Genomic DNA, 72,089 nt, shown 5'->3' with positions numbered 1-72,089 from the left:
TGGATCCAATCCCCAGTAGGGGGTGTGCAGGAGGCAGTCGGCCAATGATTCTCTCACATCATTGATCTCTCTCTCCCCCTTTCTCTCTGAAATCAATTAAAAAATATATTTAAAAAGACAAACGGCACGAGGCCCCAGGTTCAATCCCTGGCACCTCCACCAAAAAACAAGCAAAACAAAAAACCAAACAAACAGAAAACAACAACAAAAAAACCCCTCCAATTTCTTGCTGATTCCACCTTTATAATTATGAAACATCTGTGGATCTGGAATATTTTATAATATGCATTTGCTACATAATTACTGACGCACAAAACATTCTGAATTAAAATAATGGCAAATATCTGAGTGCTTACTATATGCTGTCTCTATATTTTATATGGGTAAGGTATTTTATGGATAAATACAGTATCTGTATTTTATGTGGATTAATTTATTTAAGCCTCACTGTAACCCCCCAAAGTAGGTACCATTATGATCCCCATTTCACATGGCAAGAAATCGAAGCATACCGATATTGAGCAATTTGGCCGAGGTCACGCAGCAAAGAGATGGTGAATTGGGAGCCCAACCCATGGCGCCTGGCCTCGAAGCCTGTCATCTTAACCACAAGGCCAGTGGTTCACAAAGTATGGCCACAGACCAGCACCCACCATCATAACCTGGAAACGTGATAGAACTGCAAGTTCTCAGACCCCACCCCACACCTTTAGAGTCAGAAACTCTGGGAATGGGAACCAGCAGAGTCCCAACCAACCCTCCAGGCGGTTCTGCCACAGGCAAAAGTTTGACTCTGCCCGAGGCTATGTTACCTCCAATTGTGAGGATATTTAAATAAAAACAACCCTGGGCCTACCCTGGAGATCAGAGTGGGAGATATGATTACACTGTCATTTACGTTCTGCCATGTAATTATGGCATATTCAAAAGACACTGTTCAATACTTAAGGGGAAATGCATTTTGAAATATAAGGCTTATATCATTAAGATCCTAAAAAAATAAATCAGTTGCACTTCCCAAACTGGTGACTGTCAGGGATTCTCTGTTCTTCATAACTGAGTGTTGATGGGAATAACAACCGCTTCTGCGGAGAAGAGGCTCAAGGACATCGGAGGGTGAGGGTGACTCTGAAGGACCCACCCGGGTGTCCCCAGCAGAGGCTCTAAGACAGCGGTTCTCAACCCCCCTGATGCCGCGACCCTTTCATACAGTTCCTCACGTTGTGGTGACCCCCAACCATAAAATTATTTTCGTTGCTACTTCATAACTGTAATTTTGCTACTGTTATGAATCGTCATGTAAATATCTGATATGCAGGATGTATTTTCATTGTTACAAATTGAACATAATTAAAGCAGTGATTCATCACAAAAACAATATGTAATTATATATGTGTTTTCCGATGATGGTCTTAGGCGACCCCTGTGAAAGGGTCGCTCGACCCCCAAAGGGGTCGCGACCCACAGGTTGAGAACCGCTGCTCTAAGAGGTAAATCACAAAGTGGATCCAAGACGGTGGCGGGTCAGCCACCAGGGGGCGCCAGAACACGCTTCTCCAAAAGAAGTTGCTGTTGGGCTTGGAGTCAACAGAACACTTGCCCAAAGCGACAGTTCCACTCCCTCCCTCCCAAACTGGAATGACAACTGAATTATAAAACAAGTTACCCGAACAGAGAAGTTTATAAGCCAGGATGTACAGAAGCCACACCCAGGCTCGCAGGAAGGGCTGAGGTGCGAAAAGGGCCTTAACCTGAGGGATATCTCAGCCGCAAAGGCACCCACGGAGGGTGTGAGGTCAAACCGATGCCGGGCTCCCCAGCCCAGAGCACCCGAGGGGGGAAGAGGCGCCCACAAAACATCTGGCTGTGGAAATCAGTGGGGATTCTGTCCCCCAGGGAGTTGGCTAGAGACACAGGTGCCCTCTTAAAAGGCCAGCACACAAATTCTTGTTTGCAGCCAGTCATATGACACTAATACCAAATAATATTAAACATGAACTGTAACTGAAAAGTAACACTATGTCCAGGGGTGGGGGTGGGAGGAATAAATAAAACACAAAGTAAATATTAAAGAAAGGAAATTTTCTGGATTCTGCCCCCACTACTACCCAGCCTCTCCCCCCCCCACCCCCCGCCAAATTTTAAAAGCCAGTGGGGCTTCCCCAGCATAAGTAGGGTGTCCCATCCCAAGTATGTGGCTTGGTAATGTAGTAATTTAGTTAAACTGGAACTACGGTTCCTGGAATTCCCCTCCCCGCAGATTCTCGGCTGGCATGGCCGCAGGAGACATCTGGTATGGGATTTGGAAGGCGGAAGTGAAACAGCTGCCAAATTCCTTCTGCATAGACGACTGCAGGGTGTTAAGGTGCAGTCGGTCACAGTGCCTCAGGGACTCCCCGGCTCCCATTGGCGCCTCCTTCGGCTTCTGAGTCCTGGCCCAAGTGTGTGTTCAGTTCCATAGGGGCAGGTCTGGCTTTTCTATGGGACACCCACTTCCTTGAATTCGGAGGCTTTTTGAAAGACATACGTGGGTTGCAATCTCTCCTTTGGTTCCGGCTTTATGGTTGTGGGTTCAAGTTTGTCTTTGTCCTCCCCCCCCCGCCCCCCCACTTTGTATGTATCCATCTTCACTTCCAGAACATCATACTAGACCTTTCAACCAGCTCCCCAAATGATTTAGGGCCCGTTGTCAGTCCCCCCTTTAACAGCACTCCTGGTGGCGGTGGTGTTTATTTCTCTGACTGAACCCTGACTGTTCACTGGAACAGAGACGGACACCCCATCTGAGAACAGGACAAGCCAAGAGGGATCCCGGGACTGGCTGTGAGCAGGGGGAAAGGCTGGAGACCCACAGTGTCCTGGCTGAGTAAACCAAGGGATTGTAAGGGTGATCCAGTTTCCGGGGAAGGAAGATCAACCAGAATTTGTAACTCTGACTTTTGTGCCACCCTCAGCACCGGGTCATACAAACACCACCGTTTCATGGTTTGGTGGAAGGATGTTAAAACAAGCCTGACTTGTTTCAGACCAGCCCCACCATTTAGCAGCTGCGGGAGCTTGAGTGAGCTACTTAACTGCTCTTCACCGCAGCTCACTCACATGTAACTGGAGATGTTAATAGTGCCTACATCACAGGTTGCTGGGAGGTTAACCTGTAAAGCACCTAGAACAGTGATGGCGAACCTTTTGAGCTCGGCGTGTCAGCATTTTGAAAAACCCTAACTTAACTCTGGTGCCGTGTCACATATAGAAACTTTTGGTATTTGCAACCATAGTAAAACAAAGACTTATACTTTTGATATTTATTTTATATATTTAAATGCCATTTAACAAAGAAAAATCAACCAAAAAAATGAGTTTGCGTGTCACCTCTGACACGCGTGTCATGGGTTTGCCATCTCTGACCTAGAATAATCCTTGGCACATAGAAGCACTATCTAAATTTCTCCTATTTATTTATAAGAGATATACATATTTACAGGTAACTTGGGTTTGACCTGTGTCCCTTGGAGAGTACCTCCCCCTCTCTTTACCCTAGGAATTCCCATTGCCTCTCTTGCAAATATTCTCTTCATCTCCTTCACTTAAAACCCCACCACCAGCCCTTATGAAGGCATCTTTTGTGCAGCATACCAACCATTCCCTGGGTCTTCTCTGCCTTGACCTTGCCTGATAGAAACCAATGATCACATCTAAAATCCAAGGTGCAGGCTTCCAGTCAAGAAGGCCGAGTTAATAAGTGTGGTATGTGCATCCTCCCACAACCATATCAAAATTATAACTAAACAGCCTGGCCGGCGTGGCTCAGTGGTTGAACATCAACCCATGAACCAGGAGGTCATGGTTTGATTCCCAGTCAGGGCACATGCCCGGGTTGTGGGCTCAATCCCAGTGTAGGGTGTGCAGGAGGCAGCTTATCAATGATTCTCTCTCATCATTGATGTTTCTATCTCTCTCTCCCTCTCATTTTCTCTCTGAGATATATATATATATTTAAATTACAGCTAAACAACAAAACAATTATCATTCAAAACTGCCTGAAATCTAGCTGAACAGAAGTCCTGTAACTAAGGATATACAGAAGAAGCCACATCAAGAATGGCAGGGGGGGTGGGTGGAGACCCCTTGGTGGCAGAGGTCCCCCCTGAGGAGTGACAGGTCCAGCCCACACCAGGCTCCTCAGCGCAGGGTGCCAGTGCCAAGAAGAGAAGTCCCCATAACTTCTGGCTGTGAAAATTAGCAGAGATTGTCCCTGAGTGAGACAGAGGGCTCTGGAGTCCCAGGCGCTCCTCTGAAAGGGCCTGCACACAGACTTACTCAGGCTGACTCATTCTGAGCTCCAGTGCTGGGACAGCGGCCCAAAGGTGCCAGGGACACACAGGGCGGAACTGAATTACCTAGATTCAGGGCAAAGGCAGGAGGGGCAGCTTTCTTTCATACAGACGTGCTGGCAGAGCCACTGTTCCTTTGCTGAGTCCTCCCTCCACAGAGACAGCAGGCCAGCACCATAGCCAAGTTTCCACCAACCCGGCTAACACTGATCACGACCCCTCTCCCCTCCCCAGTTGATTCCCTGAGACCCTGCCCACCCAAACTGTGGGCCCACCCAAGCTGTTTCCAGTGACTTTTCCATACAAATGGTCTGTCTTAGCTCATGCTTCAGTCTTGCCTAAAATTTCTTAAAGATTCACAAACACCCCCAAAATAACATCTGGCCTTGAGGTGCCCCATATCTCCTGCTAAGGGGGCGCAGGCTTGGTACTAGCAGCAGCTAGCCTCGGCTCACAGTTTGGCGTCTCCTGGGCACCTCCAAGCCCAGCACAAGTAGCAGCCATCCGCAAATTGCTCCGTAGCTCATGCCAGCTGGCCCGCAGCAGGGCACAGGCTGCAGCTGGCTTTGGCCTTGACCTTCTGGTAGGCCCCGGAGTCAGCACACCCAGTGGACAGCTTCAGACGATGCCAAAACACCACCCAACCACCTCCACATGCGGCACACTCAAGGAGCAGACTCATCAAGCACCAGAGCCCTGCTGAAGCAAGTTCTGCTTTGTAGGGTCAACTCCTCGCAGCTGATCACCCTGGGGTCAATCCTTCCCACTGATGTGAAAGTAGGAATCAAGGTTCAGCTGGAACAAGAGGGTGCATACAGCCCACCTGGGGGTTAACCTGGAATGCCCAGTTCTGGTGATCAGGGAGGCTGTGCCATTGGGCCCTACAGGACATCTACTATATAAGGCCCCTCTTCCAAGACTGGGAGACATGACAGAGCTGTCTGCTACATAGAAACAAACACAGGGAGCCTGTCAAAATGAGGCGACAAAAAGAAATGTGAATTTCATGTACTTGTCATGGGCCACAAAATATTATTTTTCTTTTGATGTTTTCTAACCATTTTAAAATGCAAAACACATTCTTAGATCAGATGCAGTATAACAAATAGACTATTGGCTAAGTTTGCTGACCCCTGATCTTTGATCCCTGATCTCAACTAAGCATGTTCCAGGAGAAGGAATAATGTAGACCCCGAAGCAGGAACATGTATGATTTGAAAGAAAGCAAAGGAAAGGTCCATCTGAGGCATCAATTAGTCATCATGGAAGGGAGCCCCCTACACTGACATGGGGAAACCCTTCCTCCAGTCCCACTCACTAGAGTGATGGGTGCAAGTTCTCCAAAATTCTAATTTTTACTTGAAACTTCAAATTTTATCATTGGCAACAATGCTGATATTTTTTCCTTAAAGTGGCATGCTCACTTCACTCATTTTTTAAGAAATGCCTGCTAAATACTCAAGTGGGAATAAATCTAGTTTGTCTGCTAGGTGTTGTTTCAGAAAGTAAAAATGGTGCTCCATGGAAAATGCAGGCAGTTCCGTTTGCAACTTAAACAATGACTCAGTGCCTTTTCAGACAACCACAGTACTTCAGTATCAGCAAAAGTGCTTGACATGCACTTATTTCATACACGGGCTGTTCAAAAGATGTCAATGCAAGGATCAAGATTTAATAAAAATTAATGACTTTTTACTGGTTTATCAAGAATGTCCTTTGGCTGGAGCCCAGGAGTGGGAGAAGGGTTTAGATACCTCCCAGAAGGTAGTGTTAGGCCAACGCCGATATTCCTTACCACCCCACGCCTATGCGGGCTTGCAGGGCGAGGCCACTGGGGCTTGCTGTTAACAAGTTATCTCACAGGAAGTGTTCTGTCGCTGCCCCTCACTGGGACTATAAGAACCCAGCACACGCTCCTTCAAATCAGAACTCAAATGGAACAAACAGAGAGAACGTTCTTAAATGATACTGGCTTTTTCAAAAGTTGCCAGTGTACGCAGATAAAAAATGCAATGACTACAATACAGCTTGGTGCTGCTGAAACCCAAAACAAATTCACCATGATTGCTTTTCACCATCAGTCCCATAGGAGCAAGGCAAATCATGGCTGGGGTTCAGAGGCAGATGATTTGAGGCTGTGAGATGAAATAACATTTTATTTTATTTATTTTTATATTTTTATTGATTTCAGAAAGAAAGGGAGAGGGAGAGAGAGATAGAAATATCAATGATGAGAGAGAAACATTGATCGGCTGCCTTCTGCATGCCCCCCACTGGAGATCGAGCCAGCAACCTGGGCATGTGCCCTTGACCAGAATCAAACCCAGGACCCTTCTGTCCACAGGCTGACGCTCTATCCACTGAGCCAAACCAGCCAGGGCTGAAATAGCATTTTAGACAGGAAAAAGCAAGAGACGAGCAATCTAGAGTCAAGGGCCCCTACACCACTCGGCATAGAGGGTTCTATGTAGTAGAGAATTAATAAACATTTTGTAGGTGATTGATGAGCTGTGTGAACTTAGAAAATCACTGAGCCTCCCTAGGGCTTAATTGACTACAAACTGAGACAAGCTATATTTGGGAATGTACAAGCTGGTGAGACCCTAGAGGAAGCTCCCTTATAAATGTGCATTTCTATGGGGGAGCAGAGCTCACAAAGAATGTGATGTGCCAATTCATGTGTGAGAATATCCTTTTCCATTCTTTTCAAATTGGTGCTAGATGGTTGGCAACATTAAAATCCTGACAAAAGTCCTAGCTTATATAGAGCGAGGTGAAGAGAACAAGCCCAAATCAAATGGAAAAACGACCTGGACTGGGTTGAATAGTAACCCCAACCACCCCGTGAAAATTCATGTTCATCCGGAACTTATGAATGGGACCTTATTTGGAAATAGGTTTTTTTGCAGATGCCATCCAGTTAGGATGATGTCATACTGGATTACAGCCGCCTAAATTCAATGATCGGTGTCCGTACTAGGAGAGGGAGATTTCGAGACAGAGATACAGACACAGACAAGGAGAGGAGAAGGTCATGTGACCGTGGAGGCAGGGATTGGAGGGATGCAGTTGCAAGCTGAGAAATGCCAAGGTTGGCCAGCACATCCCAGAAGCCAGAAAGAGCAGATAAAGGATTCTCCCCTATAGGTTTCAGAGGGAGCATGGCCCTGCCAACACCTTGATTTCAGACGTCAGGCCTCCAGAATTGGAAGAGAATGAATTGCTGTTCCAGGCCACCCAGGTTTTGGTAGTTGTTACAGCAGCCCTAGGAGACTAATGCAGCGTCTTAGAACGCTTCCATCTGAGACAAGTCAATGTCACAAATTATAAATAGTTCTCAGGCGTCTCTTGCCCTGTGGCTGTGGCCACTGATTAAAGATACCCTCTTTTAAAAGATAACAGTGAAAACCCATGCCATTTAAGTCAAGAGGCCTTGTCAGTATAACCTGTGTGTTTTCTGAGCCAGGCTGCTGGCTCCAACCCCCTAGCCGAGGGCAGTGGTTCTCAGCCTTGGCTGCACATGAGAATCACCGGGGAATCTTGTTAAAATCCTGATTTCTGGGCCTCATTCTCCAGAAATTCTGTTTCTTTGTTACGGGGTGGGGCCACACATTAGTAACAAAGAAACAGACTTTCCGGAGGATGAGGCCCAGAAATCAGGATTTTAAAAAGATTCCCCGGTGATTCTCATGTGCAGCCAAGGTTGAGAACCACTGCCTAGACTAGAGGCACCTATTTTCCCCACACAATTTTAGGAGACCCCTGACTGGGGTGGAGCAAGGGGGAAGCATGAGTGCTCCCCTCATGCTGTGCCCAGGGCTCACTGTTACTCCGCTTCCAGCCCTGCCCAGAGTGCTCACAAGTGCACACGAACAAAAGACGACTTTCAAAGCCACGCCAAAGACACCCTAGGAATCTAGGTAAGACTTCTCTCGTGGCCAGGTGGAATCTGCATTTCATGAAATTCTCCAGGTGACTCTGAGGATGAACCAGGTGAGGGGAATCACCTGGCCCAGAAATATGATTCAAAATACTTTTTTTTTTTTTTGGCTTTATGCCTGCTACATTCATATGGGTTTAAAATCCAAATACACCAAAGGAAGGTAACACAATGTCACACTTTGTAGCAGGAGAAGGTTGAGCATCTAGGGATGAGAAGTGGAAAATGAGCAAATGAATGAAAGACTGAAGTGTAAGGAAGGTAAAAGAATTAATGAGATTCCATTTATATGAAATGTCCAGAATAGGCAAATCCATAGAGACCAGAAGTAGATTAGTAGTTGCCAGGGAGAGGGTAGAGAAGGGAAGGGGGAGTGAGTACTTAATGAGTATGGAGTTTCCTTTTACTCATAAAAGATTTTTAGAATCTTCAGTAGGTGAATGGATAAGTAAACTGTGGTACATCCAGACAATGAAACATTATTTAGCACTAAAATAAAATGAGCTACAAAGCCATGAAAGGACAGGAAGGAAACTTAAATACATTTTACTATACCAAGGGAAAGAAGCCAATCTGGCATTCTTGAAAAGGCAAGACTATGGAAGCAATAAAAAGGTTAGTGGTTGCCAGGTGTTAGAGAGGCGGAAGGGATGAACAAATGGAATTTAGAGGATTTTTAGGGCCGTGAAACGCTCTGGATGACACTATAACGACGGATACATGTCATTATAAATTTGTCGAACCCTTAGAATGTGCGACACCGAGAGTAAACCTAGTGTAAACTATGGACCGAGGTGGCGCTCATGCCTTGGTAGCGTGTGTAAACAAACCAAAACCTAAACCACAGTCAATGCGCTCGAATCTCAGAAAACAAAATTCAAGAACAAACAGCCAATTAGGATTTCCTAAATAAGACAATGCTCAAGCTACAGCCGATCAAGCAATTTATTGGACTTGCTTTGGCATCTGCTCTATAAAAATCTTTCTCCTCACACCTGTTGATGGAGGGCTCGTGACCACCTTTTGTTTGGTACTGCCCGGTCCAAATTGATCTTTGGTCAGATAAGCTCTTCAAAGGTATCCTAATTTACCTTTGACCAATCACTGTATGCTGAGTATACACATTGCAATTCGGAAGAACAACTCTCATACCTCCTCACACTCCAGGGTGCTGTGATGAAGTGACCCCAGGCAATTCAGCAGAAAGCTCAGAGGAAGTCTCAGGTTGTTAGTTAGGTATTCTAAATCCACAAACACTTTCCCTGCCAGGCTACAGAGATGTAGCACTTTTTTTTTTTTTTTTTTTTTTTTTGCACCTTGTTTTTTTTTAACTTTACAATTTATTTTAGAGCTATTTCCATATCAGCACCTTCTTAATGACTGCATTACAGCCTTCTGGCAGAACAGTCAGTTTTGCTATTAGAAAATACAAATTTGTTTTGGAGCATCTATCTTATATAAAAACTGCTGTTCGACATTTTAACCCTGCTATTTTGGCTTCTGTAGATGCTTGCTGGTTTAAATAATAAGGAAAATAAGACTTACTCCCATTTCAGAGAGGCCATTAAACCTTCCCAGATGAAGTTATCAGTGCTGGCACTAGGCCAAACCTTTGGTTGAGGTCTCAAAGCCCCAGCACATAGGGGCTCTTTAAGAACTTGCAAAGGGAACCGGAAAACCCCCATATTTGGGAGACAAAGAGGATAAAAAGGTATAAATACAGGAAACTTCCTGTGTGACTTCACCCAGAATTCTAGAGACATTTTTGTCTGGGCCCGCTCGTAATAATAATAAAAAATGTAACTCCGCCGAAACCGGTTTGGCTCAGTGGATAGAGCGTCGGCCTGCGGACTGAAAGGTCCCAGGTTCAATTCCGGTCAAGGGCATGTACCTGGGTTGCAGGCACATCCCCAGTGGGAGGTGTGCAGGAGGCAGCTGATCGATGTTTCTCTCTCATCGATGTTTCTAACTCTCTATCTCTCTCCCTTCCTCTCTGTAAAAAATCAATAAAATATATTTAAAAAAAAATGTAACTCCATCTCTCTAAGCATTGCTTGGTCTTCTCTGGTCTTCTGTAACAGTTTCAGTGTGAATTGATACATGAGGGAACTTGATTTCTTCTGCAAGAAATGCTAGATGAACACGGAACAGGGCAAGCTACTGAAGCGAGCCACGGAGAGAATCCATTAGCTGCACACAGGTTCACACCTCCAACGTCCTGCAGGGGCTGCAGCTGGCGGCTGTGTGCTAAGCCACGCCTCCAGGAGATGTGGTGCCCTCAAAGAGGATGCCATTCTAGGAAGAGACTTACCCAGTCTGCATTTCACCTTCGCAAACGAAATGCCTGAATCTCTTTCTCTGGATAACCCATTCCAAGGACTGGACCAGTAAAATTACAAGTAGCTGAGACATTTAAAGGGACTGCATTTCTCAAATGTAAGAGATTCGCATTTCCTTCTGACATTAAACATGTTCTGAACACTTACATGGGAGGATCTGATTAACCCAATCGGAGAAAAGGAGTGACAAAGGAGTGTGATTCTTAGGTCACAGCTATAATTATTTTAGGAGAAGAAAGCACATTTTACAGCTCTATGTTGGGTGCAATGATAACTGACAGTGAATCTCACCTCTCTGTTTACAAATGGGCTTGCAACTAAGGTCTTAGTTGAGCCTCAGCATTACCCTGAGGAGTCAAACCCCATATCCAGAGCTGCCTGTTTGCAAACCCCATGCCCTCTCCTCAGCCCCAGACAGCCTCTCAGGTCAGAACAAGTTACTTCGGTGGTTCTCAAAACACAAGAGTCAGATAACTGGAAACTTGGGGTACCCCACCTCTATGCACTTAAAGATTCTGGACTGGGGCTCAGAAATCTGTGTTTTAACAGCCTTCCCAGGTGATGCTGAAGCTTGAAAACCACTAGGCAACCTCAAGCAGACCCTAACCTAATGGCATTCTCGTTGTTGTTGTTGTTGTTGTTGTTGTGTGTGTGTGAAAGAGAGAGAGAGAGAGAGATTTGTTGTTCTACTTACTTATGCATTCATTGCTTGATTCTTGTATGTGCCGAGAGAGAGAGAGAGAGAGAGAGAGAGAGAGAGAGAGAGAGAGAGAGAGATTTGTTGTTCTGCTTACTTATGCATTCATTGCTTGCTTCTTGTATGTGCCCTGACTGGGGATCAAACCCACAACCTTGGCTTCTCAGGATGATGCTCTCTAACCACCTGAACTACCCGCCAGGGCCGAGTCCTCAGTGTTGGGATCTCCACCTCACCCCTGAGCACAACCTGCAGTTGGAAGAAATCATGGACAGTGAAGGGGTTTGGAGGTGTGAGCAAGGGCAGCCCTGTTTCTAAAGCTTTTCTTCTGGGCACACATAAACCAGTCCTGGGGGGTTGCATATTTTTGCTGCTTCACACGCTCTTCCCAGGAAGTTTATCTAATGTCAGATAAACTTTATAAAAGCCTCTCTGGTTCTCAGACCCTCCCCTCCCCTCCCTTCCCCTCCCCTCCCCTCCCCTCCCCTCCCCTCTTCTCCCCTCCCCTCCCGAAGGCTATCTAGAGGCCACTGACCTGCAGACCCAGCCTGAGCTCAGGTCCTGGCGGAAGCTGTTGCTAAGAGGAGAGTGGAAGGAGCACCAGCCCCATCCTCCAAGACCCTATCATCCTGTTTTTCATCTGCCCGCCTGGGCCCTGCTGCTGTCTCACACGTCCTATTAATCATGGCTGGTTGGCTCTTGAAAGCTGAGAATTCCCTGCCTCCCACATGGAGATATCTGATCCCTCCTCTTCTCTGCAGAGCCAGACTCACACAGCTCCTTTGTGGCAGCTTTCCTGGTACCCACCCCCTTCCCTTTCCAGGAAAAGCCAGCCACTTCTTCCTCTGGGCTCCTGTGGCTCCTTGAGCTCAACTAACTGACAGCATTTACCTCACTGAATGATGTCTCTACTTACTCTCCTGAAATTCATTTTGGATTCCCAGGATGTATGACTGTCCCTAGCCATAAGGAGGGCATCCGTAGATGCTTGGGAGATGGCATGAGTGTTTGATTTCTCCTAATCACAGGCTGAGGTCAGTGCTTCATGCATCTGGATGCCCAGTACGGGGAGCAGCAGGGTGGGTGCCCAGCAGACAGGGTGACAGGGATGCAGACGAAGGGGCGTCACACCAAACCTGACAAGCTCAGGGGAGGCCTGCGTGGTGGCCTTACAAACTCAGAGACCTAAAGTAACCACATAGGATGGTCTGAAATGAAAACTTTTCAACTAAAAGCAGTTGATGGCGGGTAGTCATGTTGCAGGCCAGAACCTTCCCTGACAAAAGTCAATCTTTGCCTTAATTAAGCCTGTCTATTGTCTTTTTGCATCTGCAATTACATACCTTTGGAATGGGAAGGTACTTCCCCTTTTCCGCACCTCTCTAGGCACAACGACCTCACCAGAGCAGAGATCACATATCCCCTCACTGTTATTGTCATTGTGTTCATTGTTGACCGTTAACTATCCTGTACCCACCTCTGTAAAGGATGTATATGTATATCGTTTTATTTCTTTTTAAATATGTTTTTATTGATTTTTTTTTTTTTTAGAGAGAAAGAAAGGGAGAGGGGTAGAGGGATAGAAACATCAATGAGAGAGAAACATCATTGACTAGCTGCCTCCTGCACGCCCCCTACTGGGGATCAAGCCCACAACCTGGGCATGTGCCCTGACTGGGAATTGAATCAGTGACCTCTGGGTTCAACCACTGAGCTACACCGGCCGGGCTTTCATTTTACCAACTTTCCTTCCTACCGCCTCCCTAATCGATCACCAGTTGATCTCATGTAAACCACTTACACCTCCTCCTTTGATTGTAACATAAAATAGGGCGCAGAACTGCCATTCTCTGGAGCATTTCCTCAATCTGTTGAGATTCCCAGCAATTGTCGTCAGTTTGGCTCAAATAAACTCACAAAAATTCTCTACAGGTTTAAACATTTCTCACATTGACAGGAGCAGGGGGGTGAACGGAGCATGTCTCTGCCTCCTGGGTCTTTTCTACATTCAGCTGAACAACTTCAACCCTCCCCTGCACTCTCCCTTCCTTTTACCTTTTGGGGACCACCACAGTGTCCCCGAACCCGGGTTCTCCAAACTGAGGCTGCCAAATCTTGCTGACTGTTGAGAGAATGGACTCCAGTCAGGTTCCCAATAAGGATAATATATAATTTACCACTCACACTGGGGCACTTCGGAGGATGAAAAGGGAAGTATAAGTAATGACACCAGGACAACGGGCGTAAGCAGGGAGGGGCACAGGCACACGGGGAGCCGATGGGGTCCTCCCGTCTCTGAGCCCAGGGTTGCTTGGGCCACTCGCATTCGTTCAGGAGTTGACTTCCCAGATATGAGCGCTCTTCTGAAGTTTAACATGGATTTTGACTATCTTTTGGCTTTATATAAATGGAATCATACATTTGTGCCTGATTTATTTCACTCAATATTAACTTGGTAAACTTACGCATGTTGTTGAGTAGCTCATTTATTTTCTTCCCTGTATTTTCTGGTAAATTCTAATACTGATTTTTAAAAAGTGTAATCATTACATCGGAATCCTCTCTTGTGCCCCTATTAGCCTAAAAAGAAAAGGCTAAAGGGAAAAAGCATTTAATTTGAGATCCAAAAGGACAGCCATTCAGGAAGCACTGATTGGGGCAGAAAGCCAAGTGGCGGTTTGATTGGGTGAAGGAAGGAGTCTTTCTGAGGAAGAGAAGGGGAATGATTGCATGAATAGAAGAAAGGAATGTCCATGGGGATTCATGAGCTAAGGAACGCAGAAAAGATCATATAGAGACGCTAACTCCAAAGAGAGTCTTTAATTTTCAGTCCCACAGTCAGAACAAACAGCTGTTTAGAGTACCATGCTGCAGTCCTGGCCAGGCAGCTCGGTTGGTTAGACCATGCTCCTGATAAACCAAGGTTGTGGGTTTGATCCCTGGTCAAGGCACATACAAGAATCAACCAAGGAATGCATAAATAGGCGGAGCTATAAATCTCTCTCTCTCTCTCTCTCTCTCTCCCCCCTCCCCTCTCTCTCTCTCCAATAAAAAATAAATAAAATAAGAAAGTTTTGCCCTGACTGGTTTGGCTCAGTGGATAGAGCGTCGGCCTGTGGACCGAAGGGTCCCGGGTTCGATTCCAGTCAAGGGCATGTACCTTGGTTGCGGGCACATCCCCAGTGGGGGGTGTGCAGGAGGCGGCTGATCAATGTTCCTCTCTCATCGATGTTTCTAACTCTCTATCCCTCTCCCTTCCTCTCTGTAAAAAATCAATAATTTTTTTTTTTTAAAAGAAAGTTTTAGAATACAACGCCGCTTTAGGCCCAGTCCAAAGGTTATTTTGCCTAGTTTTAACATTCAAAAGGTGTGAGGAGTAAGACATGCAAAGCAGCTCCTCTGGGATAGCCGCTCCGACTGCATTTTGAAGTGGCTCGGTTTACATTGTTTTTCACACCCCAAAGGGAACCTCTTCCAGCTTCTGTCAGCCTTGATTTCTGAGCTTTCTATGGAAGTAGATCATATAGCGTGCACTCGTTGAAGACGGGCTTATTTCACTCATCGTTGTATCTGTCAGATCCCCCCCCATTGTTGGGTGCAGCAGGAGTTCATTCCTTACGCCGCAGCATTCTATGAATACACAACAATGCACTTATCCATTCTCCTGTTGATGGGAATGCGGATATTATCGCATTCTTGGCTATTGTCAGTAATGCCACTAGGAGAACTCTTGTCCGTGTCTTTTAGTGTTGGGGGGTGGGGGGGCCGGGGAGTCCCCCTTCCATTATTTTCCTTTTCAGAATTTCTGGGCTATCTTTGCATTCGTTTTGTTAAAAGGATTTTAAATGATTAAACATATAGAAAGCATTGATCATTGACTGACATACAAAGGGCTCCAATGAATGTCACTGAGCTGCTTTTGATAGGTTCAAGGTACTTAAATTTAGAATTTGAATTTCAAATACAAATCGTTTCAAAAGATGCCTGGTTTTCCAGAGGATTAGACAATAGTCTACAGTCTCTCTTGTTCTGACACAGTATTTCTGCCCCCCCCCCCCGGCCACCCCCCTCTTGTGTCAGTTGGTTAAAATTGTGGACAATTCCTGGGCCTTTTTGTCTTCAGGGGACAACAATAATGGGACCCCTGGCGGGGGGGGGGGGGGGGGGGCTGAATTCTCTTGTTTGAGCCTGTGTGTCTTCAGGTGGAATTGCTGTGCTTGTGCTCAAGTTGGACAGCTGAAAGGTCCACACCCCCAGGGCTTAGGGCTTAGGAGGAGCTCTGGTGCTACCACAGACCCGGACCTGCGCAGGTATGGGGAACAGCGGGGGGCCCCTCAGGACGGTTCACCCGTGACTCACAGAGACGGGATGTCGCACCCGCCTGTCCCTGGCTTCCCCGTGTCAGGTCCTAAGGGTCCTTTGTTCCCAATCAGCTAGCCCAGGAGGTCAGGCCGCAGGTAAAGGCCCGGTAGTTGGTTGGTAGACATGGGCGGGAGGTCCCTCCCGATCACTCCCCCAACATGGCAAGTCCTAGGACAAACCCCGGCGTCGTGTTGATGTTCTACAGGAGGAAAATGCCATGAAGTCTGCCAGAACGCAAGTCATGCTAGTACATGAAAATGACGGGGCGTACAACGCAGCAGTGCGTTTACACTGCGGCAGGTCACCACCGCAAGTGTTTTCATTGGGATAGGAGCTAACGACAAAGTCAAGGGGGAGCACCTGCATATGAAGAGGCCACACGGGGAGGGAAGAGATGCGCGTGAAAAGCCTTCCTGCTTTATCCACTGGAACAGCTGCCTGCTTCCTCACCGCTCCAAACAATTACAACAATAGCTAAGGCCTACACGCCACTTAGCAATACTTCCTGTCCATACCAGTCAACTCATTTATTCCCCATAATGACTTATGAACAGAGACTATTTCTAGCTCCAATTTACGGATGAGGACACCGAGGTTGTCATCCCGGCAGCCCTGGCCAGCACCAGCCTTGCCCTCATCCAGCTCTTCCAGCAGCTTTCTCGGTCTGGCTACTGGCCCGTTTCCCCTGTCCAGGCCTCTTGGTAATGAGATCAGAGCTGCCAGACCTCGATCCACCCCAGAGATGGCTTCCTGCCACCAGTCCAGATTGGCAACGCTGGGTTGTCTGCAGTTGGCTAGAGGTGCCATCGCTGAGATTGCTGGCAGCACTGCCAGTCAGATCGCCAAGCCCAGGGAGGTGCCACCAAGTGGAGACTCACTCCATTGTCCCCTTGATGCTGCCAGGAGGGGGCACGGAGGGTGCTCTGCCTCAGACATAACAGTGATTCTCACTTTGGCTGCAGAGTGGGACCACTGGGGACATTTTAAGGATCTGTAGCCAGGACACCCCCTGGACCGATTGCATCCGAATCTTTAGGGGAGGGGCCCAGGTAGCATTTTTTTTTTTTTAGGACTCTCAGGTGAGCTAAGGTTGAGAAGCACTGTTAGCTGTCTGTCACTGGAAAAGGGGAAGCCAGACTTCCATGGAAACAATCTTCAAACAAACCTAACACAGTGCTATGATCTACTCTCCCTTCTTTCCAATTTGTTTGTTAAAAGCATAAAACTTCTACATGGGATCAGTTCCATTTTCTTGTTACAGTGAACGGAAAGATAAGCATTTTGTAATAAACATATGGTATGCATTATTCCTTCAAACGAGGAGGACTGTCTGCTAGATCATTATTACCAGAAAAAAAGAGTCACAGATTGACTATTTTTAAAATTTTAATAAATGGTTATTGAGCATCTACTTTATGCCAGGTATTGTGCTTGATACGGGGAAGACAGACAGACAGACAGGCAATTACAGTTCATCAGGATATCTCTGATGGAGAGGATTTCTATGGAAACTAGAAGGGACTCCTATCAAAGACAAAATCCAGACAGGTAAGTAAAAGGATTTTCTTCCATGTATTGCATTAGGGAGATCTGAGGGTCGGAGAGTCTAGGGCAGGGGTGGGCAAACTTTTTGACTCGAGGGCCACAATGGGTTCTTAAACTGGACCGGAGGGCCGGAACAAAAGCATGGATGGAGTGTTTGTGTGAACTAATATAAATTCAAAGTAAACATCATTACATAAAAGGGTACGGTCTTTTTTTTTTTTTTAGTTTTATTCATTTCAAACGGACCGGATCCGGCCAGCGGGCCGTAGTTTGCCCACGGCTGGTCTAGGGCCTAGGCAGTGCGGTTTTGCCTCAGACATTTACAGGGAGAAGCAGACAAGCTGCAGGTGTGGGGATTTACTGTCGGGATTGTTTTGCAATCAGGAAAAGTCTCAGTCAGCTAAACAGGAAATGTTTACCATCTCTGTGTCTAGCTGGTTTCAAGGGGACAAATGGTTCTAATCTTAGCTAATCATTTATATTAGACAAAGGACAGGACATTGGCCAGAAGCAAAAGTGGAAGTGTCTGGGTCTGGCTTTGTCACTCCTCCCCAAGATTGTGTGTGTGTGTGTGTGTGTGTGTGTATCCCACGTTCAAAGGCTGTTAAATCGAGTTGTTTACCCATATCTTCAGAAAAAAAATCACTTCTACTTTCGTGGTAAACAACCTGCTTCCCTATTTATAATGGTCTAGCCCTCTAGCAACTTCAGTGCGAAATTATAGCTAATTTGCCTATAAACATCAGGTGGTTATAATAATCTGGCCACTCAGAGCATATATATATATATATATATATATATATATATATATATATATATATGATTTTCCTCTTTTCTTTTTTAAATTGGCAAAATTTCAAATATATGCAAAGGTAGAGAGAATAGTGTAATAAATTCTCTTATAACAATCTAATTTTAATAAGTATCAAAATTTGGTCACTCTTGATAATTCTCTTCTTTCTTTATTTTTAAAACAAATCCTAGACATTGTGTCACTTTCTTTTTTTTATATATATATTTTATTGATTCTTTACAGAGAGGAAGGGAGAGAGATAGAGAGTTAGAAACATCGATGAGAGAGAAACATCGATCAGCCGCCTCCTGCACATCTACTGGGGATGTGCCTGCAACCCAGGCACATGCCCTTGACCGGAATCGAACCTGGGACCTTTCAGTCCGCAGGCCAACGCTCTATCCACTGAGCCAAACTGGTTTCGGCGACATTGTGTCACTTTCATTCCTACACCCGTTAATATGCATCTGTAAAGAATACGTAACCAATTTCTGAGGTTCAGGAAGGCTTCCTAGAGGATGTGACATCTAAGCTGAGATCAGAGGGGTGGGTAGCAGATGGCCTGGTGAGAGTGTAGGTGGCAGGGCTGTCACCAGGAGCAGACTACGAGACCGAGGAAACAGCATGTGCCAAGTCTCCGAGGTACATTTGGAGGACAAAGGGAGCCATGAGAGATGAGTGTGGAGACGTAAGCCTTTCATAAAATGAATTGTGAGCCCCGGGGTCCCGAAGGCCTAAATTAACTCCAACAGTGAGAAAGGAGAAAAGAGAATATCAAATGGTTTCTCTAAACCACCCCACGGAGTCCTCCTGGACCCAGGCCTTCCTGCTCTGGGGTCCACTTCCAGTTCTTCCCTGAGTGGGGAACATACAGTCTTGTGGGTCTCAAAGCTTTAACTGGACAATTAATTTCTTTAACATGTTTTATTGATTTCTTACAGAGAGGAAGGGAGAGGGAGAGAGAGTTAGAAACATCGATGAGAGAGAAACATCGATCAGCTGCCTCCTGCACACTCCCTACCGGGTAGGTGTCTGCAACCCAGGTACATGCCCTTGACCGGAATCGAACCTGGGACCCTTGAGTCCACAGGCTGACGCTCTATCCATTGAGCCAAACCGATTAGGGCGACAATTAATTTTAAGGGGCTCGGGTGTCACACGGAACATTCCCATTCCTGCTGGAGGAGGTAGGCAGGCTGGTCTGCCACCCGCCAGGCTGATAGGTGAGAAGTGGGGACTTGTCTTTCACTGGTTCATTCTTCCTGAGACCCCCTCAGAGAATGGAGAGACCCGTTTTCTTGAGTGAAAGAATGAGGACATTACACAGTACAGTTCCCAGGTCAGGAGAGATCTGAGCTGGCAACAGAGGCTTGGAAACTACCCGCAGAGATGGCACTTGAGGTGAGAAGAGAGCTTAGGCCAAGTGCCCAGAGGGATGGCCATATTTAAGTGCCTGGCCGAGGCACCCCCTCCTGAATTCGGTTTCAAAGTGGGCACAGCCGTGTCCACTAGGAGTGGTGGCCACGAGTGGGGCAGGGTCAGAGAAGGCCTCGCTAAGGAACCTGGCCGCTGACTTTGGATTCTGCCTGGGAAGGTTGCGTGGGCTTCAGGCGGCAATGGGAGGAAAGGCTGGGGAGGGCTTTTCCCGACTGGGGAGGGACATGCCACCCTGGAAAACCAAGAAGTCTATTCAACCAATGGAGGTGTGCCTAGGGGAGGGGGATTGGCCAGAGTGGCATTTATAGGGAGGCTGACTGCCAGGCAGTCTCCCCGGGTCCTGCGGAGATGGCCAGCAGACAGTGAGAAATGTGGGTCTGTAGCCAGAGGCGGCTGGACATTCCTACATGGCAGGCGTCTATCCGCTGGTATTTCTGGAGGACAGGGCGCTGGGGAGGGGAGTGTCTGTATCAAGTACTCTTTGGGCCCAGCAGGCCTTGGTGTTTTCCTCGGATGGAAACAGACCCTGGCTCAGCCCAGCTTGGGGGAGGGTCCCTGAAAAGAGGTCAGTCCTCCCTTCCTTCCTTTCTTTGTATTAAGGGCCAACTATGAGCCAGGCCCTGGGCCAAGTGCTGAAGATACCGTAATGGATAAGACAGCGAGGTCCCAGCCCTCAGGGAGACTGTGTTCCCGGATGCATTGGAACCTGAATTCTAGACTCTATCCTGCAGCCTCTGTTCTGAGAGAAATCATCTGTGCTGAACACAACGAACAGATCATGCCAGACGTGGCCCTAAATTTCAGCTTTATTGCGGTATAACTGACACATCAAATTGTAGCTTATTTAACATGTACATCATGGTGGTTTGACATGCATATACGTTGTGAAGAGATGCCCCCAGCTAGCTAATGAACACATTCATCACCCCACACGTTTGTCTTTTCACTCTCTATAAATTTCAGTTAAACAGTGCAGGGTTTTCGGCAATGGTCACCATGTTTTACATTAGAGCCTCTTATTCACCTTGTAGTAGAAGTGTGTTCCCTTTCACCAACCTTTCCCTATTTCCCCCACGTCCAGCCTCTGGCAGCCAAGTCCCTACTCTGTGTTTCTATGAGTTTGACGTGGTTTTTGTTGTTTTTAAAGACTCTACATATGAGTGATACCATGCAGTATTTGTCTTTCTCTGCTGGCTTAGTTCACTAAGAGGATACCTTTTCTTGATAACACCCTGACCATTTCCCCAAAAACTGTCTCTTCCAAGTGCTAGGGTCTGAGGCCTTCGTGCTGTCTCTCCAAGCTCCTGCGAGGTATCCACCCCACCCGCTCCCCTCAGTATGTGAAGAGGTAACCCTTATAGACTGACTTGGGTTTGTCGTAGACAGAATAATGGTTTCCCAAAGATGTTTATGTCCTAATCCGGAACCACTGAAATACATTAGGTTCTATAGCAAAGGGAATGCGGGTACTAATTAGCTGGCCTTAAAATAATGAAATTATCCTGGATTATCCTGGGGGGTCCAGTGTGACTACAAGGGCCTTACAAGCGGAGGGAATCATGGGCAGAGAAAACCAGAGAGACAGCATTGTGAGAAGGTGTTGGCCCAGTGTTGCTGGCTTTGAAGATGGAAGGTGACTGTAAGTCGAAGAATGCAGGCAGCCTCATAAGATGGAAAGGGCAAGGAAATGAATTCTCCCATAGGTTTCCAGAATGAACACTGACACCTTAATTTTAACCTAATGAGTTCCATTTTGGACTTCAAACCTCATCTCAGATTCTTTACACCAGAATTATAAGATGATAACTTTGTGTTGCTATTAAGTCTGTGGCAATTTATTACAGTAGTAATAGAAAATGAATACCAGATTGATCTAGGTAAGTGGTTCTCAACCTTCTGGCCCTTTAAATACAGTTCCTCATGTTGTGACCCAACCATAAAATTATTTTCGTTGCTACTTCATAACTGTAATGTTGCTACTGTTATAAATCGTAATGTAAATATCTGACATGCAGGATGGTCTTAGGCGACCTCTGTGAAAGGGTCGTTCGACTGCCAAAGGGGTCGCGACCCACAGGTTGAGAACCGCTGATCTAGGTTGTTCTTTTTAAAAAATTAAATGTATTGGTATAATATTGGTTAATGACATTATGTAAATTTCAGGTTTATGTTATAATATGACATCTATATACTCTATTGTGTGCTCACCACCCAAATTCTAGTCTTTCTGTCACCACCCACTTGACACCCTTATTCTCTTCTTCTTCCACCCCCTTCCCCTTTGTTAACTTCCATTCTGTTGTCTCTGTCTATGAATTTGTTTGTTTTTCTTGTTTGTTGCTTTTGAGTTTATATCCCATGAATGAAATCATATGTTTCTTGTCCTTTTCCATCTGACTTGTTTCACTTGGCATCATACTCTCAAGATTCATTCATGTTGTTATAAATGGCAATATTCCATCTTTTTTTTTTTTTTTTATAGCTAAGTAGTATTATTCCTGTGTGTGTGTGTGTGTGTGTGTGTGTGTCTCCTCCCCATCTTTATCCAATTATCCGTCAAAGGACACTTAGGTTGTTTCCAAATCTTGGCTATTGTAAATAATGCTGTAAATGAACATAGTTTATTCCTTTTTATTGTTGATATCCATTCTACTTTATGGATGTCCTAGAGTTTGTTTAACTATTCATCAATGAGGGACATTTGGGTTCTTTCTAGTATTTTGTTATTATGGATAAAACTGCTTTGAACATTTGTATGCAGGTTTTGTGTGAACATAAGTTTTTATTTCTCTAGGATAAATGTCTAAGAGTGCAATTACTGCATAATGCATGTTTAGTTTTGTTAACAAATTGACAAAATGCTTTCCAGATTTGTTAATAAATTGCCCAAATGGGCTGTACCATTTTATATTCCCCCTCCAGCAATGTAGGAGAAATCTAGTTTCTCTGCATCCTTGTCAACATTTGGTGTTACTTCTAATTTATCTGTTATAATAAGTGCATAGTAGTATCTTATGGCTTTAATCTGAATTTCCCAAGTGGCATGATGATGAACATCTTTTCATATGTTTATTTGCCATTTAGTGAAATATCTGTTTGTCTTTTTTCCGTTTTCTAATTTTTTTTACTGTTTTGAATTAAAAAATATATTCTAGATATAGGGTCTTTGCTGGCTATGCATAATCATATACTTTGAAAAATTAATTTCAAATATGTAAGAAGAACATGAATGCATTCTTAATTCCAAAATAGTAATATAAGATAAGGTTTAAACCCGCAAATTCTTTCCTATTCCACCATCCTCCCAGAGGTAACGGTTATTATGTATTTGAGGTATAGCTATCTAGATATTTAAAAATACTTTTCTCAAAATATACATATTCATAAAATGCCTATAGTGTTGTTTTAGAAATATGTTTTACAAAATAGTTGTATTATTTGTATCACAGTGCAAAATGCATTTCTGACTCAAGAATATTTTAGGGATTTCTCCATGCCAGTGGTTTTCAACCTATTTCGTCTCATGGCACACATAAACTAATTACTAAAATTCTGTAGCACACCAAAAAATATATTTTTTGCCAATCTGACAAAAAAAGGTATAATTTTGATTCATTCACCAGATGACCATTGTTGACTGTTTTCATTTTTAAATTTGATAATCTAAAGGAAAAGAGGTCAGCGCCCTGACTAGTCAGTTCTTGCATGTTCTAAAAATCCTTGCCGCACACTGGCTGAAAAGTGCTTTCCTGTGCTGATAAACATCGTCAGTCTGTTTCTTTAAACTACTGTACAGTCAGTAAGTCACTGTATGACTATGACACATTCTGTTGAGTCATTCCTCTGTTCCTAGGCATCTAGGTAGTTGCTAGTGTTCCTCTGGGAAACGGCTACAATGAACCACACCTGGTACGTGACTCTGCAATCGTTTCTTTAGAGCAGGGGTGGGGAACCGGCCGCAGAAGGCCCGAGAAATCCTAGTCGGGCCCTACCAAGGCATTAGCGGTGAGTTAATTAAATGTCTGAGCAAACACAGCAGGCTGATTTTTAAGCTGATAATTTTGTATGGCTCACGAATGATGTTGGAAGTATCCAAATGGCCCTTGGCAGAAATAAAGTCCCACGTCCCTGCTTTAGAGAGACAGAAAAAGTAAACTTTGTGTATTAAGGTATGGGCTTTTTATATTTTAGTAGATCCTGCCAAAGCGCCCACCAAGATGTGTGTTTTCCCACACAATGGCCAACAGCCACATAATTTTGAATATAAGATCCACTATTTTGTCTTTCAATTGCCTACAACTGCAAAGAGGAGGAATGTTTGAGGTGGGCCTTGAGCAGGAGTGGGATTTAGACAAGTAGCAGGTGAGGGTAAGGTGGGCAGACCTTTCACACTTATTGTCTTCTGTGTCCCAGCCACATACTTTCAGTTCATCTCTATTAGGAACAGTCATTGACAGGAGGAATCTAGGGAGATATGAAGACTAAATTCAATGCAGACTCTGGATTGGACTGTGAAACAGAAAAAGTTTCTGGAAAAACTGGTGAAAGTTAATAAAGTCTGTGGTTTAACTAATTGTCTTTTGTACAAATGTTAATTTATTAGTTGTGACCCTGATTGTGTTAACGTTAGTAGTATATAGGAAAGATATATAGGAATTCTTTGCAACTTTTCTGTAAATCTAAAATTCTAACACAAAAACCTATTAAAAAAATCTTAAACATGTAATAAAATACATGGAGACACATTTGGATCCCGATTCAAATTATAATTTTTTTTTTTGCGAAAACATCAGTAACTTGAATATAGATTGGGTATTAGAGAATATTAAAAATATTTTGTTAGATGTAATGTTTATGAACAAAAATCATCTTGACCTATTGAAGGTGCATACTGAAGTATTTATGGGTAAAGTGATATAATTCCTTGGAGTTACTTGAAAATACTCTAGAAAAAAGTGGAGTTGGGGAAAAAAGATGAAAACATTTGGGAAAATATTAATACTTATTGAAACTGGATGAAAGGTCCACGGGGGTCTATTATACCATTATTCTCTTCACTCTTATGAATAACTGAATTGTCTATAGTAACAAGCTATATAGATAACATTGCTCCATGGATGTAACTCAGACTCCCCACTTTTTAAATCTGACAGGACTTTTTCACACCTTGATAGCACTTCCTATGTTGCTTTACACTGGTCACAGAATCTGTCTCTCTTTTTTCTGTTTTTTTTTTTTTTTTTTTTTTGCAAGCAATGGTTAATTTATTTTATTTTTTTTTAATTAAATCTTTATTGTTCAGATTATTACATTTGTTCCTCTTTTTTCCCCCCATAACTCCCCTCCTCCCAGTTCCCGCCCCACCATCCGCAATCACTCCCCACCCACTGTCCTCATCCATAGGTGCACGATTTTTGTCCAGTCTCTTCCCGCATCTCCGACACCCCTTTCCCCCCCAAGAATAGTCAGTCCATTCCCTTTCTATGTCCCTCATTCTATTATAATCACCAGTTCATTCTGTTCATCGGATTATTTATTCACTTGATTCTTAGATTCACTTGTTGATAGATGCATATTTGTTGTTCATAATTTGTATCTTTACCTTTTTCTTCCTCTTCCTCTTCTTAAAGGATACCTTTCAGCATTTCATATAATCCTGATTTGGTGGTGATGAACTCCTTTAGCTTTTCCTTATCTGTGAAGCTCTTTATCTGACCTTCAATTCTGAATGATAGCTTTGCTGGATAAAGTAATCTTGGTTGTAGGTTCTTGGTATTCATCACTTTGAATATTTCTTGCCACTCCCTTCTGGCCTGCAAAGTTTCTGTTGAGAAATCAGCTGACAGTCGTATGGGTATTCCCTTGTAGGTAACTGAGTTTCTTTCTCTTGCTGTTTTTAAGATTCTCTCTTTATCTTTTGCTCTTGGCATTTTAATGATGATGTGTCTTGGTGTGGTCCTCTTTGGATTCCTTTTGTTTGGGGTTCTCCGTGCTTCTTGGACCTGCAAGTCCATTTCTTTCACCAGGTGAGGGAAGTTTTCTGTCATTATTTCTTCAAATAGGTTTTTAATATCTTGCTCTCTCTCATCTTCTGGCACCCCTATAATTCTGATGTTGGTACGCCTGAAGCTGTCCCAGAGGCTCCTTACACTATCCTCGCATTTTTGGATTCTTTTTTCATTTTGCTTTTCCGGTTGGGTGTTTTTTGCTTCCTCGCATTTCAAATCATTGACTTGATTCTTGCGCTCCTCTGTTCTGCTGTCGGGAGTCTGTATAATATTCTTTATTTCAGTCAGTGTATGCTTAATTTCTAGTTGATTCCCCAATATAACATCGAGGGTCTCATTAGTTTTCTTGTAGATCTCATTAAGTTTATCAGCGGCTTCTAAACAGTTCTTGAGAGACCTTAAAAGTGTGGTTCTGAACTCTAGATCTTCCATTGACAATTTTGTCCTGTTTCTTTGTCTCCGCATTTTGTTATGCTTCCTTGGTGCACCCCCTAGTGGTCTTTGTGCGCAGTCTTATAGTTAAATCTTGTAGCTAATTCCAGGGAGGGTTTGACCTCCAGGCCAAGTGGCTATGAGAATCAGCTGTGTCAGCAGTGAGAGAACTTCTGTCCTCTAGGGAGGTGCTAATCTAGCCTTTGCCTGAGGCTATCCGGCAAATGCCTCTGTGCAGGGCTTGGGCGAGGCGGGTCGCACAGGATCAATAGGGTGGGCCGGAGAGAGCAGTGATGGCGGCTCTCAGTCCTGTCCCCAGGGGCTCTGCCTCTCTGAGTCCCAGCACCCGCTGCAAAGCTCGGAGAGAAAGCTGCACTCGCTCTGACCGAAGCCAGGCAGTCCCGCTTCTCCCGTTTGAGTCTGGGTCCCTAAAGACTCGCCCGGATCTGGAGCTCAGAGTCTGCGACTCCCTCCCGATTGAAAACGCCAACCGCGCCCTCCGCCGCCAGCCCGCTCCGCGCACTCCGCACCTCAGAATTTGACTTCAGCACTGCGCCTCCTCTGAGTGTCCGTATGCGTTTCTCTTTCCTCCTAGTTGTAGGACCTCCACTCAGCCAGCGTTCCAGTGTTTCTGGGTGATGTCCGTTCCGTCTTTTAGTTTCACTTTTGAAGTAGTTGTTCAAAGCAGCAAACTCCGGCGTTAACCTATGCCGCCATCTTGGTTCTCCTCTTTTTTCTGGTTTGAAGGCTTCTTTGTGCCTTTTTAAAATTTCTTTACTTTTATTATTATTTTTTTTACAAATCTCTACCAATCCTATTCACTCCAACAAATACTTGCTGAGCATTAGCATGTGTGCCTGGCCTGTGCTACCAAGGGGCCATGACGGGGAAAAGCAGGCTGTAGCTAACGCATTGAAGTCACAGTCCAGAGGCACCCGCAGATATTAAGTACTTGCGGCAGTAAATGTCATTGCTATGAAGAGTGTTGTACGGGAGGCTCTGGTGTCGTGATAAAGACGAGTCCACAGTCAGAGCTGGCAGGTGATGTAACTGTCGGGGCTGCAGCCTGAAAGTCGTTCCCGCCCATGGAGGTGCTCCTTTCCGCAGGAGCCCAGGCGTCAGCTCTCATACCTGCTCCTTTACCTTCCAATTAAACAAGCCTTGCCGACCTTTTTTTTTTTTTTTTTTTTTTGGTCCTCCCACACACTCTGCCTTTAGGAGCATTTTAGAACTGCTAGGTCCTAGGTGAAGCACCAAGCACTTCAGCTGTTTATGTTCCTTGGAGCTTTTGATAAAAGCCACCTTGTCCTTCTATTACATTAACCATGAAAGTGAATGACAGGTCTTTCAGCCCCTTAAACAGATGTTCAGTGCCCTGCCCGCCCTCTATCCCCAGAAACAGAGTTTCTTAAAGATCGAGAATGCAGATGACCGAACCTTCCTCCCCACCCGCTGGCCATGCATCTGCAGCCCACCACAGCTGCATGCAGGGCTGCTGGAGCAAAGGCTAGGAATAGGAAATGATTCTGCAGTTAAACACGTATGGGATGAAAGCTGCTGACCTGCCAGAGGAATGCTGCCTCTTCACTGAGGTCATGGAAAAAGCACGGCAAGGCCCAGCTCTACATCTGAGCTCTGCGTCTGGCGCTCCCGCCCAGCATCTCATCTATTAACAGCCAGGCCGTCGTGACAAAACGCCTCTTCCATGCAAAGCAGCCTCTGCAAGCTCTCCGAAGACAATCACTGCACAAGTGGCCACAGCCCTGGGGAAACCAGGCATTTCCCACCTTAGTATAGGCTACTCCATTATTAATTCTAGTCTCCACTCTGCAGTGATAAAGAGCATAGACTTGGGGGCCAGACTACTTTGCTTCCAATTTCAGTTAATAATCACTACTACTAGCTTTGTAGCCCTGGGAAAGTTATTCAACTGCTCTCCATCTGCAAAACAGGGGTTAACGATAGCACCTACTTCATAGGATTATGAAATGTAAATGTATATATAGTATCGTGGTATTAGATGCACTGTGAGCTTGCTGCCATTATTGTTAGGGTTGAAAATCATAAGAAGTAGGTCTAGACTAGAGTAAGAACTAAACTTAATCACTTACCTTCATTTTCTCTCCTAATGCATATGGCTCGTAACTCATGTCCTTCAACTGGCCTGTTGGATTCCCAGTAGTGCCCACAGGAGGTGGTCCATAAAAATGTACTGAAAACTAAAGGTATGAAGACCTCTATTGACCTGCCACTTCTGGCTGCCAAAGTATCTGCTAAAGGAGATTTCTAATAATTAAATGAACTGAATTTTGAAAGACTGTGCTCAATATTGGACCAATCGTTTCTAACCCACGGGCTGTTTGATAGTTAACAGGCCACTATTTCTCACCAGACCCCGAATGTGAGAGAATGGGCTGAAACTTGGTGAAATGGTAACAGGGTGGTTACTCCAGCAACAATTTGGAAATTAAATAGTCTCAGGGGGAGGGGAGGCTTCTGTTTTGCACATGAATATGAAGCTGTCACTCTATTAATTCTAGAGTTTAATGTATTCTAAAACTAATGCACAATTTTGTGAATTTCACGGCAGCCTGAGTACCTTCTATGTAATTGTGCGCGTGGGATTCTTCTATTTCTGAGCCTCGACTAAACCTGAGCAATGATAACACTGTTATTTAGGAAATCTGGTGTTACACAAAAGAAGTCTCAAAAACAGATAGCTCAAAAGATCTAGCTGTTTTCTAAATCTCTGGTAAAGATACCCAGGGTTAATAAATCTGAATTTTACATGTCATATTGTAAACATCAAGTAGCACCACAAACATTTTTAAAAAAGGAAGTTTATTGGTCTTTAAATGGCTCAAATTGCAAATAAAGCAACTGGGTAGTGGCATCAGCCTAAGACATGTGATGTGTCTGTCAGTTGGCTTCATAGCACCTCAGTACCCAGGAGAGGAAAGGTCTCAAAGCAAAGTCACAATGTTAGTGGTTAGGCCCCCGGTTACATAAGACCACAATGAGTACACATGGAGAGCGCAGGGCCCACAGGGCCGGTGTGACATTGGTACTTTAATTCTGACATGGCATAGCCTATGAAAATACCAAATAAAAGATGTACATCTCAAACCCTTTCAGGACAAGTATTTAACATAACAAGCCAGGTGCAATATCTAAAGAGCTGAGTTTCTAAAAAGCCTATTTTTGTTAACTTTACTTACACGTCTGTTACCTGGAATGCCTCAACTATTGAAATTAGGACTGAGCAAAAAGAAAGAAAAACTCTGCGAATCAATTGTCTTAGCTCCGTTCCAAAAAATAAAAGAAAAATCTGACAGTGGTAGATTTCCCACTGAAATTATGTTCCTCAATAGCATGCTAGAATTCTTCCAGTGGGCACCCCACACAATGGTGACACAGGCCTAAGGTTTTACCTGTGCATGCTTGTTTTCTGCACTGTACTCAGGTTTGATTGCTTGATGTTAACTTTAAGGAAAATATAGCTACAGTGTTCATTATGAACACAAACAGGAGACAATACACCTAATAACGCCCATATAGCCAAAATGTAATCTCATGAGTACATGTTTAAAAATTAACAGGTGGTGCCCTCCTGGGTGGCTCAGTTGGTCAGAGTGTCATCTTGTACACCAAAAGGTTACAGGTTCGATTCCCAGTCAGGGCAATCACATGGGAGGCAGCTGATGGATGTTTTTCTCTCACACCGATGGTTCTCCCTCCCACCCCCTTCCTCTAAAAATCAATAAAAACATATCCTGTGATGAAGATGGAAAAAAAATTTAACAGGTGGCAAGCATGAATATTTCCCCAAAGTTCTAGTGCAAAATGCATTAATGCTACTGATGTTTTTCCTGTGATTGCTCCAAGGAGAAAAAAACCTTAACATGCTTACCACTTGTGGAAAGAGATTTCCAGCGACTAGCGTCTTAAAGAAAAAGAGGGTTCACTAAAGTGTAACTGGTGTTGAATCCTCATAGTCTAAAACTATCTTACAGGTATATGCTGGCCCTTCGTCTTAAACTCCCGTACTGTTAATGAAAAGCATTCAGGAGCTCTGGAAGCTTACTTTGAAGAACCAGAGTATGGCACACATTTTAAATCTGAACAGACTCCCTAGCAGTTACTTCTCAAGAACCTTCGTATTCCTTACCAGGTGCAGTCTCTCTCTCCAGGACACACGGGGTAATGGCCCATGGCACCAAAGAGGACACACCCAGAATGATGTAACTGGGTATTTTTAGTTTCTAAGTTAAGGCATATTTAAAAATGTCCATGTGCAAGTTTACACCACTCTTCTAGGTCAATCACCAGGTAATTAATGCAGGTTCACAGATAAATTACTCTCATAACTATATGCAACAATCATGCCAATAACTTTTCTTCTATATTTTGCATAATAATGGTTAAAAAAAGTGGTACAGTTTAACTATCGTTCACAATTGTCATTTTCAAGGCAGTAGGAGACCACAACATTTTAAAATGATATAAAATAGCTTTACCTCCCACTCTCCACCCCCAGCGCACCCCTTTAACAGTTTAGTAAAGACTGCCCTCAAAACACAAGCTCATACATTACATTCAGGATCGTGATAATGTAGGCAATTATGAAGTAAGTTGAACTTTGCTTCTTGTGAAGCCTCATTAATTTCTTTTTAAAGCGAATCTGACTTTCAGTGAAGTTCCAATTCATGCTTTTAGTGATACATAACGATTTCCAAAATGTTAAAGTAATTTCAGTCAATTGAGCCTTCAATGGCAATGCTTATAAATTATATTTATTAGTATGGTCAAGGTAAGAAAGGAGTTTGGGCTTTGATTATAAAATGCAGCATCTTTCTCTGATTCTCTTGGCTAAACTTTTCCTTTTCTTTTTTCCATTCTTTTCTTTGCTATCTTCCATCTTTCTGGCTCGAATTTCCCTCATTAAATCAAAAAATACCTAGAAAGAAGAAAAGAAGGTAAATAAAGCAAACAGACAGTATGAGCTTGGTACTTGTCAGAATCACAGCAGTAACCCTTGGACATAGTATAAGAAAAAATATTTAAGGGCTGTTTGAGGAGCATAGGGAGAGGAAAATTAAAGTCTACTTCTCTACGTATATTGGAAAAATGTAAGAATTGGGAAATTTTCTGAATTACATTTTTTGGTAAAAATGTTCACATAATATAACCCGGTCTTTCCATTCCAATTTTTAAGATAAAAGTGATGACAGCTCCAAAGATAAAACTCAATGGATTGCATCTGAATTATGAAAAAGCCTAATTATAGAACACTTTGCAGATCTAAAAAGAATGTGGTACATCTATATAAAATGCCATGGAAAGAACTACAAGCCCTATCCATCGTACAATTTAAAAAACAAACCACAGAAATTGTCTATCATCATATACAGAAATGCTATACATATAATATATAAACACACTATACATTTATATACTACGTACTGTAAAAACCCTACTTATACGGGGAAAAACAAGCAAACACACTCTCCCTTAGACTCTGTATGCTGGCCTATAAATGCAAGCAAACGCCTGGAAAGATACAAACATGTTGGCAGCGGTTACCTACAGGAAGGGGAGGGAAGTAGAATCTGGGTGAAGAGTGACTCACTTTTTCCTCATACTTCTCCCTCCAAATTATGAATTTTTTTTGCACAATAAGCATATTGTATAAACAATATACAATGAAAAAGCAAATAAAATATTAAAAAGCCAAAGCCTTTAGCTACAAGGGTATTAAGAAGGTCATCAGATGAACCTGGCACCCAGTCAGTACACAAGCAGGTATGTCGGATGGTCCTCTAAATCTGGGTAATTCCTCTGTGATAGGCATAGCCTCCTGGAACAGGCTAGGCTCTAGCTCAGGGGTCCTCAAACTAACGGCCCGCGGGCCACATGCAAATACAAATACAAATATTGTATTTGTTCCCGTTTTGTTTTTTTACTTCAAAATAAGATATGTGCAGTGTGCATAGGAATTTGTTCACAGTTTTTTTGAAACTATAGTCCGGCCCTCCAATGGTCTGGGGACAGTGAACTGGTCCCCTGTTTAAAAAGTTTGAGGACCCCTGCTCTAGCTTAACAACTCTGATGGTCACGAAGCTTTTTCACAAGGTGGATTCACTGATGGATTTAAATCTGTCTCTCTGAAGCATCTACCCAATGGTCCATTTGGAAACCAGATGAGGACAGGAATTTTGTAGGGAGATAGTATCTGTTTTCTGTGACAAAACATGATAGTTTTCCACTTGATAGACCCTATGGTTTAGAGAAGTGGTTGGTAAACCACGGCTTGCGAGCCACAGGTGGCTCTTTGGCCCCTTGAGTGTGGCTCTTCCACAAAATACTACACGCGGGCATGCACGTACAGTGCGATTGAAACTTCGTGGCCCATGCACAGAAGTCGTTTTTCGGCCTGGGCGAGTCTATTTTGAAGAAGTGGCGTTAGAAGAAGTGGAGGGTGTCGGTCGGTCGGGCCACGGGGGGGGGGGGGGGGGGGGGGGTGTGTGCGCACGCGCACGATTCATGCACAAGTTGAGGATGGGAGAGTTGGAAGGGGGTCGACCTCAGCGAACGTACCTCAATCAGATTGAGGATGTTTTTAGCAAAGGCCAGCTTAGGAGTACCCTAATTAAGTTAATAACAATGTACCTACCTATATAGTTTAAGTTTAAAAAATTTGGCTCTCAAAAGAAATTTCAATCGTTGTACTGTTGATATTTGGCTCTGTTGACTAATGAGTTTGCCGACCACTGGTTTAGAGTATGTTCTACAACCTGCTCAAAACATCAGTGAGGAGAAAACAAAGTATATATACACTAATGCTATGATAATGTGCAATACTGCCTTTCAAAACCCCAAACGTACAACCTTAAAACATATTTTCATTAATACTTTAAAAAACATTGGCCATAACTTTAGAGAAAACTTGTATACTGAGTAGAAATTTTATAGCATTCATTTTGTACAGATATCTTGGATCTACAGGAATCTGACCATGTGACTAAAAAAACTTTAATCAGCTTGATATAGTAATGACACTGTCTTAAGACCTACAGTAAGTGAACAAAAAAAAATTGCTAATGTTTTTAACCTTCTGAATTCTGGATCAGGGCTGTAAATCTACAAGCACAAGGAGAGTTCCCTAGAACATGAGGCCACCTAGAGCGGCGCTGTTCCTCGGGCAGTGGGCTTCAGCAGTCCAGTCTGCACCACCTGGGAGACAACCAGTATGCAAACTCTCAGGTTCCACCCTGAACCAAAGCAATCAAAATCCCTGGGGAGTAAGACCAGGAATCTGTGTCTTTAAAAAATACCTATTTTTATTTATTTCAGAAAGAAAGGGAGAGGGGGAGAGAGAAACATAAATGATGAGAGAGCATGATTGATCGGCTGCCCCCTGCACGCCCCCTACTGGGGATGTGCCTGCAACCTGGGCTTGTGCCCTTGACCAGAATCGAATCAGGGACCCTTCAGTCCCCAAGCTAACGCTCTATCCACTGAGCCAAACCAGCTAGGGCGAAATCTGTGTTTATCAAGCACTTGGTGGGGCCTAGATCAGGGGTGGGCAAACTTTTTGACTCGAGGGCCACAATGGGTTCTTAAACTGGACCGGAGGGCCGGAACAAAAGCATGGATGGAGTGTTTGTGTGAACTAATATAAATTCAAAGTAAACATCATTACATAAAAGGGTACGGTCTTTTTTTTCAATAGTTTTATTCATTTCAAACGGACCGGATCCGGCCAGCGGGCCGTAGTTTGCCCACGGCTGGTCTAGATGGTTGGGGGCTGAAAAGGCTCCCCCACCCCGGCTCTAAGCACCTGTGTTGCCTCAGCCCAACAGGCAGTTTTCCTAAATACTGAAGACAATCGCTGGCAGCAGGATGAAATGCACCTGGGAAGGCTCCTAGAAACAAGGTAGCGTGTTCCTCACCTGGTCTCCAGGAAAAGACCAATCTGAACCAAGTGGGACTATAAGGAAAGAGGGTAGGCAGTTTCCCTTTCCACTCAGGGCAAAACAGAGGTTGAGGATGGGGAGTAGAGTTATACAGAGATTTAAAAATCCTCTAATCTAGGGCTCTTTTACTTTTGAGAACTTAAATGGGGAGACAGGTGTCAGCTCTGCGGACTGATACAATTCCTTCTAAATCATCCAGCCACCAATCAAGAAAAGAAAGGGGAGAGAAAAAAAGGGCAAGCATTCAAGCCAGGAATCCCAGCAGTGCAACAACAAAAATGTGCATTCGCTATGGTGTCTCCTGTTGTAATGTCTCTTGGAAACCAAGGGACAAAGTGAAGTAAGAAATCCCTAACATGTTGAGCATTCAGGGCTCACAAAAAAAAATCAACACATATTAAATTGTGATTTGAAAGTCTCAGAATGCCTGGACAAAATGGAGCAGAGTTAAATCAAATCAACCTATTTTTAACATGCAGTACAGCGAGCCACCTTTACCTTGTCAACATTAGCTCGTGTTTTAGCAGATGTTTCCACATAGTTCACATTCCACTGATCAGCTCTGGTTTTCGCCTCTTCTACAGAAACCTGCCTTTTATCTTCTAAATCTGATTTGTTACCAACCAGCAGAAATGGAACATTCTCATCTTCTTTTACTCTTAAAATCTGCTCCCTGGATGAGAGAAAATGAGAAAGAAACATTAACGTTACCTGTACTTGTTAAAATAATTAAAATACCACCTGCTTTTGGCACTTATTTGTTTCTGCATAATAACAATCAGCTCATTTATTCCATAGTAGGAAATGTGCAGCACTTCTTCCTTATTCTACCATCAACCATTTGAGTTACACATTCACTTAACTGAAAAAGGAAAAATACCCCAAGGAAGACAGTATAAAATATGGCAGATGAGGTACGAAATCAAAGTATCAAATGCAAGTTCCCCCTGAATGCTTTCCAGAATTCCACCTAGGATACATGACCTTCTGTCACCCTATCTCCTCAGATTCCACCTGGCTAGGACAGCTCTCAGACCTTCTTTGTTTTTGATGACCTTCACAGTTTTGAAGAGTGCTGGGTAGGTAATTTGTAGAAAAATACCTATTATGATTTGTCTGATGCTTTTCGCATGATTAAACTGGGGTCATGGGATTTTGGAGGACACAAACGGAGAGAATGCCATTCTTATCACACCATATCAAAGATCCAACTAAATGTTTTTGAAGCCCCACACATGCTGGAAATACCTGGAAGTCAGCTCTTTAGTACAGATTTTGCATTTAGAGATGAGTTTCCAGCTTTGAAAGTGCCACCAATTTTAAAGATAGCACTGCCCTTCCTAGTCATGTGACTCTGAATACAGCCCTTCTTTTTGCCTCCGTTTTCTCATTAGTAAAGTAGGACTACAATAATATCTTCCTTATACCACTGCTGTGAGAATTAAACATGAAGTGCTAGCACACAGTAAATATTCAGGAAATGCTAGCTACTCTTATGGATTATTATTAATCCAGTGGAGAAAGATGTTTTCTTATAAAATCAACAAACAAGAGAAATTTGTGAGACAGGTTTACTAGCTTACTATCTTATAGATCCCTCTCCTTTGAAATCAAGAGACATTGAAACTATAGAAATGTAAATACTTTAGACTAAGAGAAAATCAGAAAATTAAGGGATTAGAACAGGGGTCCTCAAACTACGGCCCGCAGGCCACATGCAAATACAAATATTGTATTTGTTCCCGTTTTGTTTTTTTACTTCAAAATAAGATATGTGCAGTGTGCATAGGAATTTGTTAACAGTTTTTTTTGAAACTATAGTCCGGCCCTCAAACGGTCTGAGGGACAGTGAACTGGCCCCTGTTTAAAAAGTTTGAGGACCCCTGGATTAGAGTGACAGATCAGCAGGTGCATCTGATTTTGTAGGACTTTTACCGTGACGTTTCACAGTATCAATCTGTCCTGGTTTATTTCCAGGTTAGTTTATTTTGTGGCTCTTAGCATCTGCTAAATGATGCCACCACCTCCACTGCTGCTAACATTTTGAGTGCTCACAGTCAGCAGGTGCTTTAAATGTTGTAAGTGCTTCCCATTTATTATCTGATTTAATCCTCACCCCTAACTACAGATAATACTAGTATTATCATCCTACTACAGGTAAGGAAAATGAGGCAGAGAACTTATGTAATTTGCTTAGTCACAGTTAAGTAGAAGCAGGATATGAGTTTGAGAAATCTAACTCCAGAGCACACACACAGCTTCTACACTAGATACTATGGGGCCTCCCCATAATGGAATGTCAACGGAACAAACCCTGTTCAAAAGGTTTAGTTCCCAAAAGTTAGTCATCACAAGAGCCCCCTACCTCTGATACGGAATGAACACCAAGGTGTCCACTGGGCATTATGGTGAGGGTCTCCACGTTACAGGACATTTCCCCTGCATGGCAAAGTTACAAACTGGCAGAGGGAAACCTCTTTATTCTAGTTATAGTCATCAGAGCCAACCTGTGGGAGAAGGTGAGGTAAAAGAAAGGTGGGAGAAAAGTGTTGATCATATGAAGACATTTACCTTTCTGAGAAAATGTTTTCAATTAGTTGTTTCAACTGAGGGTTAGGACTGATACTAACAAGGTAACTAGTGATACAATATGATGTCATAAAATACTTTAATTACATAGTTTAAAAACAATGCCTTACATAAAAATGTTTAATACATGAAAAAATACACAGTAGGGAAAGGGCTGCATTTTAAAAAGAAAATTCGCCATATTCCATTTTAACAACATGAAATGGGATGGCCATATGGTGTGATAAAAGAGCCATCAGTTGTTTAACGAGAGTCAGTATTGCAGAGTTTTTAAAAGCAAGAATAGGGACCTCCTGGTTTTAACTGCTTTGCCACTCCTAACTGCATGGCCAGGGGGAAGGTCACTGAATCTGTGTGTGCTTTGGTTCCTTCATTTATAAATTTGGATAATATTTAACATACACACACTTTTAAGAAGTCACTAACGATATGCATTATTTATTTCATGAACTACTAAGAAAAATTGCTGCCAATTAAGATGTCATACAATATGACGCAGCCCTGATTTTAATTGATGATAAAATGTAAAAACTGTGTGTCTTAGCATCATTAGTACCACATTCACCTGGTTACTGATGAAGTGATAAACACTGACTCAATGCTTGCAGGACACTCTTTGGATCCGAATTATTAGTTTTTCTAGTATGAATAAACTACGGACCATACATACAGTCACCTCCATCCTTCACTGATTTGTAGTTACCTTAAACATTCTTTCAGAAAGTAAAAATGTTAATGGAGTACCGAATATGGGTGACAGGCTGAGCTGTACAGTTCTAGAATGCTATGTTTCCTACCACTCACATGATCTCTTGCAAAAAGCATCTCAACACTCAGCATTATTGGTATTAAATTTATGATGTATCTGTGAAGAGGATTTCGGCCAATCACATCTTCCCAGTGCTGGTAACACCAATTTGCTGCTACTTTCTTACCCAGTTTCCTTTGTGAACACCAGCCTAAACCAGTGGTCAGCAAACTGCGGCTCGCGATCCACATGCGGCTCTTTGGTCCCTTGAGTGTGGCTCTTCCACAAAATACTGACTTCTGCGCATGGGCCACGAAGTTTCAATTGCACTGTACATGCGCACCCGCACGTGGTATTTTGTGGAAGAGCCACACTCAATTGGCCAAAGAGCCGCATGTGGCTCGGAAGCCGCAGTTTGCCAACCACTGGCCTAAACTAAGATGTTAATAACTGACTTACCACTCAGTCTCACTAACCACCAGGAATGTAAGAATAACTCTAATTTGTGACTCTAGCACTTCTGGTCATATTATATATAATCATTAATTTATTTCTTTTAAAAAAAATTAAAAAATATATATTTTATTGATTTTTTACAGAGAGGAAGGGAGAGGGATAGAGAGTTAGAAACATTGATGAGAGAGAAACATCGATCAACTGCCTCCTGCACACTCCATACTGGGGATGTGCCTGCAACCAAGGTTCATGCCCTTGACTGGAATTGAACCTGGGACCCTTCAGTCCACAGGCCGACGCTCTATCCACTGAGCCAAACTGGTTAGGGCAAATTTATTTCTTAATAAATACCTACAAAACTACTATGAGTCAGGTGCTTCAGGAAGAGCCAGTATTGAAATTACAGTGCGATTAATGCTATCAGAAACATGGCCGTGGAAAACTTGGACGTAATGGGTTCAGAGGTGAGAGGCAACATTCTTTGAAGTTATTAATAAGTTGGTTTTACTAGCTGCTTTCCTGGATGTCAGAGAAAGATACTGCTGTGTCTAGAACATTCATACACATTTGCTTACTGTGATGCTCTCTTTAAATAGAGTTAAAGAGGGTATTACATTATAAACTTTTAGAATAAGAACCTTTACAAACTGGTCCAGCTTCTTCATTTTTGACATAAAAGTGTGAATCAAAAAAAAGCAAGAGAGTCTACTAACATTTCTATCAATTGTTTACTAAGCATTATATGTTATTAGAGGCTCAATGCACGAAATTCGTGCAAGAGTAGGCCTTCCTTCCCCCGGCTGCCGACACCAGCTTCCCTCTGGCACCTGGGACCTGGGCTTCCCTTGCAGCCCCAGCTTTGTCCAGAAGGTCATCTGGTCTAATTAGCATATTACACTGCTATTATTATAGACTAGAGGCCCAGTGCACAAAATTTGTACATGGGGGAGGGGGGTCCCCTCAGCCTGGCCTGCACCCCCTCCAATCTGGGACATCCCTCTTGCAATCTGGGACCGCTGACTCCTAACTGCTTGCCTGCCTGCCTGCCTGATCACCCCTAACCCCTCTGCCTGCCTGCCTGATCGCCCCTAACCCCTCTGCCTGCCTGTCTGATCGCCCCTAACCCCTCTGCCTGCCTGCCTGATCGCCCCTAACCCCTCTGCCTGCCTGTCTGATCACCCCTAACTGCCTCTGCCTGCCGGCCTGATCGCCCCTACCTTGCCCCCCTGCTGGCCTGATCAACCCTAACTGCCTCTGCCTTGGCCCCTGGCCTAAGCCGCAGTCTGGCCTCCCTCTGTGGGAGGCGACCTGGTGGATCAGGGGAAGGCGCCGCCCCCTTTACCCCCGCTGCTGCTGCCACTGCTGGCCTAAGCCTTGGCCCGGGCCTCGCAGCAGCCGCCATGGCTTTGTCCAGAAGGACGTCCAGATGGTCGTCCGGAAGACGTCTGTTCTAATTAGTATATTACCCTTTTATTAGTATAGATATGCTAGCAACTGTGCCAATTACAGGTGCTAGGAACACTGACATGGATAAGAAATGAGTTCTGCTCTCAAGAATCTTTACCTATAATCAAGCTCAGTATAAGTGCTATTGGAGCTGGGGAAAGTACATAGCAAACAGAGATGAAGAAACAATGGATTCCACCCTGAGAGGGGGAGGACCAGGAAGACTACACAGAGGAGCTGACACCTGTGGTGCACTTTGCAGGTTTGACCATGTGGACTGACAGTCCCCAATCCCCTTCCGATAATCGCTGGTCAGTCATTAGGACACTGTTGTTTATGAGAAGGGCAACATACTGCAGGTACAACAGAGGAGTAATGAATGATTCACTGTAACAGCAATAGCCCAAGAGTCTTTCTCTTGGCACAAAAATACCTTATTTCCTTGAAATACCACTTTGGCTTTGGTGACTATGGTGATAAAATTTATTCCATTACCTACAATAGAATTTGCTATGACACAATAAGCACTCAAATATTTGCTGAATGAATAAGCACTGACATTTATGTAACTTTCAACCTGTCTCCCAGTGTTACAAGCTACCAGAATCTGCCACCCTTTGCACTTTACCACCTACAAAACTGCTTCCTTATAGAAATCAACAAACTTAATTTTGTAAATAAATCCATTATTTTAAAAGGTTCTCAACGATCTGCTTTTGTAAAGAATGTTCTTCTAGAATCCTTTAAGTTCTTGAGACTTTTAAGTGTACATAAAAAGGAATACTTTGTATACGCCTAGATTCAGTTCTTTACTCAGCCACCTGAAATAATTTCTTTCCTCAACTGTAGAAGTCCTTCTTGCTCTTCAGGCTCATTTGTTTCATGAAGGCCTCTCCTGGGTCCTCTGTGATGGTCACTGTTCATGTCCCCTACTTGTGACTAGCCTGCTTTTGGTTTCATGCCTTACCCAACTAAGCGTATGAATCCTGAAAACAAGGCATGCTTCTTTTGTGTCCCCCATACCAAAGCAGGTACTTAACACAGAAATAAAAACATGTAATTAAAGAATACTTTTGATTATGCATGTAGTATTTATGAGACTACTCAGGAGCTTATTTATGTTACATTTCTCTTGGGTATAAAGAGAACCCCTCTCTCCCATATTCCTCTCTCCATCAAACCAAATGGATGTCAGATTTTGATTAAGCAAATGGTAAATAAGATAGAAAAGATATTATACAAAATAACCTAGTGTGCCAATCTACAGTATTATTATTTCTATTAAAAACCTCATTTCATGCTGTCAGGACATCTATATTGTGAGGAGGATGGCAATATGCCTGCTGAGCACTACACAGGTGCTGAGAAAAGTGACTAGCGAAGAAAGATTTAAAATGTGGGTCAGAGCTCCATTATGTGATCCAAATGTCAACTATTATGGCAGCAGTAATACTCTATTTCAAAGAGAAATACTACTATGATGCATGAAGAGACTACTGTAATGTTGGGTAGCGAGGCTGTCACAAACTCAAGCTCCAATACAGCTGGAACTGGAATAGCATCTGCGTGTAAGTACCTAGTGGACAGAGCCACATATCAAAGAAGGAATAAACAAAATTAGACAGAGTGAAAGCCTACCAAGTAAGAACCTCTAGTTGTCCACAAGTTTCTGGGGAAGAAACTGTTATGCAATAAGAGCATCAACATTACTCGCTGACATACCTGAAGTCAGCTGTGGCTGCAAAGGATTCCATTTCTGTGATAGAGAACACACAGAGGAAACCTTCCCCGCTCCGGAAGTAGTTGTCTCTAATGGCAGCGTAGTCCTCCTGTCCAGCTGTATCCAAGATATCGATCTGTACTTCCTCCCCATCCAGCACTACCTTTTTCCGATAGCTGTCTGCTTTGGTAGGCTCATAGTCCTCCACAAACTAAAAAAGATGAAAAAAAAATTAGCTTTACTTTTCAAAACTTCTTATTTTGAAATATAAATTCACATGAAGTTTCCAAAATAGTAGAGAGGTCCTGTACCCTCATTCAGTTATCCCCAATGATAAAGATGGTGTTAATTTAAGTTTTCATTTTAGACAATTTGGCAGCTTCCTCATTTGTAAAAAGTGAGGCTGTTTACAGCTTGAAATGTGTGCCTTTTTTCTTCCTTAAAACACTACCTGCAAACACTATTACATAAGTAAAGGCATACCTTAGATATTGCAGGTTTGGTTCTAGACAACCACAATAAAGCAAGTTGTAATCTTTCTGTTGGTGGAAAGGGTCTTGCCTACAATTTGGGAAACATAAAACCTGAGAAGCGCAGGAAAGCGTGGTGCTATAAAACGACGCATGCCAGTATTTTATTAAATGCGTAAGAATCCCTTTCTATGTGACTCTAAATATAAATTTTCATGCCAGAATTGTGGAAATAAGGAAATAACTTGAAAGTAAGTCTATATTTAGGTCAACACTGAAAGTACCATTAAATCTTTTCTTTCTCCAAAATGAATCAAGTCAAACTGGCTTATACTTCTCTGCAGAATGTCAAATCTTGAATTTTGAGATTTCTTCTTAAACTTTTGACATATATATTTAATCCTCATCCAAGGATATTTTTCCACTGATTTTTTAGAGAATGGATGAGGGGGAAAGACCTCTGTCCGAAGTATTGATGTGAGAGAAACACACAGACGGGTTGCCTCCTGCATGCACCCCGACCAGGGCCGGGACCGGGGAGGAGCCTGCAACCAAGGTACGTGCCCTTGCCGGAATCAAACCCAGGACCCTTTGGTCCACAAGCTGATGCTCTACCCACTGAGCCAAACCGGCTAGGGCTGATATTTTTAAATAGTAAATTAAACAACTTTACATGCCCACTTCTATTTTCAACCTCATGAATCTCACCTTGATATTTTCATCAGTGCATTATTGTTAGTGTGAGTCTATACATGAACACACTTTTGTGGGGTTTTTATTAGTTCCTATAAGTATTTCATTCTTTAATACTCTCTTAATTTACTCAATGTCTATATCCTCCTGCTAGAATTTAACCTCTAGGAGCAGGTGCTGACTACTGGGACTTATCACTATATCTCCAAAGCCTAAAATAGTGCCTGGTACATTTTAGACACCCAATAAAGAATTATTTTTTAGAAAATGAACAGAGTGTGTTTATAACTATAAAAGCTATAGAACATTCTATCATATTTACATGCTAATGTTTTACAAATATTTATGAACATCAAATGAATATTTATATTTATGAATATTAAATGAAGGCTTAACCATTCATCAAAGGTCAGGATTGTGAATATTCTTACTTTTGACCTCCTTATTGTCAAGGAGACGGATTTAGGATTAGGTTGAAAGAGTAGCTAGGTTTCGGTCAGAATGGCAGAGTCGGTAAACTCTGTGCTCTCCTCCTCCCATGACCCCACAAAATTACAACTAAATTATAGATCAACCATTACTGAGACCACCTGAAGACTAGCTGCACACAAGTCCTAAAACTAAGGGTATAAAAAATCCATATCCAGACTGGTAGGATGGGTGAAGACGTGAAACGGGCAGGCCCCACATTAAGTATCAGGAGGGGTATCTTGGCTGTGGAGGTCCCCTGAGGAGGAAGTGGATCCAGCCTTATACCAGGCTCTGCAGACCGAGGTCTGAAAGAGGAGTCTGCACATCTGGCTGTGCATTTGAGAAAGACGGGACTGCTGGAACTGATGTGAACTTCCTGGGAGGCCAGCAACAGACTCACTCACTTACAAACTCAGTAGCTCTAAGTTCCCATGCAAGGGCAGCAGCTTGAAAACCATTGGCAACATCTGGGGAGGAACTAAACTGACTGACTTCAGGAAGGGGGCTGGAGGGGGGGAGATCAGGGCAGTTCTCTCTGTGGACAGAAGAGCTGGCAGGTGCCACCGTTCCTTTGTTGAACTCCCCCCTCAACCTAGCCAGCCAGGCACAAGGGGGAGCCAAATCTGTGCTCGTGCTCTCCTTTAACCTGGCGAACACCATGCACCCCACCCTGATGATTCCAAGACCCTGTCCCATCCAACTCACTTGCCCAGCCCAAGCCTCTTCCAGCAGCTCCTACAGAAAAGTGCCCTGCCTTGGCTACTGCTGTGAACTTTCCCAAAATGTCTGGAAGATCCCCGAACCCCCAAAAGCAGCAGTTGACCTTGGTGTACCTTATAGCTCTTAATAAGCAGCCCCAAGACCAACAAAAGGGTGACGGGTCTCAACTTACACTGTTAACTCCCATCAGCAGACCCCAAGCCTGGCATAAGCAGCAGCCAGTGTTGGCCTGGAACACAGCTTTAACTAAGCAGCCACAAACCTGGCAAGGTGGTGTCTGGTCTCAGTTTGCACTATGGTGCCCATCACAGGGTCCCATGACAGGAACGAGTAGCGCCCAGCCTCAGCAGACAGTGTAGCCTCTCCCAAGCATCTCCAAATCCAGCGCCAGTGGCAACCAACTATACATCACTTTGAAGCTTCTACTTGGAGACTCCAAGCATGAAACAAAAGGCAGCTGACCTTGACCTGCACTGGAGCCCTTTCCAGGAGGCTCCAGACCCAACATGCCCAGTGACCAGTATCAGAACACACCACAGCATCTCTCTAGTAGCTCCACAAATGACAAACCTAAAGGCCAGACTCAGTGGGCACCAGTGCCCCACTAAAGCAACTCTTGCTCCAATGGGTCAGTCAAGACACAACAGCATGCCTGCTACTGTCACAGTCACCCGCACAGGCAGTCAGCCCGAGGTCAACCCCACTCACTCACAGGCCAACAGCCACTGAACCCCAACTACAACTGGTGGGCACACACAACCCACACAGAAGACATTCCTGGGGCACCAAGCACAGGTGACCAGGAAGACTACATTACTGGGCCCCATAGGACACCTTCTACATAAAAGATCACACTATCAAGACCAGGAGACATAGCAAGATCCACTTAAAAACAGACACAAACACACACACAACCAAAGTGAAGAGACAAAGAAACTCTTCCCCCAAAGAAAGGATAGAACAAAATGCCAGAAAACTAAGTAAAATGGAGACAAGCAATCTATCACATACAGAGTTCAAAACGTAGTTATAAGAATGCTCAAAAACCTAGGGGAAGAATAGATGAATTCAGTGAGAACTTACACAAAGTGATAGAAACCATAAAAAAGAACCAGTCAGAAATGAAGAATACAATAACTGAAATGAAGAATGTGTTAGAGGGAATCAACAGCAGATTAGATGAAGCAGAGGACAGAATCAGCGATGTGGAAGACAAGGTAGAAGAAAACATCCAATCAAAACAGCAACAAAGAAAAAAGAAAAATATGAGACTAGTTTAAAGGACTCCTGGGACAACATCAAGCATAACAACATTCACATCACAGGGGTACCAGAATAAGAAGAGAGAGAGCAAGGAATTAGAAACCTATTCAAAGAAATAATGAATGAAAAATAATGAATGAAAAAAAGTTCCCTAACTTGGTGAAGGAAATAGACATACAAGTCCAGGAAGTGCAGAGTCCCAAACAAGATGAATCCAAAAAGGCCCACACCAAGACACATCATAATTACAATGCAAAAGGTTAAAGACAAAGGGAGAATCTTCAAAGCAACAAGAGAAAGGCGATTACCTACAAGGCAGTTCCCAAAAGACTGTCAATTGGTTTCTCAACAGAAACTTTGTAGGCCAGAAGGGAATGGCACAAAATATTCAGTGATAAAAAGCAAGGACCTACAACCAAGATTACTCTACCCCACAAGAATCAAAGCAGACAGACATAAAGAGCTACCTAGATAAGAAAAAGCTAAAAGTGTTTATCACCACCATGCCAGTTATTTTAAGAAATGTTAAAAGGGGGGGGGGGGGGGAGGAGGAAGAGGAGGAGGAAAAAGAAGAAGAAGGAGGAGGAGGAGGAAGATCAAAGATATAATAATAAAACAGCAATGACTGCATAACTATCAATAACTACTTTAAGTATAAATTAATTAGTGCTCTAGTCAAACGACATAGGGTAGCTGACTTGATAAGAAAACAAGACCCAATATATGATGCCTACAAGAGACCCATTTCAGATTAGATACACCTTGAAAAGGATGGAAAAAGATATTTCAGACAAGTGAGAGCAAAAAGGAAAGCTGGAGTCACAATACTTATAGCAGACAAAATATACTTTAAAACAAAGGCTATACCAAAATAAAGAGCACTTTATAACTATAAAGGGAACAATACTTAAAAAGGACAGAACACTTGTAAACATCTATTCACCAAATGTAGCAGCATGTAAATACCTAAAGCAAATATTGACAGCCATAAAGAGAGAGCTCAACAGTAAGACAGTAACAGTAGGGGACTTTAACACTCCATTGACAACAATGGGTTGAACATCCACACAGAAAATCAGCAAGGAAACAGTGGCCTTAAATGATGCATTAGACCATATAAATTTAGTTGATATTTTTAGAGAGCATCTCACCCCAAAGCAGAATATACATTCAAGTGCACACAGAATATTTTCCAGAATAGACCACATGTCAGACCACAAAACAAGTCTCAATAAATTTAAGAAGACTTAAATCATATGAAACATCTTCTCTGACCACAATGGTGTGAAATTAGAAATGAACTACAAAAAGAAAACTGAAAAAACACACAAACATGTGGAGGCTAAATAATGTGCTAGTAAACAATGAATGGGTTAACAATGAGATCAAGAAAGGTATCAAAAGATACACCAAGTCAACCCAAAATCTATGGGACAAGATAAAGCAGTTGTAGAGAGAAAATTACAGCAATACAGCCCTATGTCAAGAAGCAAGAAAAATCTCACTTCATACCTAAAGAAAATAGAAAAATAAAGCCAAAAGTGATTATAATGAAGAAGATAATAAGATCAAAGCAGAAAAATTTTTTAAAAGATTAATGAAAGCAATAACTGGTTCCCCGAAAACATAAACAAAACTGATAAGCCTTTAGCCAGACTCATCACGAAAAACCCGAGAAGACTAAAATTATTAAAATCAGAAATAAAACTGACAACTGATGCTACAGAAATATAAAGAATTGTAAGAAAATACTATGAACATTTGTATGCCAACAAATTGGGCAACCTGGAAGAAGTAAAAAATTCCTAGAAACATACAATCCTCCAAGATTGAATCAGGAAGAACCAAAAAGTCTGATGAAATCAAATCAGTACTCAAAATACACCCAACAAACAAAAGTCCTGGAACAGATGGACTTTTACCAAACATTCAAAGAATTAACATCTATCTTTCTTAACCTATTCAAAAAAAAGCTAAAGATGAGGAAAGACTCCCAAACTCATTTTACCAGGCCAATATACTCTGAAAAAATCAGACAAAGAAAATTCTAGCCAATATCCCTGATGAACATAGAGGAAAATCCTCAACAATATATTAGCAAGTTGAATTCAGCAATACATTAAAAAGATCATACACTGTGATCAAGTGGAATATATTCTCAGGATTCAAGGTTGGTTCAATGTGAACAAATCAATTAACATGATAGATAACACCACATGAATAAAATGAAAGACCTGTCTGGTTTGGCTCAGTGGATACAGTGTTGGCCTGCGGACTGAAGAGCCCTGAGTTCAATTCCATCAAGGGTATGTACCTTGGTTGCAGGCTCCATCCCCGGCCTTGGTCAGGGTGTATGCAAGAGGCAACCAATTGATGTGTCTCTCTCACATCAATGTTCTCTCTGTATCTCTTTCCCTCCCTTCCACTCTCTCTAAAAATAATGAAAAAAAACCTCGGGTGAGGATTAAAACAGACAAAAAGGAAGGTAAAAATAATATGATCACTTCAATAAGTGCAAAAGCATTGACAGAATCCAAAATTCATTCATGATAAAAACTCTCATGAAGTGAGGAGGATGGGGGAACAAACCTTAAAATAATAAAGATCATATATGACAAACCCACAGTTACCATAACTTTCACCATAGCAATCCAATAAGGGGAAAAAAAAGCATCCAAATGAATTCCGTAAAGTAGCAGGACACAAAATTAATATTCAGAAACTGGTTGCATGTTTATACACCAACAATGAACTGTCAAAGAAATTAAGAAAACAATGCCATTTACAATTGCATTGAAAAGAATAAAATATCTAGAAATAAATTTAACCAAGGAGGTAAAAGACCTGTACTTGGAAAACTGGAAGACACTGAAGGAATAAAAGGAGATACAAACAAATGGAAGGATATTCTGTGCCCATGGATCGGAAGAGTTAATACTGTTAAAAATATCCATACTATCCAAAGCAATCGACAGAGTCTATGCAATCCCTATCAAAATACCAATGGCATTTTTCACAGAATTAGACCTAAGAATCCTAAAATTTATGTGGATTTACAATAAACTCTATATAGCCAAAGCAATATGGAGAAAGAAGAACAAAGTCTGAGGTATCATGCCACTTGTTATCAAACTATACTATAAGACTTTTGTAATCAAAACATGGTACTGGCATAAAAACAGACATAAAGATTAATGTAACAGTATAGAGAGCCCAGCCATGCTTCTACGGTCAACTAATATATGAGAAAGGAAGCAAGGATATATAATGGAGTAAAGATAGTGCATTCAATAATTGGTGTTGGGAAAATGACAAACACATGGAAAAAAACAGCAACTAGACCACTTTCTTAAACCATAAACAAAAGTAAACTCACAATGGGTTAAACACTTAAATATAAAACCTGAAATCATGACATTCTTAGAAGAAAAATAATAGGCATTAAACTCTTTGACATCGGCCCTAGCAATATTCTGGGGACTATGACTGCTCAAGCAAGAGAAACAAAATAAAAAATTGGACTGTATCAAACTAAAATTTTTATCACAGTGTAGAAAAACCATCAACAAAACAAAAACTTACTGAATGGGAGAAGATATTGACCAGTGATGCATTCAATAAGAGGTTAATATGCAAAATTCATAAAAAACTCATACAACTTGTCACCAAAAACAACAACAAACAATCCAATTACAAAATGGGCAGAGGACCTGAACAGACATTTCTTCAAAGAGGTCATACAGATGGCCAATACACATAAGAAAAAATGCTCAATGTCACTAATCATCAGAGAAATGCAAATTAAAGCCAGAAGGAAATACAACCTCACACCTGTCAGAATGCCTATCATCTATAAATCAACAAACAACATGTTGTGTAGAAAAGGGAACTTCATGCACTGGTGTTATAGGACTCGAAATTGGTACAGCCACTGTGGAAAACAGTATGGAGGTGGCTCCTCAAGAAACTAAAAATAAAACTACCACACGTCTCAGCAATTCCATTTCTGGGTATTTATCTGAAGAAATCCAAACCACTAATTTGAATAGACCTATGCACCCCAATGTTCACTGCAGCATTATTTACAATATCCAAGATATGGAAGCAACCGAAGTGTCTACTGATAGATGAATAGATACAAGAACACGTGGTACATATATACAGTGGAATATTCCTCAGCTGTAAAAGAGAATGAAAAATTGCCATTTGCAACAACATAACACCCTTCACTTAGATTAATATTCTAAGTGAAGTCAGACAGAGAAAGACAAATACTATATGGTTTCACTTATATGTGAAACCTAAAAAATAAAATAAATGAATAACACAGACACAAACTTTAGATATAAAGAAAAAATTGATGGTCTCTATATCAGAGAGGGGTTTGTGGAATGGGTGAAAAATGTGAAAGGAATTAATAAGTACAAATTGCCAGTTATAAAAATAGTTATGGGGATGTAAAGTACAGCATAGGGAATAGGGAATATTTTAATAACTATGTATGGTGTACTAGATGGCTACTAGATTTATCAGGGTGATCATAAATTATTTAAATGTCTACTCACTATGGTGTACATGTGAAAGTAATATAATATTGTATGTCAGCTATAATTGAAAAATGAATTATAAAAATTTTTAAAAGATGATAATGATTTTAAAAAAGAAAAAGGAAATATTAATTAGGATGCTAGAGCAAGTACTTTGTGGACGAATGTCGTATAAGTCATAATTTTTGAAAAAGGAAACCATTATTCTTACCACTTGACAAAGTGTAGTTTGTACACTTTGATTTTTTTAAAAAAGAAGAGCCCTAGCCGATTTGGCTCAGTGGGTAGAGCATCGGCCTGTGGGCTGAAGGGTCCTGGGTTTGATTCTGATCAATGGCACATGCCTGGATTGCAGGCTCGATCCCCAGTGGAGGGCATGCAGGAGGTGGCTGATCAATGATGCTCTCTCATCATTGATGTTTCTATCTTTCCCTCGCCCTTCCTCTATGAAATCAATAAAAAATAAATTAAAAAAAGAAGAGTAGCTGTTAAAATGAATAGTATGGACAACAGAATTGAACAGGTAAGCTAGTAATTTCATTTAAAGTACTATTTCAATTTTCCCTCTGTTCAAATTTTTTATTATAGTCACTGACAAGTGAGACAACTGATAGATTTAAGATTTTTGTGTGTATGAAAAATATGGTATAGAAGGATGCAATAGAAGAAGACATGGGGTGGTAGAAATCTGCAAGATTTTTTTCAAGAGACCAATTTAAGCAGGTTGAATAACCTCTCTGAGGGTTTGTTTTCTCATCTGTAAAATGGGAATACTACTACCTACCATGCAGGACTTTTATGAGCACTAGGTAAGAAAGAGTAACCACAAAACCCCGCTTCTATTAGAAGAATTGAGGATAAATGCTTAAATTAGGTGACCAACTCTTAACTTATTTAGACTTGATAATAGTCTTCCAGGGAAAGAATCTGGATCGATAAAGTCTGTATATTATATGCACACAAATCTGATAACCTGTCTAGCAAATACATTTTAGGCATACAGCCTTTACCTGTTTAATGGTGAATGTAGTACCATGCCAAATACACAATAAAGAACCTTTTAACTGAAGTTATTATAGGACACCTTATGTATATAACCTCAAGTCTCAATGAGGTACTATATTCACCAGTTCTATTAATTCAAGGTGAGAATTGCCATTAAAACACTAAAAATAAAGGCCCAAGTTAGATTGCTTAAGAATAGGTACTGTTTCTAGATCTGTTTTGTTTTTTTAAAGGATAAGGTTTTTATGAACTTTTGCGTTCTTGACTTGGTATATAAATCTGTATATAAATGTTGGTTCTGAATTTAAAAAGGAAAAAAGAAGATTAATAGTGTTCAAAGATTCAAGAATTAATCCAAAACAGCACCAAACTAAGCTAGAGAAACACTCTCTGAAAGTCCAAACTTTGATATCCATTATAAAATTAGCACTTACCTCATCATACATGAACTGCAGAGTCAGAGCGGACTTGCCAACACCACCACTGCCCACCATGATGACTTTGTGTAAGGCCAAAGAATTCTGACCCTTGGGCTTATTTGTGGCCATCTTATATCAGTTTTCACCAAAGGAGTAAGGAGAATCTAAAAAGAATGAGAGAATAAGTAATGCTCAGTATATGCTTCTTCAGAATCCAGTAAAGGAAAGAGGTATGATGTCCTTATGCTTCAAGATACTAGTTTTCATCCTGCAGTGATTTTAAACAGATGGCAAATGAAATGTGCTCATTTAAGGGAAAAACCACTTATCAGAGAACAACACCTTGCCAATAAAACAAGTATATAACTCAAGGGCATTTCTCTTATAATAGTTTTCAGTAATGAGCTGTGACCAAAAGTGAAAACATCCCAGTGCAACCACACGTTGACGATAATAGAGTTGTATGAGAACATAATCGCATAGATTATGAAAATCGGTTAAATGATCACTTTGTTTTCATATTAACCTCTATTGGCAATAATTGAAGAGATATTTTTCTTAGTTCCAGTAAGAAACTGGACAACAAAAGAAGAATGTCAACTGAAAGGCTTATTTCAGTTTAGAAAAGAAGAAACCACATCCCAGCAATTTGGTGGTAGAATTATGAATAGAATCCAACACCATCTACCCCAACTCCAAAGTATCCTAGCACTGGAATGTTGGGTGGATGGCTAATACACAAATGTTTCAAGTCCTGGATCTTGTGCCCTTCTGTGGAACAAGCATCATTTGTTTACTGCATGCATGTGCTCAGCGTGGAAAGGCCAGGTTCCTTCAGAAGCTGTACTGGTGAGGTAAATTAATGGCACCGAGTTACCTTTGACTATGGTACCAGGTCTTAGAAAAGGAGGCCACTGCCGGGAGCCGGTCCATCCTTGCTGTTTCAAGGGACCTGGCATATATGGCATACTGTTAATATGTTTGCTCACCTTCTAGGCACTATGTGTTTTAACCAAGGTCACCTCTCTGAGAAAGGTTGTTTCCCCAGGTAGGGATTTTCCCCTGAAGTTAGGGAGGGAATAAAACCCCTTAACTAAGTGCCAGGCGGGTAATTAATCACTTTAACTACGAACAATCATGCTTAAATACATAATCTTTACTCCCTGGAATGGAGATAAGAAACGCCCTAACCTTTGGAATAGAGATTGATAGGATTGGAATCAACTGGTATAAATACAGATGTAACAAGACAACAGGACTCAGAACCTAGACACAGAACCTAGAGACAGAAGAACTTCGCTGGAGAGAACATGGCAAAAGATCCTGGACAGAAACTGGCCACAGAACCTAGAGACAGAACCCAGCGAGAGAATCTGGCTGAAGAACCTAGAGACAGAACCTGGCTACAGAACCTGGATAGAACATGGCAAGAGAACCTGACTAGAACCTGGTGACTGAACCTGGCTGGAGAACCTGGCTGGAGAACCTAGCGAGGGAACATGGCTACAGAACCTGGCTGGAGAACCTGGAGAACCTGGCTGGAGAACCTAGCAAGAGAACATGGACACAGAACCTGGCTGGAGATCCTAACCAGAACTTAGCTGGAGATCCTGGCTAGGCTGCTGATCAACTGAACGCTGTCTCCGTGTCATTCCTTCTTCGCCGACTCCATCCACACCTTTGAGGACCCCTGGCCCTGTTGGGGTTGGACCCCAACAGGCCACGAGGTCACAACAAACACTGACTCTATGTGGAGGTCCAAGCAAGAAGAGTTTATCTTATTAGGAGATCCGGGGACTTACCTTTCATTCTCAGCATCTCTTTCACTTATTTTGGCCACAGATACAGCTTTCCCAAGTTGCCACTCACAGGACCACACCCATCCTGCCTACTTCCCTATATTGTGCTAATTTCTCCCAGCTCAGCTGCATCAGACACACACTGGTCTCCTTCAGTTCTTCATATGCTCTTCTCCACCTCTTAGCCTTTGCTATACAGTTTCTTCCATTTGGCACATTCTTATTCTAGCTGGCAAACTCCTCTCAGTTTTAGGATTTCAGCCTTACCTGAAAATCTCAGTCTAAATTAGGTTCTCCCCTGTCCTTTGCTCTCTTTCCTTATAGCATCTGATATTTTTCCTTCACAACCATTATCAAGTTGAAATTGAGTGTGTTCGCCGTTTAATAGGGGTCTTCCCCAATATACCAGAAGTAACTGGAGTACAGGGGCCATGTTTATTTGGTTTACTTCACACGTACTGTAACTAACATGCCTTGGCAAAATCAGCCATTCAGTTCATATGTGTTGAACAAATGAACAAATAAACAAATGTCAGAAGTCTGACTTAAACTTGGGACGTGCTTTAGACCAGTGGTCACCAACCTTTTGGACCTCACGGACCACCATTGGTCCGCGGACCCCTGGTTGGCAACTGCTGCTTTACACTGTACTGGTAAAAGCAGCCATTGCTATGAGAGACTCAATCACAAGTCTGTGCAAGGACACTCTGCTTGGAGTCTGTGCCTCACATGCTATCTACACAGGGCACTCAAGACTAATTCAGGCTGCACCCAGATATCATTTCCACATGACTATTTGCCCAATACAGAAACGTATTAATAGACCCCCCCCCTCCACTGAGCTAAACTGCTTAGGGCAAAATACATGTAACTTTCAAAATTGAGCTATCAAAAAAAGAAAGGAAGAAATAGACCCCCCATACACTTGCTGGATAGCAAGTTTAACAACATGATATGCTAACACCTTTTTTAAAAAATATATATATTTTATTGATTTTTCACAAATAGGAAGGGAGTGGGATAGAGAGTTAGAAACATCGATGAGAGAGAAACATCGATCAGCTGCCTCCCGCACACCTCCAACTGGGGATGTGCCCTCAACCAAGGCACATGCCCCTGATTGGAATCGAACCTGGGACCCTTCAGTCCGCAGGCCAACGCTCTATCCACTGAGCCAAACCGGTCGGGGCGTTAACACCTTTTGAGACTGCTTTGAATCTAATTGAAGCATAAATTAGATCATACTGTAAGATGCAAATTTTCATCTTATTCTTATCATTACATCATAACTAGAGGCCTGGTGCACAGATTCGTGCACCAGTGGGGTACCTCGGCCTGCCCTGCGGGGATCAGGCTGAAACTGGCTCTCCGACCTCCCTCGAGGGGTCCCGGATTGTGAGAGGGCACTTTGCACAGTTGCTGTTGCTCAGCAGCGCCTGCATTGAGCATCTGCCCCCTGGTGGTCATTGCACGTCATAGCGACCGGCTGCTTGGCCGGTCGCTTAGGTTTTTATGTATATAGATCATTTTAGCAGAAGCAGCTTAAACTGTGAAATGTACGGTAAAGAATCCACACTTGAAGGCTTGAAGTTCAACACAAACAACAGGATTGAGTCCCTCTTTTTCCTGGATACCAAGGACATGATCATTTGATTCTGACTACCACTGCTCAGAAATAGTGAAAACAGGATACACTTCAAATAAGTGTAAACCAAGCCTGAACAAGTTTATAGAGTGTGCTGTTGCTGGTATGGCTAAATAAATCAGGAAATTACTTCTTTCTCACTATTATAATCCTTACTTAGTAGCTGTAATCATTTCATGGCTTCTTAACTATGGTTTTATTTTTAAAACATTAAGTATCACATGAGCTCAGGGTGTTACCATATCAATTAATACTCGAAAATTGTGTGTGTGTGTGTGTGTGTGTGTGTGTGTGTACATTTTTTGTTTTGTTAATCCTTCCTGGAAGATATTTTTTCCATTGATTTTAGAGAGACTGGATGAAAAGGGAGAGAGGGAGCAAGGACAGAGAAAAACATTGATGTGAGAGAGCCCATCAATTGTTTGCTCCCCAACATGCCCCAACCAGGGGAACCTGAAACCCAGGTACATGCCCTTGACCAGAATCGAACCTGTGACCCTTCGGTTCTTGAGCTGATGCTCTAACCATTTAGATACATGGGCCAGAGCTGTGTGCTCATTTTTAAAGCAAAACATTTAGCAATTATACCAACTGGGTTAAAACACTTTTCCTTTCACAACAATTTAAAATATAGTCTGTGACTTAGAAAAGGAAGAGGGTCCCAAAGACATTTTCCCAAAGTGCAATTATCCTATATAATAATCCTATCTAATAAAAGAGAAACATGGTAATTAGCTATACGTCCGCTACTCTTCCCATTGGCTAATCAGGGCGATATGCAAATTAACTGCCAGCCAAGATGGCGGCCAGCAGCCAGGCAGCTTGAAGCTAACATGAGGCTTGCTTGCTTCAGTGACGGAGGAAACCAATGTTCCCCGCCTGCCACTGCCGGCCTCTGAGCTTGCAGTTTGAAACACTGTAACAAATATAGAAGCTAAACAAAACCCCAGAAACCTGCTTTCGGCGAGCCAGGATCTCAGAGCTGGAGTTGATACAGTGTTTCGATTATAGAACCCAAACAAACCAGATACCTGCTTTCAGCAGCAGAGGCCTCAGAGCTGGAGCCAGAGCTAAAGCTGGCCCAGAATAAAAGAAAAAAAAGGAGCAGTTGGGAGCTTCAGTCACCCGCCAGCCTGAAAACAGCCCTCAGCCCCTCACCCAGACTGGCCAGGCACCCCAGTGGGGACCCCCCACCCTGAAGGGTGTGTGACCAGCTGCAAACAGCCATCATCCCCTCATCCAGGCTGGCCAGGCATCCCAGTGGGGACCCCCACCTTGATCCAGGACACCCTTCAGGGCAAACCAGCCAGCCCCCACCCATGCACCAGGCCTCTATCCTATATAGTAAAAGGGTAATATGCCTTCCAGCACTGGTATCAGCGGAGCCGAGAGGCCTCCCGGCACCGGGATCAGCGTGAAAGGGGGCAGCGCCCAAACCCCCTGATCGCCCTGCGGCTCTGTGTGTGACAGGGGGCGGGGCCACAACCTCCCTATCCGCCCTGCTCTGTTCGTGACAGGGGAAGGCACCCCAACCCCTTGATCAGCCCTGCTCTATGCCTGATAGGGGGGAGCTCCCCAACCCCCTGATCGCCCTGTGCCTCTGTGTGACAGGGTGCGGCGCCCCAAGACCCCCCCCACACCCATGGGCCCTGCTTTGTGTGTGATGGGGTAGAGCCATAACCTCCCCATCGGCCTTGCCCTGAGTGTGACAGTGGCGGTGCCCCAACCCCCTGATCGGCCCTGCTCTGTGGGTGATAGAGGGAGGCGCCCCAACCCCCTGATCCGCCCTGCTCTGTGTGTGACAGGGGGCAGTGCCCCAACTCCCCTATCGGCCCTACTCTGTGAGTGACAGGGGGGAACTCCCCAAGCCCCTGATGGGTCCTGCTCTGTGCGTGACAGGGGGGAGCTCCCCAACCCCCTGACTGACCCTACTCTGTGCGTGACAGGGTATGGAGCCCCAACCCCCCTGATGGGCCCTGCTCTGTGCGTGACAGGGGGCAGCGCCCCAACCCCCGGATTGACCCTGCTCTGTGTGTGACAGGGGGTGGCGCTGCAACCTCCCCATCGACCCTGCCTTGAGTGTGACAGGGGGCGGTGCCCCAACCCCCCAATCGGCCCTACCCTGAGTGTGACTGAGGGTGGCATCGCAACTTCCCAATCCGCCCTGCTCTGTGCATGACAGGGGGTGGCGCCCCAACTCCCCAATCGGCCCTGCTCTGAGCCCGACCAGGGGCTGCACCTAGGGATTGGGCCTGCCCTCTGCCACCCGGGAGCAGGCCTAAGCCAGCAGGTCGTTACCTCCTGAGGGGTCCCAGACTGCGAGAGGGCACAGGCCGGGCTGAGGGACCCCTCCCTCCCCCCGAGTGCACAAATTTTTGTGCACCGGGCCTCTAGTCCTATATAATAAAAGGGTAATATGCAATTTATCTCCTCGACTGAAAGTTCGACCAGAGTTCAACCAGGGGGCAGGGCTAGCCTCGCCAACCACCTGGGGTCCCTCCCCCGGCCACCCCCATGCCTGACTGGCACCCCCCACCCCGATCGGGGATTGGGCAAGCCCACCAATTGCCCACGGCCCTTCCCCCTGGCTGGCCCAGCCCCATCGGCCCTGATCAGGGCAGACCGGCCAGACCCCACCCATGCATGAATTCATGCACTGGGCCTCTAGTTCCCTACTAATTATGTGCTGTACATCCCATATTTCAGCTGTAAAAAAGAAGGAATTTTTACCCTTTGCAACAGCATGGATAGACCTGTAAGTACAGTGGGGCCTTGACTTACGAGTTTAATTCGTTCTGTGACGAATTAAAGTAATTTGAGCTCTTAACTCAAATTACTCGTATGTCAAATCATAAAGTGAACGAGTGAGACACGTGATGCTGGGCTGATGTTGTGGCATTCACTGTGACATTCACTGCGCCAACTAGCGGCGGGGTATCTGAAGCTGGCTTATAACCCGAATTTTAGCTCACAACTCAAAGCAAAAAATTGCAGAGAGACGGCTCGTATCTCGAAAAACTCGTTAGTCAGGACACTCGTAAATCAAGGCCCCACTGTATTATGCTAAGTGAAATAACCCAGTCAGAGAAAGGCAAATGATCTCAGCAGTATGTGGAATCTAATGAACAAAATAAACTGATGAAAAAAATGGAACCAGAAGCATGGATACAAGAAACAGATTGGGGTGTGCTGGATTTGTGTGTGTGTATCTAGATAACGAAGTTCAAGGGATTGGCTAAAGAACATATATGCATATCCCATGGACAAGGACAATAGTGTGGTGAAGAAACGCCAAGGTAAAGGGAGGCTGGGGTAGGTGGAGGTGGGCAAGGTGGGAAGAAATAGGGGAAGTTGCAATGTCAACATTAAAATTTTTTAATTAAAAAAATTCTTTAGCCCTAGTTGGTTTGGCTCAGTGGAGAGAGCATCTGCCTGCAGACTGAAGGGCACGTACCTCGGTTGCCGGCTCGTCCCTGGCCCGGGTCCTTATCAGGGCATGTGCAGAGGCAACCAATCGATGTGTTTCTCTCACATCAATATTCCTGTCTTTCCTTCTCTTTTCGACTCTCTCTAAAAAATCAGTGAGAAAACATCCTCGAATGAGGATTAAAAGAAATAATAATAAAACCTCTTTAAGTAAAGTTAATCAGCCCAGCTGGTGTGGCTCAGTGGTTGAGGGTTGACTAATGAACCAAGAAGTCACCAGTCAGGGCACATACCTGGGTTGTGGGCTCGATGCCCAGTAAGGGGCCTGCTGGAGGCAGCCAAATGAAATTTTAGAGATAGTCTCTGAACTCTTCTGAAACTGATAAATGCCTACAACACTCCACTTCTCCCTCTTCTATAACTTCTCCACTATATTCTTTGCTCTCTGAGCTTCCTTGTCCAGACTTGCCCTTCCCTTCTTCCTTTGCCTTATATCTCCTCCACTACCACTCCCTACTGGCTTAAGAGAAAATGAGAACAAAAGAATTCTAACAGCTTCCTTTAGAGAAGAAAAGCTGGTCTCAGCCAGAAAGGAACCAGTAATTGTTCCCAATTTTCTCTGGGACCTTGATGGGTTCGCAAAGAAATTCAACTGGTAGGACATATAATCCTGACTATTCTAACCTATTCCAATTAATATACCTACTGGTTTCTGGCAGCAAAAGCAACAGAATCTATATATATAAAAGCCTAAGTGACCGTTATGACGGAACGACCAGTTGCTATGATGTGCACTGACCACCAGGGGGCAGACACTCCACGCAGGAGCTGCCCCCAGCCTGCAGGCCCCATCTGTACAGATGGAAGTAGATTAAGTACAGGTGACCCTTGAACAACACAGTTTTGAAATGCACGGGTCCACCTATACATGGGTTTTTGTCCCTAAATATGTACAATGCTGTACATTTTTTTCCTTATGACTTTTTAAAAAAATACATTTTATTGATTTTTCACAGAGAGGAAGGGAGAAGGACAGAGAGTCAGAAACATCGATCAGCTGCCTCCCGCACACTCCCCACTGGGGATGTGCCCGCAACCAAGGCACACGCTCCTGACCAGAACCGAACCTGGGACCTTTGCGTCCGCAGGCCGACGCTCCATCCACTGAGCCAAACCGGCCAGGGCTCCTTATGACTTTCTTAATAACATTTTCTTTTCTCTAGCTTACTTCATTGTAAGAATATATATTATTTGTATATAACATACAAAATACGTTAACTGTTTATGTTATCGATAAGGCTTCCAGTCAACAGTAGGCTTTTAGTAGTTAAGTCTGGGGTGAGTTAAAACTTATACACAGATTTTCAAATGCACAGATGTCCACACTCATAACCCCGACATTGTCCAAGGGTCAACTGTGGTTGCTTGGGGCTATAGGGGTGATGGAATCAAGAGTGATGACTTAATGAGCATGGGGTTTCTTTTATGGGGTAATGAAAATGTTCTTGAATTTGATAGTGGTGATGATTGCACACTATATCTACTAGATGGCATACTTTAAGAGTAAATTTTATGATATGTGAATTATATCTTAGTAAACTTGTTATTTTAAAAAATCAGTCTCCCACATCCCCAAAATAAGCAAAGGTCATAAAAAGGCATTTCACAGAATAAAAAATATAAATAACCACTGAATGTACAAAAGTTCAAACAGTTGTAACCAAATATATAATCTTCAAAACAAAATAAAACATAAAGACAGGAATAGTTTTTATAATCTGATCAAAGTTTTATTTTATTTTTTTTAATATATTTTATTGATTTTTTACAGAGAGGAAGGGAGAGGGATAAAGAATTAGAAACACTGATGAGAGAGAAACATGGATCAGCTGCCTCCTACACACCCCCTACTGGGGATGTGCCCGCAATCAAGGTACATGCCCTTGACCCGAATTGAACCTGGGACCCTTCAGTCTGCAGGCTGATGCTCTATCCACTGAGCCAAACCGGTTAGAGCAAGTTTTATTTTATTGTGAAGGACCAAGACAACTACTAAAAACCCCAAGCACTACCTGGCTTGTGTGGCTCAGTGGTTGAGTGTCAACCCATGAACCAGGAGGTCATGGTGTGGTTCCCAGTCAGGGCACATGCCCGGGTTGCGGGCTCAATCCCCAGTGGGGGGCATGCAGGAGGCAGCTGATCAATGATTCTCTCTCATCATTGATGTTCTGATCTCTCTCCTTCTCCCTTCCTCCCTCTGAAATCAATAAAAACATATAACACACACACACACACACACACACACAAACAAACAAAACCCCAAGTACCAAGTAAGATTAAATGAAGCAACAGACTCAGAGAGAATTATCTTAGTTGTAGTGTTTAGTCACATGAAATAGGAAGACCCTGGTGATTAATAGGGTGTTGGGAAAGTTACTAATAATCCAAAAATTAAGAGAGCAGGGTTGGTGTCCCAGAAACCTAAGTCCTCAGGGCACAGGGATTTTGTCACCGACAAAATGTCTCAGGCAGAAATAAGAGGGGAAACAGACTGTCCTCAGACTAAAAAGGAGTGTGGGGAGGGGCAAATAGAGGGAATGGAAAAGATTAGCCTCCTGACCAAGCCCTGCCATCAGGATGGCAGCATATACTAGAGCAGTGGTTCTCAACCTTGGCTGCACATTAGAATCAGCTGGGAATCTTTTTAAAATCCTGATTTCTGGGCCTCATCCTCTGGAAATTCTGTTTCTTTGTTACTAATGATGAGGCCCAGAAATCAGGATTTTAAAAAGATTCCCAGCTGATTCTAATGTGCAGCCAAGGTTGAGAACCACTGTACTAGAGGGTGAGACACCCCCTAACCTCCAACCCAAGGCTGAATGGCATGCCAGTTAGGCAGCAAGACCTGGAGAGTAAAAGGCAACATGGGTGCCAGGAAAAGTAGGGATGGACAATCAGCCCTGGACAAAGAGTACTCACCAAGTAAGTGAGAGCTCCTAAACCTAGGGACAAGAAGAGATTATTTAGTAAACACCCAGCTACCATCACTCTTGGGTCAGCAAAGATGAACTGAGAATTGTAGAAACTTCTAGAGAGAAGTATCTCAGCATAAGGGACAAGAAATTAACAAATATCCTACCACCAACACTCCTGGGAAAGGAAATACTTCGGACGGCAGAGATAAATAATGGCATGTGAACCGAGAGTGCACACATGCACCCAAATAAACTTGAATAAGAATCTACAGAAAACATCCTACTTGAGCTTTCTGGATGAATTAGATGGCAGTGAAATAAAAACACCCCACCCAAGCTGGGAGACTGAGCACGGGTGTTGCCTATAATTGCCTGTGGGTGGAATATGTGCAGGATGCTGGGCCAACACCCGACTCTACACCAACACATCACTTCCAGCCAGAGAACCAGGTCTTCATAAATGAGTTCTGGAGAATGAATAGCCTCAAAGTCAGATGATCCAGGCTCCACAAGTGTATCTGGAACTGTCCCACAGCTGTGTACTCTAGGCCATCCCAATGGATAAACTAGTCTACAAACTTGCCTTGCCAAATAACCTATAGACCCAAGCCAAAACCACATCAATATGACATTAACCCAATTCATCTGCAAAACACAGAAACCACTTAAGACTATGAAAACCTAGAAGGCAATCCTTAGATTTTCATCGACCTATAGCAGCATTAGCCTAGAAGTCACTGTGACATCGTGACTGGTTGAGTGAAGACTACAATGAAGTTTGGATGAATTGTGTGGAGAAGCAGGAACAAAACTCAGGGCTAGTTGTATGAACCGGGTACCATGGAACATTTCTAGCACTGCTTATCATTGTACTTGGTGCTGCTGCCACCAAGAAAGCCCTGCCTCTTACTGCATTCATCTCCATTAAAGACATCTTAGAGATAGCGAAGGACTACAGTCTTTGACAGGCATATCCATAGCTCAATTAACATACAAATGTACATCTTTGTATATCCAGAGAAGATAATACAATAAAGCTCTCAACATATTTACTAAAGACACTGTAATACTGCTACTTCACCTTGTTCTGGAGATGTTAATCAATGCAATTAGATAAGATAAATAATGAGAGGCATAAACATTGGAAAAGAAAGGGATACAATTTCTATATACAGGTGACAGGATAGTATATCTAAGAGAAGCAATGATTAAAGTAACTCAAACAATAAGGATTCAGCAAGGCAGCAGGAAATATCCAGAAATTAGCAATACTCATATACATGAAGAATAACCAGTTAGAAGATAGAATGGACAAGAAAACCCTATAATAGCAACAAAAAATAAAATACTTATGAATAAACTGAAATGTTAAAAACTTATGTGAAGAAAACTATACACTAGGGGTTCTCAACCTTCCTGATGCTGCGAACCTTTAATACAGTTCCTCATGTTGTGGTGACCCCCAACCATAAAATTATTTTCATTGCTACTTCATAACTGTAATTTTGCTACTGTTATGAATCGTAATGTAAAAATCTGATATGCAGGATGTATTTTCATTGTTACAAATTGAACATAATGAAAGCATAGTGATTAATCACAAAAGCAATGTGTAATTATACATTCAATATGTTTTCTGATGGTCTTAGGTGACTCTTGTGACAGTGTTGTTCAACCCCCAAAGGGGTCACGACCCACAGGTTGAGAACCGCTGCTATAAACCATTGGAAAATGAAAGACATCACTTGCTCTGGGTTAAGATGTCTCAATATCATCAATATATCAGTGCTCTTTTTAAAAATCTATATATATATATATATTAAAGGCTAAGCGACCGTCTGACCGGTTATTATGATGCGCAATGACCACCAGGGGGCAGATACTCAATGCAGGAGCTGCTAAGCTGTGGTGACTTGGCAGTGGCAGTTCTCAGGTGATGCACCCGGGAACCAGAGAGGAGGGAGCCCGATTCCAGGGTGCGTCACCCGAGAACTGCCCTCTCACAATCCAGGACTCCTTGGGGGATGTCGGAGAGCCGGTTTTGGACCAATCCCCTGGTTTTGGACCAATCCCCACAGGCCAGGCCGAGGGACCCCACCTGCTGGATGGACCCTGCTCACTCCGCAGATGCCTTTCGAGCGGTGGCGCTGCCCCAGGTACAGCCAGCGGGGAGGGACCGCGGGAGGTTGGCTCCAGGGCGTGGCAGGCCCATCTCGTCCAGTCCCGCCCCTTCAGCCACCTTCTAATTAATTTCCTTTCAATGTGCACGAATCTGTGCACTGGTGTGTGTGTGTGTGTGTGTGTGTGTGTGTATTTCAAATAACTTCAGAGAGGAAGGGAGAGAGAGAGAAACATCAATGATGAGAGAGAATCATTGACTGTCTGCCTCCTGCACACCCTTGACTGGGGATCAAGCTGGCACCATGGGCATATGCCCTCATTGAGAATCGAGCCCTGACCTCCTGGTTCATAGGTTGATGCTCAACCACTGAGTCATGCTGGTTGGGCTCAATATATCAATCATGAATTTAATACAATCACAATAAAAATAACAATGAACTTTTTAATGGATTTACACAAATTGATGCTAAAGTTCATAGGAAAAGATAAAACATGCAAGAATAGCATGGAAAACACTGAAGAAGCTAAAATGACAGACTAGTCCTACCAGATATTAGATCATACTTACAAAGCCTCTCTGATTTAAACAGTGTGGTACTGGTGCATGAATAGTCAGATAATCCAACAGAATAAATACACCCACCTACACATATAAACCTTTCATATGACAAAGGTTGTTTTGTGTGGTTTTTTAAATAAATAAATGGCATTGGATAATTATGTGAAAAAAAGATAAAATTGAACGCATTCCTCACACCATATACCAAAATACACTCCAAATGGATGAGAGAACTGTGAAAAAATGAAATTCTATTAGTACTAGAAGAAAGTATGGGTGAATTCTTCTATGACCTGGTAGAGAAAAGCTTTCTTTCTAATACTAAAAATCCAGACATGATAAATTTAACATTAACACATTTGACTATTCAAAAACAAACTTTTGCATAGCAAAAACAAAAACCCCACCATAAACAATGCCAAATATTTGCAATGTATGCCAAAGTTAAATGGCTAACATTTTTAAATATAAAGAAATTTTTAAATCTGAGGAAATGAAGACCCAAAATTATTAGAAAGTAGATATGAACAGATAATAATTTTAAAATGTAAAAAATGGCCCTTCAACACACAAAAAAATGTTCAGTTCGCTTGTAGTAAGAGGAATACAAATTAAAACTACACCAGGCCAGCCTTAGCCAGTTTGACTCAGTGGCTAGAGTGTTGGCCTGCAGACTGAAGGGTCCAGGGTTCGATCAAGGGCATATGCCCAGGTTGCGGGCTCGATCCCCAGTAGGGGGCAGGCAGGAGGCAGCCGATCAATGATTCTCTTTCATCATTAATGTTTCTATCTCTCTCTCCCTCTCCCTTCTTCTCTGAAATCAATTAAAAATATATTAAAAAAAAAAAAAAAAAACTACACCAGGACACCCTTTCTCATCTAATAGATTGGCAGAAATTCAAAAGCGTGGTAACATACTCTGTTGGTGAGACTGTGGCGCTCTTTTTTTTTCTTTGCTTTCTTTCTTTTTTCTATAACACAAAAAGTATAGGGTATAGAGGGGATAAATGGTGATGGAAGGAAAGTTGACTTGGGGTGGTGAACAAACAATACAATATATAGATGATGTATTATTAATCTCAGTTCTTGAGTTTGGCAAAGAAAGAATTCAGAACCAGGAACTCAAATTATAAGAGAAAGTTTATTTAGAAAGTTACAGAGGTAGTAAAAGTGAGCTGTAGAAGAAATGGGCTATGGAAACAAGTTATAGAGGCAAAAGAAGGGCCCTTGGAGCTTAAGAGAAAGTCAAAGGTAATGCACCTGAGGGATTAGGGGTAAACAGGGCAGAGGGAAGGGAAAGGCGTGGGTGCAGAGACTGGCACTCTTACACACTATTGATGGGAACTCACAATAGTAAACTGCACAGGGAGAGGAATTTAGCAATCCTATATAATAAAGAGGTAATATGCAAATTGCCCATCACACCCTCACACAAGATGGCCGCCCCCATGTGATCAAAGATGGCCACTACAAGATGGCCAGCAGGGGAGGGCAGCTGGTGGGGGGGGGGGGGGGAGGAACCAGGCCTGCAGAGGAGGGCAGTTGGGGGCGAATGGGCCTACAGGGGAGGGCAGTGGGGGGCGACCGGGCCAGCAGGGGAGGGCAGCTGGGGGGGACCAGGCCTGCAGGGGAGGGCAGTTTGGGGCAACCGGGCCGGCAGGGGAGGGCAGTTGGGGGCGATCGAGCTGGCAGGGGAGCAGTTAGGCATCGATCAGGCTGGCAGGGGAGTGGTTAGGGGGTGATCAGGCTGGCAGGCAGAAGTGGTTAGGAGCGATCAGGCAGGCAGGCAGGCGAGCGGTTGGGAGCCAGCAGTCCTGGATTGTGAGAGGGATGTCCGACTGCCAGTGTAGGCCTGATGCCACAGGGGTCCCAGATTGGAGAGGGTGCAGACTGGGTTGAGGGACACTCCCTCTCCCCCAGTGCACGAATTTCGTGCACCAGGCCTCTAGTATCTAATAAATCTTATACAGGAATTTATCTTGAAGATATACATCCAACAATACAAAAATACATATAAGCAAAGTTTTTCATTATAACACTAGAGGCCCGATGCACGAAATTTGTGCAAGAGTAGGCCTTCCTTCCCCCAGCTGCCGGCACGGGCTTCCTTCTAGCACCCGGGACCTGGGCTTCCCTCATAGCCCTGGCTTCATCCGGAAGGACGTCTGGTCTACTTAGCATATTATGCTTTCATTACTATAGATCATTTGTAATAGAAAAATATTGGTAAATACTGAAATGTCCAAGTACAAGAGAATGGTTGAATAAACCCTTGTACACACAATTGAGTTCTAGGCAGTCAAGAAGGAAAAGTTATTTATGTGTATCAGTTTTTCAAACAGCTTCTAAATTGTTAGGACATAAATGTATATTAAGTTGTTTGGACCTAACTATGTAAGAAATAAAACCATTACATGTTTCTTTTGACCTAGGGATGCTATAAAAAACTTACTGACATAATAAGGCTGCCATAAACTGAGAAAGTTTGGGAACTTCTGATAAAGGCCTGTGAAGGCTTTTAAGAGTGTATGTGTACATAGTTATGAGGTTACTGTGGATTGTGGTTAACAAAATTTACAATAGGCTAATGAAGGCACTGTCCATAGTATAAGAGCTATAATAGATTTTTATGATGGCACATAAGAGCAAGTAGCTGTCTTGAAAGTTGTTTTTTGTCTGTCTTCCCCTTCCCCCCCAGAAATTGTGTTAAGAGAAAGCACCTAATCAAGATAAAATTTTTGGAGACATAACCTAAGCTGAGTTCCGAAGGACCAGCAGAAGTATACTAGACTGGGGGGAAGGAGTGGCTAGAATTCCAGAAAAATGGAGGACTGAGAAAATGCTGGATTCCAGAAGCTGAGACTGAATCTCCTGGAAAAAAAAGAGGTTAGGAAGGAGATCTTGAAGGTTTTGTATATGTGACTGAGGATAAGAGGAGTTTGGATTTTATTTTAATGGGCAAAAAGGAGTTGCAACAGGGTTTTAAGCGGGGGAGTATCATGATTGCTCTAACAAAATGGGGAGGAGAGAGGGGTTGGTGGTGGGGAGCAACCCGAGGCTAAAAGGCTGCTGCAGAAATCCAGAGCAGATCTGGACAGAGCAGCTCAACTAAAGCATTTGCAATCACTCAGTGGTGTGGCAACCTCCACTTTCAAGGCACTAGTATGCTGGCTATCCAACCGCTTAACACAGAAGCAGAGATCCTGTGGTTTTGATGACGACAATCATGATCTTTGTGAAAACCTGGGATCTTTGCCTCACCTTCACAATGCATTGGGGAGTAGAAGTCAGTTCACAATCTTGCTGTGTTATTCTTCAAGATGACACTGTCAAACCCTGATATTTAGCTTCAATAAGTGAATTCAGCAGTGAAACTGGATCCCACATGTCAAAGAGATTACTTGTGTCAAAGGTTATATCTACTGAATCTCACATAGGACTCTAGCTGGGGAAGCCCTTCAGAATAGTATTATAATATTTTACGGAAATTTGCTTTTTTGGCTTGTACAGACTACCTTCTTGACATTGAGAAATTAAGCCTTCCCTTAAGGTATAATTAAATCAAAGATAAAAATTCTCTCCTAAAACTTACTCACAAGTCCTTGAAAAACTAAGACCTTTCATTTTACTTTTTATATATTATAACCAAATCCTAATGAGTACGATAAGGTGTCTTAGAGCTAAAAAGAAATAAGAAAATAATTGTTATTAATGAGGGCTAGATAATGAGCTGTTTTTACATACAGCTATGTACTTGTTTTAAAACCAAGAGCTGAACACATTTGTCTTAAGCCCATTTAAAATTGTTAAAAAAAAAAACACACAAAAAATTGCACAGGCTTAGAGAGAGTGAAGACAATTCTTCTAGCACTGAATAGCAATTAGACCCTTACAAGAGTTCAGCCCACTTTAAGCTTCCATATTAAAACCAAAAAGAAAATGACATATGGTCTAAAATGGTAAAAATACACCCAGTACACCTTTGCTTCTTTTACCATTCTTCCCATTCCCCTACAACCTCTCCCCAATCTCTTTTAGTGAAAGAAAAAACAACATGCCTTAAGGAAAGCTTACTATAAATAGGCTTCAAAAAATCCTCTCACATTTCAAATACTTCAGAGGTAAAAAGCAGTCATCAAACACCATAGTTGAGTTCCTAATGTGTACTCTATTTTTCCAGGACACTTATATGAATAATGCCCAACCATTTTTTTTTCATTACAGCACATATAAAGGGTGATAACACTGTATTTATAGGTACACTGGAGATAAACAGAAGAGTTGCTACTGCTACTGCCACTGCCACTGCCACTGCCAGCCACTTGGCCAGGGTTACTAGCAGCCCCAGGCCCCACTAGCCAACCAAGTGCTGAGATCAGTATCTTGCTTTCCCGAATCTCATTTTCCTCAGCCTCTTAGGATTAATTGCAATACCCAAGCTTTAAGAAGTCATTACTTTAAAATTCAGACTTTACTACACGCTAGCTAGCTGCCTAGCCACTGGCAAATAGCTTCACTTAGTAAAGTGTAGGAAAACTGCCTATCTTGCAGAGGTACTGTGGAGATTTGAAATATTGTAAGTAAAGCTCTTATCACAGGACTTGGCAGGCAATCAATGTATGAGGAATGTTATTATCAGGAGGGTTGGTACATTCAAAAAGGGAAATCTGACCACTGTACAGTGATAATGACAATGAGGTAAGAAATTGCAGGCTTCCTTCCTCTCCTTAGTGTCTAAAAATGAAAACATTTTATAAAACAATGGAAACCATATACTGTCTCCCTACTTCTTCAAAATCATAAATCTTTTTCCTCATTAGCAACTAAAATATTATTCTAGTATTTTAAAAGTGACTGTCCTCGCCATCCAATTAATAAGGGTTACTAATACGTATTACACTGATACACACACATACAAGAAATGATATTGGTACATTTATTCAGAAGCGGAGCTTAGAAAACCAGTGCAGAACCGCCACCAGATATCTGGAAAGGAAAGAAGATACCAGCACTTTTTTATTTGGACCTTCCTAAAGTGAAAATAACCAACTACCTACAGACAAAAATTATCCCCCCACACAAATGGTAGGCAAGGGTCTTTCCTATAATTGGCCCTTTCCATCTGAAAGCCCTTCAAAAAAAGGGTTGAAGAACTGCTTCAAAATAGAGGACGCAGATGACTGCACGCTCAGCAGACACACTAGAGAGCAGCATCTGGATCTCTGAAAAGAAATGTGAACGTGGCTATTGGTAAATTATGCCAAGGTCATACTGGACGTCATAGGATTTCATGTATCCATGGGAAAAATGAGCCACTATAAGCAATTCCGGGATGCACCATGTTTTCCCAACAATGGCAGCTCCCAATTTCCTCTTTTTAAGACAGGGTATGGCTGTCAACTCTAAACTTAAACTTACTATCACCAGGAAATCTCTGCTTGATAACCTTGGACAAACATGCTCAAGTAGTAAACCTTTAACACTGGGATACAAAGTATTATAATGCCTAGTCACAATTCCCCAAATATAATTTTAACCTTTCAAGGGAGGACAGAGTTTTGGTAGGAGAGCGAGGGATTCTTGTTGAATTGTTCTTTGACCGTGCTAAAGAACAGACAGGCAAAGCAAAGCCTGTATGTGTTAAGAAACTGGAACACACACACACACACACACACACACACACAACCTAGCCAAATAAAATAAATGACTCCTGGCAGGCAACTGTGAGCTAATTAGACTTTCATTCATTCAACTATGTAGGCCCATCACATGGAAACAGAAGACATGGCTTCGGCCTTGAAGAAATTCTAAGTCTAAAAATAATGTTTTAGAGTTACAGTCATTTTATAGTAACACTGTATTAATAAAGGCACAAAAACAACTAATAAGATATACGTATTTAAACAGATCAGTAAACATAAGCTAAGGGAAATGCCTTCTACTGTGAGTTCACTAAGGAAATTTGTTACCCCGTTTTCGGAACATGATTAAAGCTGTCGTTAGGATAGGATTTAACCTATGACACATGTTTTATAGCTTCCCCCTACCATCACCGCCAGACACAATTTGTAAATGAGGTGTTTTTCAGGTTGACATGCTGGGTGTGGCGCTGGAGTTCTCACACAACCTCCATGGCACCTGGATGAGCTCTCACACGTCTGGACATTCTGGTTCCCGAGCAAAGGCCAGTTAACTCCTTCATTCTCCCCAAACCTGGAGACAACGCCGCACGGCGACCCCGCCCACTTGCACACCTATCAGTCTCCCGCGTACCAATCACACCTGCCACTCCTGGAAAGCCGGTAGGGACGGACCACCCTGCACTCCAAATAATTACACTCTCTTCCTCGTCTTAGAGGCGGAATTACCCGAATAGGGGCCAAACCTGTGCAAGAGCCCAGAGCCGGCTATTGAGTTCAGTGCGTAAAATCTTACGACCAGTCTGGAAAAAAAAACCCTTCCCTGTAACCGCTCTCGTCCAGGCCAGGAGTTGAAAGGAAGGGATGGAGGGGACAGAAGCGGAGGGAGGCGCAGGGGCTGGGGTAGCGGCGGCGGGTCCCCCAGGTCGCGGGCACCGCCCAGGCAAGGTCCTCCGCGCGCAGGGCCAGAAATGCGGGGTGACCTTCCGACGGAGAGACCTGGGAGCCGGTGTCGGGCGCGGGGGCCCTCGGCGCGGGGGCCCTCGCCGCCGCCGCCCGCCCGCCCTCGGAGGTGCGCTCGGCCGCCCCGAGGCGAACACGGCGCGCGGATTCCATCCCGGGCTCGCCCCGGGCAGAACGCGCGATGTGCAATCTCCGCGCCGGGCCCCGCGCCGCGGCCTCGGCCCGCTGCCAGCCGGACACACCCCCGCCGCCCCCCACCCTCCCGAGCGGCCGGGACCGGCGTCGCTCACCTGCACCGCAAACCAGTCCGCCGCCCCACGGGCACCGGAAGCCGCGGCAGGGCTGGCTCCGGCCGAGAGTGTTCGGTCCTCGTCTGGGAGGCTCTGCGCCGCGAGCAGCAGCAGGAGGCGTCCGACGGGCGGCGGCGGAGGAGGCTGGGCGGCAGGGGGAGGACGAGGCGGAGGAGGACCAGGGACGCCCCGCTCACGACAGATCCACCCTCCTCCCGCCCGCTCTGCAGCAGCCGCCGCAGAGCACTTCCGGGGCGCTAGGGGCGGAGCAGCCCAGATGGGGCGGGACTTCCGCTCCTTTGGCGGAGCCGGGGGTGTCGGGGTCCGAGCTGGAGAACAATAGCTGGCGGGGGGCTGGGGGCGCGGGCTCTCTGGCGTCCACCCTCTGCGGGCTGCGGCCGTCCCCACCCCCAGCTCCCTGTGCCCGACGGGATGAAATCACCTCCCGCGGGCCTGGGAGTGGCCGCAGCCTCGGGGACTTTCCCGATCTCTGCGTCGGCGCCGCGACGTCTCTCTCTCTTATGGGGGCCAAGAGGGGGTTCTTGGGGGAAAGAGGGAAGACCGGAGGACGCCATCTTGCTTCTCGGGAGCAGCCCCTCTCCCGGGGCGTCCGAGGATGGAGGCCTCTCCGTCCGGCGGCCGGGGTTTGCCGAAGCGGAGCCGGCGCCCTGGCTGGTCGCGGGTCGAGTCCTAGCAAGTGGGTCAGCCCAGCGCCCGGGCGGGAGGGTCTCGGGGGCCGCCCCCGGGCCTCGCGTCTGCTGGTCCGTGGAGGTCGCTGCCCGCCCAGGTGGTCTGGACGCTGGAGCCTTTGACCAGGGGCTCGCGCCCCCCCGCCCCCCCGCCCCCCGGGACCCTGCAGGGCGGCGCGGCGCTGAGATCGTCCTGCGGCTCCACCCTTGGGTTTGGTAGCTGTTAGAAGTGCTCCCAGAGTCGGTTGCTTTGTTTAAATCCAGCCACAGGTTCAAAATAGATCATTTGTTTAGCATTTGTTAGTAACTACAGAGCCTTACCTCTCTCTCTCTCTTTTTTTTTTTTTTAACTTTTATTTCTTATCTTTGCGCCCTGCCTCCAAACTGAGTACCAACTCAGGGATCGGCAGGACGCACTCAGTGGGTAGGCAGGCAGACATGAAAGCATATAATTATGATCGGAAGTGTGGTCTATCAAGGTTGACGGAGCAAGAATAAGTGACTTGACTAACTCTGCAGTTAGATTTTAAAGTCAAATGCGGGTTTCCCAGCTCAAAAATGGGGGATGGGATGCAAGTCCAGATCCTAACAGAAAAGTCATGCAGCGCAGGGACAGATAATGTGTTGAGGAATTCATTCCAGGCCCGAATTTCTGAAAAAAAGATGAGGCTGGAGAAGCAGCCAGAAGACAAATCATGAGAACTACCTTCCCTGCCATGGTGAGGCAATGACTGGAGTAATGGGCCTGGGCACTTGTACAAGCTGTGGCCGAGGGACAGGTTAGTTGGGAGGAGCAGGGCAAGAAGAGAACTTGTAGACCAGAGATCGAGGATGCAAGGATCGTTATGGGAGTATCAGTGATCGTGCAAAGATAGATTCCTAAAATATTCAGGAGGCCAAATCAACTGATTTTGGTAATTGATTGCTGGGGCCAGGTGAAGGGTAAGGGGGGAAATGAGGCAATGAGGCAGTTTTGATTTCGGGGGAGGATAAATGAGATCAGGGTGGCAGTCAGATGGGGGAGGGGTGCAGCAAATGAGTGCCATTTGGGACCCGATGAGTTTGAAGTAGCAGTGGTGTGGCCAAAAGGCAGTTGCAATATGGATCTAGGGCTCTGGGGAGGATGTAGGCTGGATTTAGAAAAGCCCCAGGTATGTATTAACCACATCCAGGCAGACGGCAGTCTCACTTCACTGAGCAGTTTCAAAACCACTTCTCCTTTCTTCCTATGTTTTCTTGGGAAAGTGCTGAAATGTTACACTGAAACCACTCCCCTCCCTCATGTGATGATTTCTGCCCATCTATAGACTTAATACCCAAACGCTTCACGGTCTGAGGATCATAAAGGCTAGGCTTACAGGGAACTGAATATGACAGTATAGCATCATAAACTCGTAAATTGAAATGTAATTTTAATGAAAAGATATTTTAAATTTGATCACTGACATTAGGTTAGTTAAGCTGGCCACAGATGAAGGATTGAGGATGGCAGATTGTGCAAATAACTGCTGAATGGAGAACTAGAAGGAGGATGACCTTAGGAGTGAGCAGCGGGAACACAAGGAAAGACAACTTT

The 72,089-nt window shown here is 43.6% G+C and overlaps 1 protein-coding gene across 1 annotated transcript; it reads right to left on the bottom strand.

Annotated features, from left to right (window-relative positions):
• Positions 1 to 28,713: 28,713 nt before the first annotated feature.
• On the bottom strand, positions 28,714 to 70,279 carry RALA (RAS like proto-oncogene A). Its single transcript, XM_081101830.1, has 5 exons — positions 69,825 to 70,279; positions 50,423 to 50,571; positions 40,822 to 41,030; positions 34,359 to 34,533; positions 28,714 to 30,841 (listed from the first exon to the last, which is right to left on the bottom strand). Exons 2-5 carry the CDS (start codon positions 50,534 to 50,536, stop codon positions 30,719 to 30,721), a joined length of 621 nt encoding a protein of 206 aa, XP_080957956.1. The 5' UTR covers positions 50,537 to 50,571; positions 69,825 to 70,279; the 3' UTR covers positions 28,714 to 30,718.
• Positions 70,280 to 72,089: the final 1,810 nt, after the last annotated feature.

This window comes from Myotis nattereri, assembly GCF_964212035.1.
Source record: "Myotis nattereri genome assembly, chromosome: 11".
NCBI classification, from domain to species: Eukaryota; Metazoa; Chordata; class Mammalia; order Chiroptera; family Vespertilionidae; genus Myotis; species Myotis nattereri.
The sequence above is the reverse complement of the archived record's forward strand: the minus strand, read 5'-3'. Positions and strand labels throughout refer to the sequence as shown.

What these genes read in the sequence shown, in the direction of transcription:
- RALA (XM_081101830.1), bottom strand. Translation starts at nt 50,536, where the DNA reads ATGGCCACAAATAAGCCCAAGGGTCAGAATTCTTTGGCCTTACACAAA. An exon ending in GCAGCCACAGCTGACTTCAG is followed by an intron (nt 34,534 to 40,821) that starts GTATGTCAGCGA and finishes TCTCTCATCCAG; the next exon opens with GGAGCAGATTTTAAGAGTAA. An exon ending in CACGAGCTAATGTTGACAAG is followed by an intron (nt 30,842 to 34,358) that starts GTAAAGGTGGCT and finishes TCTTCTTTCTAG; the next exon opens with GTATTTTTTGATTTAATGAG.